Source organism: Triturus cristatus, chromosome 2_2, assembly GCF_964204655.1.
Source record: "Triturus cristatus chromosome 2_2, aTriCri1.1, whole genome shotgun sequence".
NCBI lineage: Eukaryota > Metazoa > Chordata > Amphibia > Caudata > Salamandridae > Triturus > Triturus cristatus.
The window spans coordinates 547,634,106-547,706,194 of NC_140582.1; the positions used below are offsets into that span (position 1 = coordinate 547,634,106).

At 44.6% G+C, this 72,089-nt stretch overlaps 1 protein-coding gene across 1 annotated transcript; it reads right to left on the reverse strand.

Annotated features, from left to right (window-relative positions):
- Positions 1-477: 477 nt before the first annotated feature.
- LOC146862492 (fibrinogen alpha chain-like) lies at positions 478-31,912 on the reverse strand. Its single transcript, XM_085641698.1, has 6 exons — positions 31,544-31,912; positions 28,655-28,783; positions 14,715-14,898; positions 9,010-9,155; positions 2,287-3,562; positions 478-1,324 (listed from the first exon to the last, which is right to left on the reverse strand). The coding sequence occupies exons 1-6, from the start codon at positions 31,595-31,597 to the stop codon at positions 618-620; spliced, it is 2,496 nt and encodes an 831-aa protein (XP_085497824.1). The 5' UTR covers positions 31,598-31,912; the 3' UTR covers positions 478-617.
- Positions 31,913-72,089: the final 40,177 nt, after the last annotated feature.

A 72,089-nucleotide genomic window follows, 5' to 3' on the forward strand; every position in this document is an offset into this window, starting at 1 on the left:
GGATGACGCTTCCATGCACTCTTTCTAGGCCAACTTCATGTCCTTTGAACTTGCTGTAGTGAGGACAGTGAGCTACCAGAATATCGAGCTGTTCACATCGACCTTCAAAAAGATGGACTCAGGACATCGACTCCGAATATACTTCAAGGTCAGCAGAGACACGTCTAGATTTTTGTTCTGTGTACCTTTGATGATATGTATCTTTACGGTACACGGAGGTACAGCTAAAAAGAGTAAAACTACCCTTACCTTGAAGTATTTACCTTCATAATAAAGTGGCAGTCGATATTCTGTGGGCGATGTTTTGAAGGTTGATATCTGTGACCTCGATATTCTGACTCACAGCCGTAAGGGCAGAATGGCTGTATAAATTCAGTCCCACATCATCCCCCACCCTTTTTTTCTGAGTTTGTTTTGTTTCTTTGATTGTTTCAAACCAACCTTCTCCACCCACTCAAAGAAATCGACAGACGCAGGTTTATGGAATTAATAATTGTGTAATTGGAAGCGTTAACGTTTTTTTAGGTGACATCATTACATTTAGCAACACATTTGCTAAAGGTGCAAATTCTTGTCTGGGGGTAAAAAAAATAAAATACAACTTCTAGGGTTTCTGCCTATAGTGTCTCTGCAGGTCTGATTTTCATCCTCGTCACTTTCAGGGAGTAATCAACAGGTTTGAAGGTCGACCAGACCACCCCGTTCTCAATCTCATATGGGACGTTGTTCCTGGGGTCGTACTGGCCTCCTATATAGTAGATGCCATTGAGGTTAGCTGCCTGGCAGTTGTTGTACCACCACCCACCTCCGTACATTTCTGCACAACTCTCTTCCCACCGGTCATTGTCCCTGTCCAGGGTGCTGAACTTCATGTTGGCATGGGACGTGTACTCTGTATCCTCAGGCGAGCCTTCAATGAGCGCGTCCCCCGCGGTGCCGTCATACTGAGACACTTTGAGCGCATAGCCCTCAGATTCAGGCCCCACCTGCACAGTGTACTCTGCATAGGCCTCTGCCCCTGACCAGTCCTCTAGCTCCACTCGTAGGATTGTGTCCCTCTGGGTCAGCAGATGGAGATATTCATTGCCCAGCCAGCATTCGCCACTACCGTTTCCGTCCAAGTTGCTAAAGCCTTCCTTGTAGTCGTGCCAGGTTCGATTGAAATTCATGGATCCGTCTTTCCTCTGTTGGATCAAAAGCCATCCTCCAAGATTGGTGTCTTGGTCGCAATAGACTGACAGCACTTTAGTAGATCCTTCTGGTCTGATTTTGAACATGCCACTTTTGGCACCAGAAGAGTGTTTTTGTTGGATATCAGCACAGTCTAAAAAATATAAATACATGTTGGTCGAGTTTACAACGAGTTATAAGTAAACTACACAAAGGCCCAGGAGCCTCTCAAAGATAACATTGATGATAAGTGAATGCACTCATTGGACAAGATGGTTTGACCAAGAAAATTGAGGCCTGCAGAAATATAAATTTGGTATCATCTATATGTGTTTGATAACATTTCTCCCAAGTAAACGTTGCTTGGAAAGCAGCTGCAGCCTTGATGCTCTCATGGCCCAAATGTGTTTCCTTCATAAATATTATTTTTCCAAATCTAAGTGTTAGCACAATATGATTTTTTAATGCATGCTCTCTTTCCAACACTTACTTGGAAGAAAGTAGCAGTTGTTTTATGTTGCCAAATAGCATTTTGACTTATTTCTGACGTTATTGAAAATGTTATGACAACATTTCCAATTTATTGCATGGTAATATTTCATCTTGAAATTTAGCATCTATTAAATATAGGATAAAAATGCTGTCTTTCTGGGATTGTGGTCTTTATCTTGCCATATTTATAAATCTTGAAACCAAATTTATTTGAGTGGCTATTGTATAAGTCTGCACACATGGTCTACAGAGGACTAACCTGAAGGCGAAAAGTAGTTGACTCCCTTAAAGTGTGAATTGGCTGCTGGTCATGTGGAGCCTCAGTTATCAAAGACCACAACGTTTGTATTATCTTTGGGGTCCATATCTAAAAATGTCCCCGGCCTATGCTGAGAGCAAGGCACCTTCACAAACAAGAGCTGTATTTGCTATGGCAATTGCTTACTGGCTTACAGTATTCGAAATTGTGTTCAAATGTTGACATTCGATGGGGCAAAATGTCACTAATTTTATTTTAAAAGGGGAACCGTTAATCTGCTGCGATGTTTGCGTTGCATTGATTTGCCTGGGTGATTTTGCTGATGGATTGGCTTTGGCACTGGGCTTACTTCTGACTAGATTTACCTGTCCCAACGTAGTGGTCCTGCAAGTTGACAGCTTCCTTCTTCACGCTACGAGCCTGAAGGTCTGGGCTGTCCTCCCCACTCTCATCGTGCTGGATAGGCCCCAGGTCATCAAACATTGGGGCGCTCTTCATCGTCTTGATGTCAAAGGGAGATCCGTCTTTGGTGCCCCCGCTGCTGCTGACGACTACCGTTTTGGTATAGGAAGAAGAACTGTCAGGAAAACTTGGAGCGCCCAGGTGGACGGTACTAAAGTCATCTGTCTCACCTTCACCTAAGTCAGAGAAGACGTCATGAGTAGAATGGATGACTTTGGTGGATGTCGAGCTACTCCCATCTTTAGTGTGAGTGTGGCTTGACCCGCCACTTGTACTACTGCCGGTCTGCACTTTGCTGCCAGTCCCACTCTGGAAGAACTCATCCAGGCTAGGGAAGCTGCTCAGGTCAGTGAACCCATTGCCGGAAGTGACCTTGACATTCACGTGCGTCCCCTTCTCACCTATCCCCAGGCTGCCAAGTTTAGAACACTCATCGCCCTCACCACCGGAAAATGATTCTGTGACAACTTCTTTGGGGCCAGTTGGGCCTTGGACAATTTTTTTGGTAGTGGTTTTGGTGCATGAAATGACACGGCCTTGAGTGGTGACAGTGCTGGTAGTAGATTTTTCTCCCCCTGTCAACACAAAGCCTTTCCCATCACCCCCTGCACTGCTTAACTTGGTGCACTCGTCCCCTTCACCCCCAGTGATGGATTCAGAGATTTCTTCTCTGGGGCCATCGGGGCCATGGACTGTTTTCTTTGTGATTGTTTTGGTGCACTGAATGACTCGACCATGTGTAGTGACAATGGAAGTAGATTTTGAGCCTCCCCCTGTTGCCTCAAAGTCCTTGCCAGAGGAGAAATCTTTGGTGCCCGTGTGAATTATGGTGGTTTTGCCAGGGGCGGGGCCAGAAGCCAAGGGGCCAGTCCCCACTCCAGTGCCTATTACCTCTTGATGCCTCTCTATAACCATTTGGCGTTGTTCAATGTCGGAAAACATATTATATTGTCCATCGCCAAATTTGTCGACAGGCAAGGTCTTGAAATGGGTAGGCGTGTCGTCTTTAAGCAGTCTCATCTTCAGCACGGGCAGTTCGTTGGTGTCAGGCTGCAGGCTGATAGTGGAAGCTTGGAGAAGCTGCTGCCGCATGTTGTCATAGCTGCTGGTGTCCACATTGTATACAAAGCCCTTGGAACAGGATCCCTTGCAGGCACGGATCTTGATGTCAATGTCCACCTTTGAAAGGAGAAAGACAGAGTTAATAAACTGAGAAGGGACAGAAGATGGCAGGAAGAGTGAGAAGAAACCTGGGGCTAAACATGATTGGTGAAGCAAGAGGTTATAAAGAGGAAGAGACTGAGAAGAAACATGAATTCTATCTATTATTTAGTCCAAAATGGAGACAATGTGGACAAGAGATATAAAAGCAAGAAAGGAATGAGATTTTGCAGAACACAAAAAGACAGGAACAACTCGCAGAAGGAATCACGTTAGGGGTAAAAATGCTATGGAGCCATCTTGTGAATGAATACCAACAGTGAAGGGGAAAAGAAGTTTTATATCTCTTAACCTATAAGTGACAATGAACGTCAACACTTGTGATCGCTTCCTTTTGCACCTTTTCACGAATCCAAAACGAATGACTGAATGTTTCCTGTTCATCGTACTCTCACCCTGCGTTGTCGAGACAGCTCTTATGTTCAAAGTATGAAAACACAATATATTCCTTTGTTCCGCTAAATTAAACTCTAATCATCATATGCCACAGTGGTAGAGCATGCCAGCATCTATACATGAAGATGGCAAGATTGCCATTGCACATGGTAAATACGCACATCTCTAATATAAATGCCATGGCTTCTATGGTAAATTAACAAACATGTCCTTGAATTTCAAGCAACCAAAAGGAAAGTCACACCAGACAAGGTAGACATAAGGAAACCTGTTTAGGTGCCAAAGATCAGCTAGTGAGACAAATATGAAACCTTAGTGACAACTCAACAATGGAATGAGAAAAGTCACATATCCCACTGTTTTGAAGTCAACTTCCTTACAGTCCCTTACTGGGAACATTTTATGGATGTTCTAAAGCCTCAGGGTAGAATGTGCCCTCTTTCTACACCCTTATCCAATCCCTTTTTTGAGAACAGTGGGGATGATTAAGAAAAATTCACATCTCTTAATGTGTTAAAACCTGAAGTATCATTCATTCAAGGCTATCTGAACTCACTCTGGAATGGTGCCAGAAGAAGGGAACTTTTTTATAACTAAGTTTTTGGAGGAATGTGAATTAACTACCCCATTGTTTGGGAAATAATGTAAACAAGAAGTCACCATAGATACCCGTGTTATCTTCTAACACCACTGGAGTGGCACACTTTTTCAAACTGATTGGGTCTGGATTTATTTCTACGTTTCTGACTGTGCGTGGAGGTCTCCCATCTTTTTTTACATTAGCTGTTTTCAAGCGTTTGTGGAGGCAATCCGCTTGTTTATTCCTTTTGGTTGCTATTATGGTCCTTTTTTGTTGCTCCGCAATGGATGGCCCACAATGAGGTCTCATCCTAATAGAACTGCCACACATATTCCTGTGTCATGAATGTATGATAAAGTACTTTAGAGAGTCTCCGTTACTGGACCTGAACGAGAACTGGTCTCTGTCCTTCCAGCCTGCGTGGTTTCAGAGAGTACAGCCTGTGTTTCATTGCCTATGGTGCTCTTTCAAGTGTGTATCGACTTGTGCTGCCTTGCTCCGCAATTGTCCCAGTCAATGGACATAAATCAGCTTGTGCGTAATTTCAGTTGCATCAGTTGTGTTACCCCGTGATTCTACTCACTTTGCTGCAAGATGCCTACTATGAGTAGCCTTTGCCAATGCCGGGTGCTCATTCGACTTCAGGTTTCCTGGCATCTGGTTACTCTTCAGCAGCAGTGGTCCGTGGAGGGAGTTCCGTGGGGTGGAAAGGTGGGGCGGGGGAGGGACAGGGTGGGGGGTACTAAACACCGGAACATGGATAATTGGAGGTAAGTAAACAAAGAAATAAATAAAATGAATTTCGTAGCGCGCCCTGCATCACAAAATGCGGTGCAGCGCGCGCTACGAAACTCGTTTTATTTATTTAATTGTTTACTTACCTCCAATTATCCATATTCCGGTGTTTAGTACCCTGAACCCTGCCCCTCCCCCGCCCCGCCTTTCCGCCCCACGGAACTCCCTCCGCGGACCGCTGCTGCTCTTCAGAGGCTGTACTCCTTCCACTGTTGCCTTTTACATCTACTGGATGGGCTGGAGATTTCTCTCTATGTCCTTTGGATCTTGATGTTCAGGTCTCTGTTGATGGGTTGTCTGCGGATACGGGTTCCGTCTCGCACCCCAATATCACTCTAACAATGGATGTTGTGGACATTTTGGAGATGCCGTCCTTTAATTCAGATGCCTTCTTGGCTTGCCTTATGGCTTTTAGCATCTGATTATGTTATTAAAGATTTATATAAAGCCTAAGTTTTTTTTACATATATTATATTTCACATATATTCATTGCTATTGATTATTATTATTATTAGTCATCTCCTTCTAATCAAGGGGAGGGTGTTGTGGAGCTTATACTTAGTCACATTTTAGCTTTCCTTTTTAACTTAGCATCTTTTTCTAATGGTGGTTTACACGTTTTCCCCTAAAATGAGAATATGCCAGGCACGCATTTGTTCCTGATAGACATTGTCGTCCTTTAGTCTGCACAATTTGTTCCAGGGTTACACATTTCAGAACACAATGCTTTTTTTTTCCTGTGCTCATAGGAGGCTACTCTTCTGCTTCAAATTAATTAAATATGTTCTCCTGCACCTCTGGCACAGTGTGATAAGCATGCTGTTTTATTATGTAAACAGCGCCCATGCTAAAGTTGGGGAGAGGTTCACTTCCCGCCTGAGTTATCATGGAAGCTGCCTGTAAGCCATAACTGAGGTGCAGTCCTGCTGTCCTTGACCTTCATCCTGAGAAGGAAGATAGCTGTGCAATAGAAGCGTGAGCCTGCACACTCAAGATGGGGTGCGTTTCCTGCCACACTGTACCATGTATGGGGTTATATCTATACAACAGGACTGACAGAAGGGTACTCCCGATAAGCTCTCTTTAGCATGGAGATATTAGTGATAGATAGGAGTAATATTATGAACAATTAACATGGTTGTTTTTACCATTCTAAAAATGCTTATAACAATAATGTGTCTCATGTCTTTAACCCTTTTGCCGTGGGCCAAATTCTGCCACGGTGCGAGGGGGGGGCGGGGCTGGGCGTGGCACCCAGGTACCCAGGACGGCTCCCGGCCATCATAAATCACGGTGGGCGTGTGCTTATGACGGCTGGGAGCCGCCCGAACTCCTCCCACTAATTAATTCGCCCGCACAGGCGGGGAATTAGCCACGCGTGGGCGGAGCGGCAACGGTCAGACGGCTCCCGGCTGTCATGAGCACACGACTACCGTGACTCATGACGGCCGGGAGCCACCCTGAGCACCCATGGGGTTAATAATTGCAGTTTCATTTTTTATTTACAAAGATTAGAGTTTTTCAACAAACACTATAAATGTCATTCTTGTATATTTTCTTTTTGACACCTTGGGAATGCAAAAGTGACAAACGAAAAGTTGAGATCTGTTTCCACAATTTCCTTGGGATTCTTAGTGGTCATGTTTGAGGTTACTGACAATATCTATAACTCTGTAGGGTTAGGAGCGTAGATGTGGTACTGAGAGCCAGCCAAACAAACCAACATTTACAGATTACATAAGAAGACTCAGTCTCTGCATTATGAAGTTGTGTTGACCTAATACACAGTCCCACTAAATTCATAGGAATCATACGAAAAACAGGTATTATATGAAGAACAGGCCAATTATCTATATTTATCAGCAAAAGGTCCCCTCGCCACTCATTAATGAGTGAATTATTTAGGATACAAAGCATACACATGATTAGCCAAGTTTCATAAATGTTTTCTTAGGATTCATTGTAAATGTTTATGAATTGTCACACTAAGGGTCCGATTTATATATCGGTTCATGACCCGTTGTTCTTCCAGGAAAATGGAGTAGATTACTCCATCCTCCTGGTCGAGCGACCACCCGCCGAATGTATAAATGACCACCGAGCTGGCGGTCATTTATAAAGCATTTTGCAGGAACCACCATCACAGCGTTTCCTGCAAATGCATATTACTGTTTGATGCAGGATGGTTCAGCTGGACGCAACCTTGTATCAAACAGGTTTATTTTTTTATTTTTCAAATGAAAAAAAAATAATGCTGCCCCCACCATTGGAATTATCTTCCATGACAGGGGGAGCCTTATTCACACTTGACTGACCAGGGTTTGCATGGTGGTAACGGACAGTAAGAAAATGTATAAAAGGCTACGGGCCCGATTCACAGAACTAACTTAAGACAAAATCCTAAACTTACTACCATTTTCGTATTCACAGAAGGCACTTACTCATTTTGGTATTCACAGAAGACACTTACTCACTTCGGTATTCACAGAAGTTAGGAGTCCTAACTTTAGGACTCCTAAATGCCTTCTGTGAATACCGAAAGTCTTAAAATTAGGATTTTTCTCAGTTTAGGAGTCCTAAAGTTAGGACTCCTAACTTTACTACTACTAAACTGAGAAAAATCCTAATTTTAAGGCTTTTGGTATTCACAGAAGGCATTTAGGACTCCTAAAGTTAGGAGTCATAACTTTACTACTACTAAATTGAGAAAAATCCTAATTTTAAGGCTTTCGGTATTCACAGAAGGCATTTAAGAGTCCTAAAGTTAGGAGTCCTAACTTTACTACTACTAAATTGAGAAAAATCGTAATTTTAAGACTTTCGGTAATCACAGAAGGCATTTAGGAGTCCTAAAGTAAGGAGTCCTAACTATACTACTACTAAACTGAGAAAAATCCTAATTTTAAGACTTTCGGTATTCACAGAAGGCATTTAGGAGTCCTAAAGTTAGGACTCCTAACTTCTGTGAATACCGAAATGAGTAAGTGCCTTCTGTGAATACCAAAATGAGTAAGTGCCTTCTGTGAATACCAAAATGGTAGTAAGTTTAGGATTTTGTCTTAAGTTAGTTCTGTGAATCGGGCCCTGAATGTATGCCCATCTAAATTTGGTGGATGGGCATGTAGCCATTTCTCTTTCAGCCCTTACTGAGTTGGGCCCTGAGAAAGTTTTAGGCAAGGCAATGACACAGTAGTCATTGTCGTAGCCAAACCGAAGGTCCCCCACATTTAAATTGGGCAGGTTTACCTTCATGTTGGGAGTGTGTGTAATCGGTTGCCATTGTGACAGAGTATACACTCCACCAACATATTAATCAGTCCATAAGTCATTTTCCTTATCATGATCAGAGGAATAAAAATAGAATTAAATATTGTTATTGATCTGGAGTTGATCTCTGTGGGACATGTAGAGATTACAGCTGAGCTGACACTATGTCAGTATGAAGAAGTTGATTCCAAATATTTTTCTAAACATTACTGGCATGCTTTCCAATTGCCCAGACCAACGTTGCACTTTTCACCTCCTCCTTAGGAGGCAGTCTGCTGAAGGAGGTTTTTCAGCCTCTATTGTGCTATCGATTGTATGGGTTAACCCTCTCCACTCCTTAGAAGAGTGAGGGAGTACTGCCACTCACCTCCAAGCGCTTCATGCTCTGGACCTGCTGGCGAATGCTGTTTTCCAAAGACTTGATTGTGTTCAACTGGTTGACAACTTTAATCTTCAGATTTGAGATTCTTCTCCTCAAATCATCCGAGACTTGATTATAGAGACCTTCACCAGCTGAATAGAGAACAGAGGTTCAATGTTATTGTATATTTTTTCAGAGGGATCTCTGCTCATCACACTCTGAACCAAGGGTGTAATTGGAACGAACAGCCAGTTAGTTCAACTTTTAAATTGCCAGACAAAGAATCAGTTATCAAATATAGTGTCTTACATGTTAATGAATTTGAAACCCTAGAGGATTTTAAAGTAATACCCAGACTTGTAAGTGATCATAACCCACAACACATTGACATAAGAATTAGAACAGTGGAATATGAAGCAGTGCAGTTGTTAGATAAGGATGACTTGTTGGTCAGAAAAGGGAAAAGAATAGCATGGAAGCAGGGAAGTATTCAGCTACAAGATAAGATCTGGGTCCAATAATTTGTGACAAGCTTTTTGCTCGGAATTAGTGACCGACAGGAGGAATGAAAAGTGATAATAACTGTTTTACCATTTTATTCAAATCTTCGACTTCCTAGCAACTGTATCAAGAACAATCAACAGCAAGGTGCCTTCTAAAAGCTTAGAGGAACGTGAAATCCCTTGATTAAAGGTGTGATGTAGTAAAGAAGTAAGGCAGCTGTTGAAGGGAAGGTAGGAAATATACTGGCCATAAAAAATGTGAAATCTAAGCTAAGGACCGAAATTTACCAGATAAAAAAAGAACAAGAACACAAATGGACAGAGCTCCACACCGCAATAGCCACCAAAATAATAAAGATTTTTGGTCCATTGTTGGTAAGGGCAATAAAAACTCTAAAGTGAGGTGTGATCCCCACATAGCACATGACCAATGGAAAAAGCACCTGTTGGCGCTTTACAGTATTCAGGAAATGGACATGAGGGGCACAGCAGGCCAAGTAGATAGATTCCAATTTGGAATCAGTCATGCAGATTCTGTGAAACTAATTAAAAATTGTAAATCTTCATGGGCTCCTGGCTCTAATGTGCTTCCCTGTGCCTCAAGGAAGCTTAATCCCGAAAAAGGGGGTTTGATTGTAACACCTATGTTCAACTTGGTCATATATACAGCCCGTGTTTTACCTTCATGGAAAGCAGCAATCTTGTATCCCATATATAAAAGAGACCCCAAACATTTGCCAGCCAGCTATCCCCTCATTGCTCTGCTGATGCAAATGGGAAACTATTTGCTAAACAGCTATTATCCCATCTATAGGTATGGGTGGAAAAATCAAATAGAACAACTTTCCATCAGCCAGGGTTCCATCCCAGTTGTGGCACGTTAGATAATATCATAGCCTTGACCATGATTAGGCAGAAATCCTGTACCCAGAAAAATAAACATTTCGCTTGCTTTATAGATTTTTCTACAGCCTTAAGGTGAAGTGAACGAGGTTGTGGAGGAAGCTTCAGAACTGGGGTATGCAGCCAGGTCTTTTACATCTGACCTCCACAGCAATACATGGGTTAGAGTGAAGGTCTCCATTGATTATGGTCTTTCTCCCAAAATGCCCGCCCTTGAAGGCTTAAAGCAAGGGTGCTTTTTATCTAAACTCCTTTTAAACATGTATGTATCAGATTTAGCAGATACACTCAGTCATAGCGAAGATGGTGCTCTGAAGTTAGGGCAAACTAACGTTCCTTTTTTAGCTTACTCTGATGATCTGGTAATTCTAGCGATAGCCCAGATTGGCTTTCAAAGGCAACTTAATTGAATCCAAGTATATAATCAAGAAAAGAACCTTTTATCAATAACAACAAAACCAAGGTACTGTCATTTGGCCAAAATAGTTCAAAAAATATTTAGAAACTAGGTGCCACTAAATTAGAGGAGGTTGGAGTGTACCTGTATTTAGGATTTGATATAGACAAAAATCTTTCTGGGAAATGTCATGTGAACAACTTAAAAAGTAATTTGCGGCCTCAGAACAAGGCTGCTTTTTTGACATTCAGTTTTTTTTACCTCTCTTTTAAGGCATTTGAAGGTGCATGGAAACTAAAGGGCTGCACTCACTGACACGTCAAGTAGGATGTACAAGTCAGCAGAAGAGTCCATTGAACACATATTGTGCCTATGCCCAGCCCCACTAGATGCACGGAAAATGTTTAAAGACAATGTTTAATGCTGAGGGAATAAGAACAATACCAGAGGATGTATTAGTGTGCTTTAAAGGAGGTTCTGTAAAAGTGGTGGGTAACCTTGTAAAGTTCTTGAGGCAGGTGGCTAAACTCTGAGTGGAAAATACTTAACTGTCAATTTTTTCATTTCTTTTTTAAAATGTGGGGATTTTTAACGGTGCTTTTTAATTAGTATTTTGAGATGACTTTTATGTAAAGTAATTATTTTATATATGCCTATGCACACTTCAAACAATAAAGTATTATATCGCTCCCTCTCACTGCTGTGAAACAGCCCTATTATGTCCATTGCCTTAAAATACCCCATCAGCGTGGCACATGCTGGATCTCCTCATGTGTTAGAACCCGAAATGAGGAACGATTGAAGCATGCTACTAAATTTGTTTTTCTGTAGTGATCTGGGTGGGGGGAAGTAATCTTTGGAGGAGTACAAGATTTCTCAGGAAGGTTTACTTAATTCTGCTAAGACAAAGGTTTGAAGATAAGCTCTGGAGTGTCATCAGTGTCCAGCTTGATATTTTTACGTTCTTATTCTAATTCTTCTAGAAAGATATTCCCTGCTGCATCTTCCAACTAACTGTGAGTGAATTATTTATTGCTATGCGTGTTTTTTGTTTTTATTTCTCTTTCATAACTCATTTCATTTGAGCATCTAGCAATATAATTAACTTACAGCATTTTCGGTGGAATTCTTTAGCTATGTTGTTATTTTCTCCTTCCATCATTATTATGCAACAAACCTCCACTGAGGTCCCATTGGTAGCTGTATTTTAAAGGATATTTGACAGGTTGTCCATTAATATGAGGAAGGTGGTGACTGTCTGAGGTTTGATCAAAGGATACTCAACACTCTTCATCAAAAGTGATTTCGGATTTTAGACCCTCACCATGTTACTTAAAGTTTAAGAACTATGGGGCAGATTTATTACTTCTGGCGCATCTCTGCTAATCAGCAGGGATGCGCCAGAAGAGTTGCGACGCATCTGCCCACCCATGCGCCACCACTGATGTGCCGCATTTACAAAGCGGCGCACCGTGACGCACAAATGGGCAGATGCGTGTCGCATCCCCCCCGCGGAAAGGCAGCGCATTGCTGGAGTTGCGTCGCAAGCGCGATGCAGCTCCAGCAAGGTTGGGGTGCCCCTATCCCTAACATGCTGCGGCAATCCTTACACCTGCTTCAAGCAGGCGCAGGGTTTTGACGCAGCATGGCCATAAAAGTGACTGAGTGAAATCTTGTAGATTTCACTCAGCCACTTTTCGGAGGCGTTCCTGCGCCGGAACGCCCCCCCCTGTGCAGGAACGCCCACATGTGGCGCAGGGCTTTACAACGTCACGCATCTCCCTAGATGCGTCATGTTGTAAATAGCCCGCAGCATGGCGCTGCCTTTGCGCCGCCGCTGCGTCACAAAAGTGATGCAGCGGTGGCGCAAATCTGGCGTAAGGGGCTCGTAAATTTGCCCCTATGTTTCTAAACTATCTTTTTTTGAAGTTGAACATCTATTAAATCTACGTCTTCAGTGCACATGCTTCCAGCGATGAGACAGAGTTAGAGTCTTCTCTGGTAATGATAATTCTTTGCAAACAGAAGGAGATGAAGGACGGAGCCGTAAAACTTTTCAGACACTCACCCAGTCACAGATCTGGGTTGAATCCATCATCATTCTTTAGCTCACTTTGCCATCCCAGTTGAGACACAGCAAGATGCAAATCAGTCTTGGCCCTGTGCCTCATAGGAACAGTCCAGCCCGAACTGCCAAGCCATATCTTCCCTAAACCGGAAACAAGCATCCTGGGACCAGTTTCGGGGTAACACCCCTCTTCATCCAGGCTAGCTTGAATCCAGTGGCAAAGTGAGCAAGGGATAATTCTTTGGCAGGATGTCTACCATTGTAAATTGGCAAGGTACCACTTGCTCAGTCGTAGAGATCAGGAGAAATGTTGATACTTAGGAACAAACTATAGTCAGGAATGCCCTTGGGTGAATCTTAACCTGCAATTACTAATATAGGCTTTGTTAACCTGTACCCAGATGTTGAGATCACCCAGTGCCCTTATTATCTTGGCACACATAGCATCCTTAGAACCAGATATGCCAAATTTTGTTTGATGACAGAAACGGAGAATCAAATGCAAAAAATACCAAAAGCTGAAGGCCAATTTACTATTACAAGATTAATATTGTTATCAGTGATTTTCAAGGAGCATTACATTCACCTGCAAAGAGGGTCTAAATTAAAGTGTAACACTTCTGTGAATTATTTCCCCTTAACTTTATAACCCCTCTAAAATAAAGGTTTTTTTACAGGTACCAGAAATGTAAACACTGACTGATTTCTCTCACCTGAAGTATCATAATCATTCTGTTAGAGCTCCGAAAATACATTTTAGTGACTTTCAGATCATAATGGACACTGCCTGCAGTCCTGGATTTTTGTGTAATAGCCAAATTCATTCTGAGTGTTGTAGTCAAGTTTTAATTGCATTGAACAAATTAGACTAAAACACCTGAAATCAATGATTTGTAAGTAAACAGCTCAGTACTGGGGACAGTGTTTCTTAATGACCTAAAGTGAGTTGGTCACCTTAAAAATAGATCATCTTTGCTCTGGGTCCGATTCACAAAAGTTGTGTAGACGTCAGAAACCTCTGCATCATAGATTTATGCTAATGATTTGCCTATATTCTGGCGTACAGAGATCCTCTGCAGTATTTTTGAAAATACAGGAAAATTATGGATTTCAAGGTTTATTCTTATTCCTCCAAAAGATCCTGTAAATTGTCTGCAGTATGTATATTCGAAACGTGCATTTGCATATTTAATTTATGTTTTACTTTTTTTCCCAGGGGCAAAAAATTGGATAAATATTTACAGTGGAGAAGCATGTTCCTCTAGACCCCCATAAAATATTAGAATGCTCCTTCTCCTTCCTAACTCCTAAAAGGGTCTTCGCCCATCTATTAGGGTAGTTCGGCATGTGTTTCCAGGGAAGGAAGCAGCACGGCATTTTTTGAGAATAGTCACATCTTTATGATGTGCGTACCTTAATGTGTTTTGACAGGATAGCCCCATAACAACTCATTGTCTGCACCACACTTAAAACGTGGTACTGGTAGACAGGCTGCAATATTAAGATATGTGTGCAGATGTTAATGTCTAAAGATCCTGATCCTGTGAATCAGGACATGGGGGCAACTTTCAAGATTTTGACCCATTTGCTATTTTTGTGTGAATATTCTGTTTAATTTTTTGTTTATTCTAGGGTGTGCTTGTGTGGATTTTCTGAGCAGTTCTTTCAACAGATTCTAAGCACACTGACCTCTTGAAAACATTTGATTAACCAGTTAGTTTATTAGATTTCCTTAGCCCTGGGTACATGCTGCGATTTCCTGATCCCTTCAGACATCTTTGGTGGTAATCCACCAATCCATTCACACCGAGGGCAGTGATAGTGAAGGTGGGCTACTTACTTTGGCCTGCGGCCAGGTTATCTTTGATAATGTTGTAGGTTTCTTTGGTGGTCACATCGGCACTCTTGTACGTATTTTGGTTGTCGACCAGTCCTTTCCGAATAATGTCTATTCTCTTCCCAAATTCCTTGTCCTTTTGATCAGCAAGTCCTTGCATTCGGCAGCCAGAAGGACATTTTGAGCCCTGCATATGGTAAAGCAGAAGAAAATATATGAAAATAGCACTGCGCGCCTCGAATTTTGTAAAGTCATAAAAGCACAGAGATGTGACCTGTGACACCAGATGTGTGTGGATGCCCACTGAGTAATCCCAGATTTGTGTGTGTTTCTGTGTGTCTTTACCTATGTGCATGTGTGTACCTGTGTGCATTTGAGTGTGGGTGGGAGAGGTAGTGATATGTAATCGCATATGCTTTTATGTAATTGTGTAAAATGAGACAATAGGAGTGTGCATGAACTGGGACCCAGTGGTGAGTTTGTCTGCCAAGTGACACAATGCATGTGTGTGATATATGATCCTACGTCTGTGTCGTCTGTAACCCCAAGTTAGTGTGAACTGTAGCACCTGCTGCGAGTGTGATATGTGACACCGGGTGTGTGTGGGGGTTAAGTAGCACCAGTTGCCACTGTCAAATATGATAGTTTATGTATTTTCCTTCCACATATTGAAACCCATTGAATGGACAAGGCATGCTAACAACGTCATTCTCTTGATTGGTTTTATCTATGTGAGTGACATATTATCTGATGTAGTGCATAACCATTCCCATATTAGAAAAAGGGAACGCAAAGACCAAACTATGATGTCCCCCCACTGGAATGAATTTATACTTGTCTTTTTTTCCAACAATCCGTTTTGGAAAATTAGGATTTAAAAATGTGCATTGAAGGAGTAACTTAAATGAGGCATTTCTGAGTGACTGAAGTGGACCTACATTAGTACTGCTTCAAGCATTCATAAATACCTTAGTGAATTGACCCCAAAACAGCCAACTCCCCATTCCTAAAAGTGCATTCTATTCGTGCTAATTTTACATGAATAGTCGATGAAAGTCCAGGTTTAGAGGTTTTGGGACTAATTCACCAAAGACATATATGAGTATGTGAAATAGTGCTACATGAGCACTACTTCACGTTATCATAAATGGCTTTCTGAATTGGTCCCTGTGTATTTCATAATTCAGATTTTCTACGTAATGTTCTGCTCAAAGAATATATCATTATTCATGCTGCTTAGGCTTAACACAAGGAGAACCTAAGGAGGATCATGTATTTAGGTCTGGAGTTAGTCGAGCCCTTATGGTTTCAGTAAAATTCTCTCTCTCTGTAATATATATATATATATATATATATATATATATAGGTATATGTATGTATGTGTGTGTATATATACACACACATATATATACATATACACATACATATACCTATATATATATATAAGTTTCTCATATTGATCCTTCCGCCCCACAAAGCCCATGGTAAATGGAGCATTCTCCGGCGTAGCCCACCAGAAATTTAGATTTCACCACACAGTCCAAGTAATACGCTCTCTAAAGTCATTCCAAGTGTAAAGTTTTTAATGCCAGTTATGCATTTCGGGGAATGCCGTCCCCTTGCCCCTTGGTGTGAGCAAGGGGACGGCGTTCCCCAAAACGCGTAACTTGCATTAAAAACTTTACACTTGGACTGACCTTGGAATGACCTGAGAGAGAGTATTACTTGGACTGTGTGGTGAAATACATATATATATATATACATATATCGCACTCTCCGTCGGTACTTTTGATTCTTCCAAACCACGTACACAGACCACAAAATGTATTTGTTTTCAGTGATTTATTAGGATGCCGCCATAACACAAGGAGAGCCTAAGAAGGATCATGTATTTAGGTCTAACTCTCTCTCTCTACATATATATATTACCTACTGGCGATAGCCAGTAGGTAGTTATAGTTAGGACCACGTTTCCATAGGAAAACCTCAACATTCTATTTTGAATAACTTTGGTGCCGGTCGACGAATCCTCGTGAATTTCTCAAAATAGGTGGGGCGCTACGCTCCGCTCCTACCCTGAAAGTCTCGGGGGGATCCGTCAAGCGGGGGCTGAGATAAAAGGGGGGTCCCAAAACGCGTTTTTCCCATGCATTTTTCCATAGGACCTTTAGAACGAGCTACAGCCCGAACGGCTGAACAGAATTACTCAAAATTTGGCAGAGAGGTAGTCCCTAGGTCAAGGAAGTGCCTTTTGTAGGTTTGGTGTAAATCTGTTCAGTAGATTCTGAGAAAATAGCCTTTAAATCAATATATATATCTGAGCCAGCTTACGGTACGCTTACCGTACGCTTACGGTAAGCGTACGGTGGCGTGCGCGAGCGCGATTCTGATTGGCTCTTAGATCTCAGTAAACATTCGAATCGGCCGAAACCAGGAAGCGGCGGCCGCCATTTTGTCTCTCGCACTGAGTGTTGTTTATCAAACATGATGGCCAAAAACATGTTACGGGGCTGTTTTGACAACTCCCTCCCACATAGTCATGTTGAGGGAGTCCCCAAACATCCCCCAAGTGCAAAAACGGTTTTATTTTTTTTTCGGCAATTTCACGGGGTACGCTTACCGTACGCTTACCGTAAGCGTACGGTAAAAAAATAAAAATAAAAAAAACACTATCCACACTTACCCCACCCCCTGTGCTTTTGGTGGGCGAAGGCCACCAAATGTACAGGGCTTATGTTAAGGGCAAAAAACACTATCCACACTTACCCCACCCCCTGTGCTTTTGGTGGCCGAAGGCCACCAAATGTGCTGGGCTTATTACAATGGAAAAAAACACTATCCACACTTACCCCACCCCCTGTGCTTTTGGTGGCCGAAGGCCACCAAATGTACAGGGCTTATTATAAGGGAAAAAAACTTAGCATTTAAAAAACCGTACTAATTCACTGAAAAAACCATAGGTTTCACACACGTTATAGTTAGGAATTAGCATTTAAAAAACCTTGCAAATTCACTGAAAAAACCATAGGTTTCACACATGTTATAGTTAGTGGAAATTTTACTGATAAAAAACCAATGAAATTCCCCCGTTATAGTTAGTGCAGGCAACTATAACTCACGCGACTGCAATCCTCTGCTGATGACATATGTGTCTTTATGAAAAAAAAATATTTGTAATATATGTATAGCTAAAAATGTATGGAAGAAGACATGGGCAAATAAGTGTCTAAATACAGTATTAGCATCAGCAGAGGATTGCGGTCGCGTGAGTTATAGTCGCCTGCACTAACTATAACGGGGGAATTTCATTGGTTTTTTATCAGTAAAATTTCCACTAACTATAACATGTGTGAAACCTATGGTTTTTTCAGTGAATATATATATATATGTATATATGTATATATATGTATGTGTATATATATTCACTGAACAAACCATAGGTTTCACACATGTTATAGTTAGCTGGACATTTTACTGATAAAAAACCAATGAAATTCCCCCGTTATAGTTACTGTAGGCAACTATAACTCACGCGACCGCAATCCTCTGCTGATGCTAATACTGTATTTAGACACTTATTTGCCCATGTCTTCTTCCATTAAATTTTAGCTATACATATATTACAAATATTTTTTTTTCATAAAGACACATATGTCATCAGCAGAGGATTACGGTCGCGTGAGTTATAGTTGCCTACAGTAACTATAACGGGGGAATTTCATTGGTTTTTTATCAGTAAAATGTCCAGCTAACTATAACATGTGTGAAACCTATGGTTTTTTCAGTGAATTTGCAAGGTTTTTTAAATGCTAATTCCTAACTATAACGTGTGTGAAACCTATGGTTTTTTCAGTGAATTTGTACGGTTTTTTAAATGCTAAGTTACTTTACGCCATTTGTGGCGTGCGCGCCCACTTAACGCAGTTCGTTCCGTGCGCGCACAGTGAGCACGCGGTGCGCTTCGCGCACCGCGTGCCCACGTTACGCTACATGGGCCATGAACGCACGATGTGCTTCGCGCACCATGCGCACATGGAGGACATATGATGAGCATCGTTGTGACAGGTAAAATATATGTTTGATTTAGCTCTTATAAGCCATGCACAAAAGGTGCTCTGCGGGCACCTTTTGCACACGGGGTGGGGAGAATGTGGATATTTTTTTTTTTTTATATTTCTTACCGTACGCGTACGGTAAGCGTAATCGGCGAAATTTTTGAAAAAATTAAATTTGCCTTTTTTCACTTGGGGGATCGTTGGGGACTCCCTCAACATGGCTAGGTGCTTGGGAGCTGTCTAAACAGCCCCTTTACATGTTTTTGGACTTTGTTTTTCAACCCCCTGTCAGAGTGCGAGAGAGAAAATGGCGGCCGCCATTTCCTGGTTTCAACCGATTCGAATGTTTACTAAGATCTAACAGCCAATCAGAATCGCGCTCGCGCACGGCACCGTACGCGTACGGCAAGCTTACCGTAAGCGCACGGTAAGCGCACCGTAAGCTGCCACAGATATATATATTGATTTAAAGGCTATTTTCTCAGGATCTACTGAACAGATTTACACCAAACCTACAAAAGGCACTTCCTTGACCTGAGGACTACCTCTCTGCCAAATTTCAAGTAATTCTGTTCAGCCGTTCGGGCTGTAGCTGTGTCTAAAGGTCCCATGGAAAAATGCATGGGAAAAACGCGTTTTGGGACCCCCCTTTTATCTCAGCCCCCGCTTGACGAATCCCCCCAAGACTTTTAGGGTAGGAGCGGAGTGTAGCGCCCCACCTATTTTGAAAAATTCGCGAGGATTCGTCAACCGGCGCCAAAGTTATTCAAAATAGAATGTTGCGGATTTCCTATGGAAACGTGGTCCTAACTATAACTATCTACTGGCGACCGCCAGTAGATAATACCTACACACACACACACACACACACACACACACACACACACACATATATATATATATATATATATATATATATATATATATATATATATATATATATTCACTGAAAAAACCATAGGTTTCAGTCACGTTGTAGTTAGAAATTAGCATTTAAAAAACCATAGAAATTAACTAAAAAAGGCATAGGTTTTAGGAACATTATAGTTAGTTGGACACCCACTGTAAAATACAGACTACCATTTTCAAAAAACTAGACACATCAATACCAGTTACTAAATACGCACTGACTGATTCCTAGGTCTACACACACATCCACTCATTCACCCATACACTCACTCATACAGGCAGTCACTCATCAATACAACACTATCATATGCACTCATACACCTATACAGACACTCACACGCTACCACATATTCAGAGTTACTCACACACTTAGTCAGTCATGCAAAGAATCAATCATACTTCCCTTTACTCACCTATGCAGTTATACAGACACAACCTCACTTTTTCATACAGATACTAACACATAATTACTCTCTTATAGAATCACTGATACAAATACACACTCATCCATGCAGCCAATCTCACAATTACTGGCTCTCACATATACTTATTTATATACACCATCACTTGCATAGACTGCCTTTTACATATATAGTTACTTGCACATGTACCACTGAGACATCCATTAACTCACCAACACACCCATACACACACTCACCCACCCATACAGCTGTATCCACATGCACTCTTGAACCCATACACCCAGTGAATCAACCACTCACACATCTATGCACAGAGTCACACACCACCCACCCACACACACACTCAGGCAGCCATACAAATACTCAGGCAAGCAATCAATAACCCATATAGACACTCATGCAGCTACTCACCAACCTTTGCAGCAGATTAAACGACAACAGACAGACTGATACAACTTTCACACAGTTTAGTCACTAACCCATGCATTCAGTAAGACACATCTAATCACTCACTTATACAGTCAGTCACGTACCTACTAAATCCTCCATACAGACACTTATACATCCACTCATTCCTCAATACAGCTTGGCATATATATAAAACAAAATTAAACTTTACAGAAACACACAGCCACTGGATGATGCCATCAGTGATGTCATTTGAGATGTCATCAAGTGATGTCACTGACCATGTCATGAATGATGTAATATGTGATGTCATCAGCAGTGCATTGCGGGGGCGTGAGTTATAGTTAGCTGAACTAACTATAACACCGGAATTTCTATGGTTTTGTACGAGTGAAATGTCCAACTAACCATAACGTTCCTGAAACCTTCGAAAAAAAATATATATCTGGATTCCAACATTCGTAAAAAAAAATAAAAAAAAATACATATATATATATAACAATTGTGAATAATTGTTAGTAAGGAAAACTATCTTAATTCTTTTTAAAAAAAAAATATTATACAGAAGTCGCCACACTTCACACACCCTACACGATGGCTGTGTGCATTCCGGTAGCCATTTTGAAAAGTCGTGCTGGGGTCGCGACTTCGGCGTAGTTTGTAAAGTATGAAATATCTTTAAATTAATTATAAATAAAAGTTTTCCTTTAAGTGTTTGTCTAAATTTATTAATAAAAGTATTTTTAAAGTATTATTTTCAATATAATATTCGACTAAAAATTATTCGATTCTTATTGGATTCGGAGGTTAGGAGAGATGGCCATTTTGCTCAATCTGTTTTGCAAGATTTTTTGGTCTAGTCTGATGGACACCCTCCTCCGGGTGAGGTACGGCTTGAGGATTCTATTCAAAAGGTGACGAATCAACAGGCAGAAGTATCCATCAGAAGAGCAAGTTACTCACCTTCGGTAACGCTTTTTCTGGTGGATACAATATCTGCCTGTGGATCCCTCACTGTCCCACCCGCCTCCCCGTTGTCCACCTGTTTCTACCAAAAAGATGCTTTTACTGTTTGGCATGAATGTTTTTAATATGTCTTAATCATGCTTATGTTTTAATAGTGAGAAATTGATTGATCTGTTGCTATTTATTTATGCCTTTATTGGTTATGCATTTGTTCATATAAATATATATTTAGTATACTATGTATACATGTGAAAATGTGTCGGTCCACCTGTTTACCTCCGTGGCACGGAAAAAATGGGTGGAACTGACGTCAGCACGCCGACGAGGTCCTCTTATGGCTCCTATGACGTCATACGGTGTCGCGAGCGGAGCCGTACTATTATTACACCGTCATCAATGTGGGAGAGCTAGGAAAGAATTTCTGCAGAATGCTGGCGTAGGGGATATTCACCTAAGTGTTCAGGCTAGGCCTTTGGGAGCAACTGTTTATGTTACCACTCCAGAAACCGAAACCAGTGATCCGAGGGCAGAGGCCCTGCAGATGGCACACGAGGTGGGGAGCCCAGTCATGTGCACCGGCAGGGCAGCGAAGTGACAAGCATCACTACCCACACAAAAGGTAACAAGGGCACTGAATAACACAGGATCTTCTCTTTGTATCTGGCAGGAACAACAAGGTTAAAATGCCCTAGTTCCAAAATGTAGAATTAGTGCTACAACGGTCTTCAAGAGGACCTGCGATGGATGCCGCTTCTGCCTTCCGTACACTGGAGGCGGCACATGGGTCACATGGTACGGTTATACTGCGGTGGGACGCACACTCGTTGACCTCTCATGGCACTGCTCCACACTTCGGGGACAACACTTTCCATTAGCTGTGTTTTTTGATGACGTGACGCGCCGGCCCCGTCCAACAGCAGAACCCCTTTAGATCCAAACAGACTCTTCCACTCTCTCACCGGAAGTGAAACCAGGCCATGCGGAAACTTTCACAATACAATAGCCGGGAATGCACTTTTCGGTAAAAAAACACATTCCTTCCTCCTAATTTATAAAAAAAACGACTCACTGAAGAATAGGGACCAGCTTCGATCGGTAAACAGCCGTTACAACAAATTTTTTACTTTGCGATACCATTACAATGCATGCATTGTCACGCATGCGTTGTACATCGCGAAGTCATTACTACGCATTTTTTTAGAATGCATGGTCATTTACCACGCATGCCTTTACAACAAATTTTGTTGTAAAGGTATGTATAGTAAATAACCATGAATGCTAAAAAAATGTAGACGATCCATGTGTTGTAAAGAAACTGAGGCTGTTCCATTTCCTCACAACGACATGCACTGCCACTCAGAGACGACATGAAGCAGGAACCATGAGGAGAGAGGAACCACGAGGAGTGAGAGGTAAGGGGGATTGGGCATGGGGTAGTGGTTACTTTTCTAGGGTTTAGGGTAGTGCAGTGGTGTTTGAGTAGTGTGGGGGTCGTGCTGAGGGTAGTGTTTTAGGGTTTAGGGTAGTGCAGTGATATTTGTGTAGTGTAGGGGGTCGTGCTGGGGGTAGTGTTTTAGGGTTTAGGGTAGTGCAGTGATGTTTTTGTAGTGTAGGGGGTCGTGCTTGGGGTAGATTTAGGGTTTAGGGTTGTGCAGTGGTGTTTGTGTAGTGTAAGGGGTCGTGCTGGGGGTAGTGTTTTAGGGTTTAGGGCAGTGCAGTGGTGTTTGTGTAGTGTAGGGGGTCGTGCTGGGGGTAGTGTTTTAGGGTTTAGGGTAGTGCAGTGGTGTTTGGGTAGTGTAGGGGTAGTGTTTTAGGGTTTAGGGTAGTGCAGTGGTGTTTGGGTAGTATAGGGGGTCGTGCTGGGGTAGTGTTTTAGGGTTTAGGGTAGTGCAGTGGTGTTGGTGTAGTGTAGGGGGTCGTGCTGGGGGTAGTGTATTAGGGTGTAGGGTAGTGCAGTGGTGTTTGGGTAGTGTTGGGGCGTGCCAAGGGTAGATTTAGGGTTTAGGGTAGTGCAGTGGTGTTTGGGTAGTGTAGGGGGTCGTGCTGTGGGTAGATTTAGGGATTAGGGCAGTGCAGTGGTGTTTGGGTAGTGTAGGGGGTCGTGCTGGGGGTAGTGTTTTAGGGCTTAGGGCAGTGTAGTGGTGTTTGGGTAGTGTAGGGGGTCATGCTTGGGGTAGATTTAGGGTTTAGGGTAGTGCAGTGGTGTTTGGGTAGTGTAGGGGTCATGCTGGGGGTAGTGTTTTAGGGCTTAGGGCAGTGTAGTGGTGTTTGGGTAGTGTAGGGGGTCGTGCTGGGGGTGGTGTTTCAGGGTTTAGGGCAGTGCAGTGGTGTTCGGGCAGTGTAGGGGGTCGTGCAGGGGTGGTGTTTCAGGGTTTAGGGCAGTGCAGTGGTGTTCGGGCAGTGTAGGGGGTCGTGCAGGGGGTGGTGTTTCAGGGTTTAGGGCAGTGCAGTGGTGGTCAGGCAGTGTAGGGGGTCATGCAGGGGGTGGTGTTTCAGGGTTTAGGGCAGTGCAGTGGTGTTCGGGCAGTGTAGGGGGTGTTTCTGGGGGTGGTGCTTCAGGGTTTAGGGCAGTGCAGTGGTGTTCGGGCAGTGTAGGGGGTCGTGCTGGGGCTGGTGTTTCAGGTTTAGGGCAGTGCAGTGGTGTTCGGGCAGTGTAAGGAGTCGTGTTGGCTGGTGTTTCAGGGTTTTGGGCAGAGTAGTGGTGTTCGGGCAGTGTAGGGGGTCATTCTGGGGGTGATGTTTCAGGGTTTAGGGTAGTGCAGTGGTGTTCGGGAAGTGTAGGGGGTCTTGCTGGGGGTGTTGTTTCAGGGTTTAGGGCAGTTGTGTTTTAGCAGTGTCGGGGGTCTTGCTGGAGGTGATGTTTCAGGGGTTAGGGCAGTGCAGTAGTGGTCGGGCAGTGTAGGAGGTCTTGCTGGGGATAGTGTTTCAGGGTTTAGGACAGTGCAGTGTTGTTCGGGCAGTGTACACGGTTGTGCTGGGGGTGGTGTTTCAGGGTTTAGGGCAGTGTAGTGGTGTTCGGGCAGTGTAGGGGGTCATGCTGGGGGTAGTGTTTCAGGTTTTAGGGCAGTGCAGTGGTGTTCAGGCAGTGTTGGGGGTCGTGCTGGGGGTGGTGTTTCAGGGTTTAGGGCAGTGCAGTGGTGTTCGGGCAGTGTAGGGGGTCATGCTGGGGGTAGTGTTTCAGGATTTAGGGCAGTGCAGTGGTGTTTGGGCAGTGTAGGGAGTCATGCTGGGATAGTGTTTCAGGGTTTAGGGCAGTGCAGTGGTGTTCGTGAAGTGTAGGGGCTCGTGCTGGGGTAGTGTTTTAGGGTTTAGGGCAGTGCAGTTGTGTTTGTATAGTGAGCAGCGCATGCGCTGCATCGCTAGGCGAGACCTAAAAAGCATTGCACCAAGATGGCTGCCAACACTTCCTGGATTGAAGTGTTGGCAGCCAATTAGAGCCAAGCTCATGCTTGTGTAGTTAGGTCCCGCCTAGATATAGAAAGATGTTTTCCTTTAATATCTCGAAAACTACTGAACGGATTTACACCATTTAAAAAAAAAGGTCACTTTATGAACCAAGCACTACCTTTTTGCCAAATTTGGTGTAATTCCGTTCAGCAATTTCAGCTGTAACTGTGTCTAAAGTTTCCTATGGGAAATTGATTTTTTTACCTCTATTTTTTGAATTTCTCAGGAACTGCTGAACGGATTTACACCATTTAAAAAAAGGTCTCTTTCTGAACTAAGGGCTACCTTTTTGCCAAAATTGTAATTCCGTTTAGCAGTTCGGGCTGTAGTCTTGTCTTAAGTATCCTCTGGGAAATAACATGGAGAAAACGTGTTTTGGGACCCCTCTTTTTTCTAGGGCCGCTTAGCGCATCACCCCGAAACTTTCAGGATAGGAGCTGACTGGAGTGGGACCAACGTTTTGAAAATTTCGCGAAGATTCGTCAACCGGCGCCAAAGTTATTGGGAAAAGAAAAAACGATTTTTGAATAGAAACAAGGTCCTAACTATAACTACCTACTGGCGACCGCCAGTAGGTAATATGTATATACAAGAATACTAAAAACTCTTTGAAACAATGGGTAACTCGAAAAATTATTGAAAAACGAGTAAAAAAGAAAAGCTTAAAATTAATGGTGTGCGCCAACATCCAAAACAAACATGTTTCTAAATTATGATTTGTCATCCTTAATCACAAAATTTCACATGTATATAGGTTTATCACGTTTTGTTTCACTAAAAATGGTATTATACAGTTGCATTTTCTTTTAAGGACTACAAATCCCATAATGCTCTGCTTCACTTTAACCATCTGACAGGAAATTACGTCTGTCTTCAAAAAAGTATTCAAATGTTTGGAATTGTTTGCTTACCATTATCGTGGTCAAGGTCTTGTGCCAAGACCGAAACGCGTCGATCTGTGGCTTTCACTTAGTAATAATGAGATGAAGAATTGAATAAAAATATTTTCACATTCCCGATTTTGTGGAGTGTGACCCTGTGCCTTTTTGAAGGAATTGGATGGATATGGAACGGTCAGGCTCGACCGTAAGGATACCGCACGGGTATTGAGCGCCAGAATCTGACAGAAGTAGCCGTCTGTGGGGGAATATATATATATATATACATATACATATACACATATATATATATATATATATATATATATATATATATATATATATATATATATATATATATATATATATATATATATATATATATATATATATATATACATCGTATCATCGGCCCAGAGAAGATGCATGCTGGGAGCTGTAGGACTTACCGTTATGCAGCAGGTGAACGAGCACATGACAGGGGAGGTGTGGCCTTCCAATTAAGAGGACTGCAGATCGATTTAAAACTGAGGCGTGGGGCTGTTTTCAGTGTGGCGGCGGCATCTGAGGAAGACGATTCTGTCGAAATGCATTATGCCCAAATCCGCTTTTCCAATTAAAGGCTTTTTCCTGTGAAAACCCCATGTGGCCCCTTCCTTCTGCTTCGCTGGAAGTTTCTGTGTATATATTATATATATATATATATATATATATATATATATATATATATATATATATATATATATATATATATATATGTCCACACACAACGAAATGAATATTCGTGCGCTCTCAGTAAAAAACAGGTAAATCAACGAAGTGAATAATCCAAGAGTTTAATCACACTACGCGTTTCGGCAACAAGCCTTGATCACGTGATCAAGGCTTGTTGCCGAAACGCGTAGTGTGATTAAACTCTTGGATTATTCACTTCGTTGATTTACCTGTTTTTTACTGAGAGCGCACGAATATTCATTTCGTTGTGTGTGGACATTATCCTTGCCGGCGTGCTCCGCTGGCGTGTGCGCCACCTCTCTAGGGTCCCAGCAGTTCCGGAAGGAGCTTTTTCGATTTGTGGATATATATATATATATATATATATATATATATATATATATATATATATATATATATATATATATATATATATATATATATATATATATATATATATATATATATGCATCTCAATCCCTGGTGTGGCTTTCAGGTCAGAGGCGAATACCACGCACGCCTCATAAGTATCAAAACACTCCCCTCCAATTCAAAAGGAGCCTGCACTCGAGTATGGAGAAATTCTTTATTCAGCAACACTTGCTTAAAACAGGAACGCGTTTTGGCTGGCTTTACAGCCTTTGTCAACCTGAAAGTGCGCGATTACATCAGTGCATTTAAATACTGCCCACGCGTGTTGAAGCGACGTAGGCAGGCTACTGCCATTTGTTAAAGATTTTTAAAGACATGGAGGACTTATTTCAGAAATTGTGGCATTTTTACAGCCGGAAGCAATGGGAAATCCATATACAACCTTAGGTTAAATTAATGATCGTTGTAAATGCATTACTATAGGTTTTGCTATATAATGGGAATGGTAATGATCGAAAATAAGATTAGCTATTAGCTTACCTTGAATTTCAAAACTAAAAGCATCTGCAGGTACCTAAAGTGTAAGCAAGGTATGGTCACTGAATACTCATATAAACTTAGTACAAACCTAGGCCACGCCTTAACCCCCTTCAAAGAAGAAAAATTAACCGAGGACAGTAAACAGTCATAGCAAAAATATAATTGGTGATGGGACTCTCATGGGCTACAAAGCCCTTACATATACTACTAACTATGGAATGCTAGATTTTTGGTAATGATGCATGTGGACCCAAAATGGCGCTTTGCAGATAGTAAACATGTACAGCTTTGGATATGCATTAAGATCCTAACACATGATACACATTGAAAAATGTGTGTCTTTGCTTACGAAGCTATCCCTACAGGAAGTCTGGTATGGTGCATTTCTCGTTTGTAATTGAAAATCACAGTAAGACAATATTTACACATAATGCAGCAAATTATATTTGACCTTGATGACAGTAATTAGGAGTCTGAAAGATGACTATTATTTTTTAATCTCCTGACTGACTGGCCAAGAGACCTAATTGAAAATGTGACGTATCCCAGACATCTATCTGCACAGTTAAAAACTCAATTATAAGTATATCACAAGAGACCTTGTGACAAGTGTAGGTGGATTAGTAAGTCTACTTAACTAATGCAGAAGGAGTGTATATCAACAAATGTAAACTTCAATTTACAATAGCCTTTATGATGTTCCATATTTTTATGTGTATATTTGTGCCCACAAGGGGTATTTTTTTTCTTTTCTATTTTTTCCACAGAATACAGAATGACTTTTCATATCACGGCTTTCTTCCATACATTTTCCACTTTAATGAGAAGGATAATAGAAAGTAATTAACAAGCCAGATACAGTGGCAGCAGCCATTTTACCGCATAAGGTCTTAGGCTTGGTGGTAGTACTGGTTTTACGCTTACTATCACAGTACCAAAGACATAAGCTTCCTGGCACAGTCATGAGGACCCATTCTGATGTTCTGAGCCAAAGGGCAAAGATGGGCAAAAGGTGAGTGCTGTGATAGCTTCAGTTTTATTTACAAGGAAGGCCTGGACTTGCTTTTTTGATGATCTGTTAAGCTAAACTCTGAATAGATTCAAAAAATTAAAATTGTTGGGGCATCCAATTTGTTGAAATAAGATTAGCAAGAAGAAGTGGTACATTGATAACTGAAGCGTGGCTCTGTTGGTGTATTGTGGTCAGTAATAGAAATGGGCTGTTCTTTTACCCAATCTTCATCCGCGCAGATACCCCAGTTCTTCTCCTCCTTGCACTGCGATTGTGCACCATGCTCGACGACTCTTGGGCCCCTGCCGGTAGCTCCTGCCTCATCAAACGATGTTCCGGCATCCTCCGACTTGCAAAAAATAAGAAAGAAGCATTGAATTGATAAATTATTATACAAGCTGGCTTGAAACAACTCGAATATTACATATAAAAGCTTCAAGTAGAGGTGGGGTTTTGCCACAGTTTCCAGTGTTTCATATGGGTCTGTGCACATATAGATGAAACAAAATCCCGTTGAAGAATGCCCTTATATTTGTAGAAGGTGTTGTGTGTGCTGTAGTGTAGGGATCAGGTGCCAGATTTTAACCACTGCAAAGAGAATCTTTTCATTGATGCACAGCTTAGGTGCATTATGAGTGGTATAGGCTACTGTACTCTATTCTGCTGAATGATCAGTTTTGGGAAGGGGCCCAAACTGTTTTGCTTATCCTTGTTTATAACAAGAGAGGCAAGCTAATTGATGATGGTATGAAATTTGGCTGGAACAATTACCGTAGGTTCAAGTTACTTCTAGCATTTCCATCTATCACTTTTACGCTGTTTAATTAACCTCTCTTAAATGGCAGTGTTATATCAAGCAGGGGGTCTCCTTAAGTGAGAAGTATGGGGCCGATTCACAGAACTAATTTGAGACAAAGTCCTAAACTTACTACTTTTGATATTCACAGAAGGCATTTAGTAGTAGTAAAGTTAGTATTTTGTCTTAAGTTAGTATTTTGTCTTAAATTAGGACAAAATCCTAATTTAAGACAAAATACTAACTTAATGCAAAATTCTAATTTAAGACAAAACACTAACTTAAGGCAAAATACTAACTTAAGACAAAATACTAACTTTACTACTACTAAATGCCTTCTGTGAATACCAAAAGTAGTAAATTTAGGATTTTGTCTCAGATTAGTTCTGTGAATCGTCGGCCCCTGTGTGTCCAGAGGTGGGTCACAACATTGCTGTTCCCTGAGACCAACGCTGCACCTCACTGATGAGGCCCAGCAACCCTAAAACAATTCTGAGGCTGCTTGTGATCCCGGAAAGAAGAAACTGGATTGCATTATGAGCATTATGCTTTTCCCCCATAGAAAACATTAAAACTCATTAAGGTGATCATGGACTAGCAATTCAGGGAAGGACCACTACTGATTTATATATGTTGGATTCTGTCTGCAATGGTAAAGATATTACAAAAACTGTCCCAGAATGAACTTTATAACCCAGGACATTTATTCCAAAAAAAGCACCGAATAAGTCATTTATATAGCGCTTAGAAATAGGGAAATCATTAGGAAATGAAAGGTATTTTCATCAAGTTTTTTGTTGTATTTTTAGGTTTCTTAATTATTTGAACATATTATTTGTAGTATGGACCTTAATAGAAATTGGCTACTCTCTTACCCAGTCTTCATCTGTGCAGATACCCCAGTTCATAAAGAAATCTTTAATACAATACTAAAGAGACTCTAACCCACATGCACTCCCACGCCCAAATCGGGCAGGGGGCCCTGTTATGGCCCCTTTCTTCTCATTCCGCTTCCCTTTTCATTGCGGGCTTACAGCCATGAAAATAACGGTGAAGTGACAAGTCGGAATATGCTTGGCGGTGCCGGCTGTTTCACAGCCAGCGTGTTGCTGCCGGGTTGAAGACTGCCGACCAGCGGCATCCTTGATCCCGGCAATGACGTCGGTCTTGTGGCGGGCCAACCGCCGCAGTCATAATAATGTGGGTGGTCCCGCAGTGTGGTGCTGGCCGGACAGCCACCACGGGTCCCATGAACCGCCAAACTCGTAATTAGGTCCTTTATTAATTACATTGAGGCTCAGCCTAGAGGACCTGCATGGAAGCCTACTTCACAAGGTCCTCTCTTACTTGCTCCCTGCTATGTCTCTCTGTAGCGCTGCATGCTTTGACGCATTAACCCCTGACCTGTTGGCTTTGCAAATCCTTGTTTACACAGAATGCGAATAACATTTTAATTATTCTTACAAGATGCCAACACATGTCTTTTGCTATTAAATACGGGACTAAAAGCTGTGGTTTGAAAATAAATATTTCTTGGAAATTATGTTTAAACCGTGAATGATAACCTGGAGTTTGAACATTCGCAAATGTGCAATCATGAGCATAACATTATTATCTGAACATTAAAAAGAGCAGCCGCAAAAATCCTTCAGACCTACCCAAAAATGTTGCTTCTTTAAACGATATAAACATGATTTTATGACAGCTCTACTTCTTGATTAACTCAAATGAACATTATTTCAGTTCCTTCCAATACACTTTTTAGCCCAACTAAAAGCTGCTAGTCATGTCATAAAATATATACTAGGTAACGTGTTTTATGTCTACATAGTTTAATTATTCAGATTTCGATGGCATTTATAAACCACTCGACTATCATGTCAACCGAAAAGCCCCCCTTCCCGAACCCCGCAGGAATCATAAAGCCACAAGACAAAATAATACTCATTTATTCTACATCGTAATTTCCATAAAAGACAACTTTCCTCGTCAGACACATTAAAATACTCATTCTTTCTGGAACCTCTTGAACTGGCACAGATACGATTGTTGGTGTGACGTCACAGAAGAGCTCACGCACGTGATTGTAGAGTAACATAAACGACCTTACACAAAGACACGTTATAAACTCCAATTCATTTATAGATTTTTTTATTTTCGTATTTCGCACAGTTATGAAAAAGATGCCTGGTCTGTAATAGTGGCCTAGATTTGGAAAAGGGAAGCCCGTCAGACAACGAATACATGGCCATTGAGTAAAACGAAAAACACAACAACTTTGCAAAAAGACGTAAATCGAAACAGAGCTCCTACCCATACTGTGCCTGTCAGGCCGAGCAGCACGCACAGGACTGCTACTCGCAACATCTTGTCTGTGGGACCCGCAGGCGGCTTCGGCTCCAGTGAAGTGTCTCGTTTCTTTCAGGTGACATTTAAGTTGTAGTTTGGGAGGTGGTTTAATCATTATGCACCCTCCTGTTTACAAGGCAAACAACATGTCCTCGCCACCCACCCAGGGTGGTGACATGGTCAGTATTGCACAATGTTTGAAGGCTGTTCGTCCACGTTTGCTCCTGGTGACCTTCTGTTCTTTAAATATTTTACTTCAGTGTCAATACCGTGGGCAGCAAGATCAGCAAATATTCTGAATTTTAGTCAATGCTATCGGTACAAGTGCGGATCCTATGAAGAATATGCCACAATCTTTATAAGGCCTGAGGATGCTGAATGGGCTGTTTTAACAATGGAGTAAGATGACGCAGGTCCAAAGACATAAAATGGCACGGGACCATTTTAATGATAAATAGAAGAGGCTGGAGCGGGAATGTGGGGAAGTCACCACGTGGCTGCCAAGCATCAGTCCAGACCCCTGCTCAGAAATGAGCGCATATGTTGAAACTCAAACACATAGGATGGATTGCGGGACATCTCCCACCTGGCAGGCATCCACTTCACCCAAGCTAATTGCACCATCAGTGGCCACAGACGCACAAGTAAATGAAACAAAGATGAGTAATGAAGCATGCATGAGCGTGGAAAATGAAGGCTCGATTTTAAGTGCCAGATACAAATCTAATCGTGCTACGGAAAGAAACGATGGACGGAATGCTGAAGTGGATCAAACATTTGCCCCCAGTCAAGAGATCTGGGTTAAATCCATCGTTCTTTTGCTCTCCATGTCACCCAGTTTGGACCCAGCCACATGCACATTAGTCTTGACCCTGCTCCTCATGGGAACATTCCAGCCGGAACTGCCAGGCCTGGTCCTCTCTGGACCAGAAACAAGCTTCCTGGGATACAAATCAAAGACACAGGGAGCCTCTTTCACAATGATTTGGCATAGGGCAGCGCCCCAAGTCTTTTTGCTGAGCTGCCCGGCACCAAATCGAAAGGTCAGGAATGCACAGTGTTTACAAGATACGGTGCACTCCTGTCCTTTCACCCAGCACCTGCACACAATTTGGTGCCTAGCGCCAAAATAGGCACCTGGTGTGTGTGTTGATGACAGGATTGTTTTTGAGCAGGAAGGGATACCTTCCTGCACAAAAACAATCCATGCAGACATGCAAAGAGGGAAAAATTAGGAGAAATGTATTCCTCCTCTTTATCAAAAAAAGAGGGGGAGTTACCCTATTGCAGAGCAAAGGGACAGGGTAAGAATAACACTACTCAAAACAATAGAGTCCCTATCGATTTCTTACATGCAGGAGGAAGCAATATGCTCCTAGAGCACAGTTTGTGTTTAAATTCAAGTATCACCCTCTGGTTCAGATCATATCATTAGAGAACAAGCAAGCAAAAAGCCCAAATCTATAAAGGGTATTAAAAATTTATTAAGAAATAGATTATAACAATTTTTACTTTTGGCCACTTTATGTTTAGGAAGATGTCTTCCTCTCCCTCCTTTAATCGGTTACAATCTAAATTTCATTGACTTATCATCATTTGTTAGAAAAAGACAGACTGTACTTCTACTTGGTGTAGTCAATACAAATGTTTAAAAACAATAAAACCAATGCAATACATAAAATTAAAATCTATACAGTTATACAGTTATTTTATTCTTGTCTGTGGGGTTGTTAAAAAAGTGTCTCCAAACACACTGTTTGGAGTACTCTCCCCATTACGAGATACTTGTGCACATTATATACTTATATGCTAAAATAAGACGCGATCGACCTATGCAGAACTTTTAATTGACTTCTTGTAACAACATTAGAAGAATATTATCCAGCATTTGAAGATAGAAATTCTCTGAGCCCTGAGGAAGTCAATGGGTGATAAACCCGGGACGAAACACGTGTTGGCTGGCTACCCTTTGATTATACCGATTGTGCTTTGTGACGCTAGAGAATCATCATGGAAATAAAGAAGATTTTGAATACCTAAGGATATGGACTGATATTCTGTGAAGATATTTTTGAGATAGATCTCTTGCTCGGGAATAGGTCTTTGATTTTTATGTTACAAACAGGCACTTCAATAAAATCCAAGGCATCCTGTTAAAGGGTCCTCCTGATCTTCCTATGTAGCTCAATGTTACAGGGGTTCTTCACCATACTTTCATCTGCTGACATGTCAAGCATCTATGGCATAGTTTCTCAGCTAAAAGTCCAAACCATGGATTAAACCAGTTCTGCATACATAATCTCACTATTGCTTCCCTTCAGATTAAAATGTTGTGTCGTGAGAAATCGCAAGCTATCTGTCATTACAGGTGTTCTATCAGCTGAAACCCAAATGTCATTGGCATTTTTAACACATCCTGCTCTGACCCATCCTTGCTGTTCTGCCTCTGAAACTTCTTCCTACAACCTTTTGATTTCTACTGACAACAGCATTAAAAAGGTGGTGTCCTCATCAGATTCATTTGAAGATTCTCAGTTAAATGCGCATGCCACAATTGCACAATAACAAGCAGCTTTGCCAGCATATCTGTTTCCAACAGTGGCATAAATGTTTCCACTCCGGTGGGCTGTGCATTTAACTACTTCAATTTCTTGTGACAATTGTAATGCTTCCAACAATCCCATCACATATTCCCAATTTCAGATTATAAATCCAGATGAGGTCATTAATCCTCTTTGTAACCACAGCTGTACAAAATCATGGACCACACCAGAGCCATACTGACTATCTGTAAATACAGTCACTCGCAATTGTGCTGAAAGATAGCAGGCTCAGGCAAGGGCGATCAATTCTGCCACTTGTGCAGAGGTAGCACGGCAAAGCCAAGAGTCTTTCTTCACTTCCTTAATTGTACAAACAGAATAAATTGCTCTCAAATTCCCTTCATTATCTCTTAAGCCTGAGCCATCTACAATGATACATAAGCAGACTCATCAAGGGGTTAATCCTTAATGACAGCTTTTGGCCTGGTGAATAGAGCGGTAACACCGAGACAGTCATGCTCAACCACATCCTCCTTAATTTCACATTCAGACAATGGTAACAACATAGCTGGATTTTGACATTGTTTTAGTGCCACATTTTCAGCTGTGATTATCAATTGTTCATATTTTGTAAGTCTGTTGTTTTTAAATATTGGGTCTTAGGATGAGTGAGCAAACTTTCTACAGAGTGAGAGACTGTGGAAATTTAGTTCGTAACTGAACATTATCTACGCCATCTTGTCTCTCCCCAAGCGCCACACGCAGAAAACACGCGACGGCCATTTTAGGCACCATGACCTCATTGCCGATCGCCAGCGCGTCCCTCTGGCACTGCGAACATCCCCCCGCGCACTGACCACCCCGCTCTCTCATACTTGGGCCATAAACCCTCTCCTTCTGCGCGACCCTGCCATGGAACCACATCCCACGCCTGACCGACACCTTCTTTCATCCCGTACATGGTCATACATCCCTTTGATAACCCCCTTCCTCTGCGCCCGATTGTCCGAACCGATCCCAGGCCATCACCTAGCCCTGCAAATGCAGTTTATTGCCCCTACTGTACGGGAAACACCCCACATCAAAGGGATTACAGTAGATCAAGGCCCCCCACCCCCTGAGACCCAACCAGTCGCACACACCCCCGGGAATTGGCGGAATGTCCAGCTGTGTGATAGCCATCTCCTACTGTGGGTGGGGTGGGGACTTCCACTGTAGATATGTGTGGGAACGAGCCTGAAGTGGGGATCCCAAGGATGTCTTTCCATACATCAAAGTCTCAACAAGAATGTGTAACATGTAATAAAGCAATAAACCTGTGTATAAGAGGCCAGGCCTCAGAGATGTGGTTAGAGCACCTCGAGACGATACCTTGCTGTCCGATCTGATGTGTTCTGTTCCGACAGAATAAAACTTTGTTTCCTGCCTTCCAGTCTCCGGCGCCTGCCTCTTTTGTTGGTTAATCATCGAATGGTATAAGAGGCGATTACCGCCGGGCAATACTTGAAAGGTTATCGACTGAAACTGCCGCTACCATTTAACAATTGGCGTCCCAAACGTGGGGCCCATCAGCGACACGTGGATCCAATGAGAGAGGTCCCAACGACAGAGTGAACGACTGCAACGATCGGGAAGGGCTCCTGCCCGATAGACCCTCGTCTGGCAGCCGATCATCCGAACTTCACTGGTTCCGAGCAGACCTCTCTCGAGTGATCTACGGTCCTGACTGGGAACCATCAGGAGTGCCGCGGCAAATACGGAGAGTAGAGGACGATCGGGCGCTGGAGGCGGAAGACGAGAAACTGTCCATGCGGTCCGGGTAAGGTCGTGTAACACGACAAATTGCGAAACGATTGATTGATTGATTGAAAATACTAGTATTGCTTATTTGATTGTTCTTTTTGAGATATTCGCTGCCTACAAACGGGGAAGAGTAGAAATACTCTCTCTCCCTTTGCAGATAGTGAAGGGTAGGTAACGCGGACTTTTGTCCCCCTTTGTAACCCGTCGTGCCTATTATTCTCCCCACTGATTGATTGTCCAAACATTGATTGTTTTTGACGAATTGTGCTTTTTGAGATATTCTCTGTTTGCAAATAACGTAGAATAGAAATATTCTGTCTAGTCTTTGCAGATAGTGAAGGGTAGGTAACGCGGACTTTTGTCCCCCGTTGTAACCCGTCGTGCCTATCTCTTTCTCACCATTGATTGATTGATTGTCCGAACACTGGTTGTTCGATATTGGTTCTTTGGAGGTATTCTCTGCTTACAAATAACGTGGAATAGAGATATTCTGTCTAGTCTTTGCAAGCAGTGAAAAGATAGGTAGTGCAGACTTTTGTCCCCGTTGTAACCCGTCATGCCTATCTTCTCCCCACTGATTGATAGTTGGTTCTGCCCGGACCGCTTATTAGAGATGAACCATCCGGCTCCACTGGAAGGCACCCCTAATAAGGACATGTTTACTAAATATGGACTAGTCGCTGTAGCCTATAGCAAACTATGGCATAAATATACAAAGAAGGACTCCGAAAGTCAGTGGCCACTGATGGGATCCTTTGATGACCATAAAATAGAAACGCTAAAAATAGCTCTACGTAGCAATAAAACGACGCCCACTATGCTCGACAGTTTCGGCATGTGGAGCAAAGAAGCAACGCAACGGAAAAAGAGAGAAGAAGTAAAGGCAGAAAAAGAACTACGAAAGGCAGCTCACCTTGTCGCTAGAAAGTTAGAGGAAGAAATAAAGGAGAGAAAGGAAGCTAAACAAAAACAAGAATCTGAAACGTCAGGCCAGTGCCCTGTTAGGACCCCCTCTACGCTCTACCCTGAGTTGCCTTCCAAGCAACGGGCGAACGATGAGTTGCTATTAGGTCCTCCGATCATCTACATGCCCCCTCCATACGCTCCCTCCCAACCTATAGTACAGCACCCACAACCCCCGAACGCAAGCGAAAGCAGTACCAGGGCCTCGGTCCTCACGGCCTCCGCGCCGGCCGAGCCTCTTGTACTGAACACAACGTTAGCAATAATGTTAGATGACCCCGAGACGAGAAAGAAAGATTCCGCCAGAATGAATCGGATAACAAAGGGTGAACGAGACGGAATCGATAAGGTAGTGAGAACACTAGTAGAACGGAAGGAAAGTGAGGAATATGTGACAGATATGTATAACTCATATGCCGACAACCACATACGACACCTTGTCGTACGACTTTGTTATCACACTCTGAATGCCTATGAGGATAGGTACCAGGATAGAGGTCCCGAAGGCTTAGCAACCTTGTATAGAAAGGTTGATATTGGGGAAGAGGGAGAGGGCGATGTGACGGACCTCTTCACACGTACACTCGAAGTCTTCCGACATCTTAAAGAACACAGACAGACGACCAAGACAGAAACCCCCATAGCGACTGAACCCCAGGCAGGAAAAGCTGATACCATGATGCCCATCAAGGAAGCCGCTCCTTACTGGGTTCCCCCACGAGGTCAGGGAACACACGATGACATCAACCACCAAGATGCGAAGGGAAGGGTTGTATATAACTGGGTCTATCAGCCATGGGACCGACAAGACATCCTGACCTTTAGAAAAACCCTACCCGACTTAAGAAAGAACCCGACTGCCTTTTACACAGAACTAGGTACGGCCTTAGGTTCAACTATAATGACCTTGGCGGATATCGATTTGTTCTTCGGGTTATGTCTGCCGGCTGATGTGTGGAAGCAAATCCGGAAAGTCGACCACGCTGAGCCGTTCGGATATACCTGGGTACAACTCGATACCATAGACAAGCAGCGAGAACCTGGACAGAAACCTCTAAAGGCCATATTGGAACTCCCAGACAAGATTGTTCAGAAATTAAAGACCCTAATCCCAGAAAGGAAAGTAGACTGGTCGATAGTGACGGCTTGCCGCCAGAAACCCCAGGAGGATGTATCCGAATACTTTTCTCGATTCAAGACAGTGTTTTCCGATTATAGTGGCCAGGACATGACCACTGCAACCGGACATCACCTCTTTGTCCAGAATTATGTGAAGGGTCTGTCACAGGAAGTCTCCCAGAAGTTACAGACCAGTGAGAGTAGTTGGGCAGCCTCCAAACCCGCGGCTATGCTCCAGATGGCCCAGTACTACGAACACCAAAAGAATGAGAACGATAGGGCGTCCAAGAGAAAGAAAAAGGAGCTGAAGGAAAGGGTAATGATCGCACAGTTGCAAGGGGTGACCATAGGAAGGGAACCTTCCAAGGGAAACTACCAACCGACTGCCCCTAGGAAACTACCCCCTAGAGACCATGCACCCGCATCCTACGTTGGACGCAGGGACTTAGACGAGAATCAGTGTGCGTTCTGTAAAGGGTTCGGACACTGGAAATCCCAGTGCCCGGCCCTTCTGGATATGAACAAGAATAGGGACACAAGAGACATAGCAAACATCCCCGGAAATAGAGGACAGGGACGAGGGTACACGAACGACACCACCAGTGACAGGCCATACAGACCAAACACCTTCGACCGCCCCCGACAGAACCAGTGCCAGTAGTCCGACTACGAAAACACCCATGACTTTGCATAGGACCGCCAGGGGCAAGGGAGGGGTCTAGTCGAACTCCGTGTTGACCAGCAAGGTCCTTACGTCACTGCTAAGGTCCTAGGCACAAAGTCTCCATTTTTGGTAGACACTGGGGCGACACGTAGTGCGCTATCTAAACGGCTGATCCCAAGGGCACCCTTGTCTGGCTCACATGTAACCTCAATAGGCTTTGATGGAACGCCCTCCACTAATCCCTTGTCCGCACCAATCTCCTTTGACTTGGAAAATAACACCACTGACACAACATTTCTGCTCTCCTCCAACACCCCCGACGCCATTATGGGTCTTGATTTACTGAAACATTTCCGGGCTACCATCAGATGTTCCCCAGACGGAGTCCGAGTCATACTGCACGATAACCCAGATCTGTTCAGGCCTTGTCTCACACGACGTATGTTCTCCATAACCGATGCTGACCTGTCCCTACTTGACACGTTACCCACACATCTATGGGCTAAAACCGACTCAGACGTAGGACGCATGGTGATCGACCCTGTACATATAACTGTCCGACCGGACGCAGTGCTCCCAAAGCTTCCACAGTATCGGATATCGCCCGAAGGCGAGAAGGCGTTGGTGGAAATCATCCAGTCCCTAGTCGATGCAGGAGTGGTAGAAGAAGTAGTTAGTAATGTTTGCAACAGCCCTATCCTACCCATTGTTAAGAAGCAAGGCGAGGGAGATGAGAAAGCATACCGCTTCATTGTCGACCTACGAGAGGTTAATAAAGTAGTCATATCTCAGTACCCCGTAGTCTCAGATATCACCACCATCCTCACCCTGATTCCGTCCACTGCCACTACCTTTACCGTTATTGATCTCAAGAACGCATTCTTTTCCATCCCCATCCACCCAGACAGCCGCTACCTTTTCGTCTTCACCTTAAAAGCCCGTTCGTACAGATTTTGAAGGGCACCACAGGGCTACACTGAGAGTCCCAGCATATATAGCCAGGCCCTCAAGAGACAACTGGATGCAGTTCAACTACCGGACGGAGTGGTGTTAATACAGTATGTCGATGATATTCTTTTGGCGGCCGACACCACTCCGCTCGCAGTCACAGCCACCATCCACCTCCTCCACTTCCTCGCGGAGAACGGCCACAAGGTCTCCAGGAAGAAGTTGCAATTCTGCCAACCCCAAGTGACATACCTAGGCCACCTCCTATCCAAAGATGGGAGGAAGCTTCCACCCGACCGAATGCAGACCATCCTAGAAACCCCTGTTCCCAAAACTCAGAAGCAAGTGCGGTCTCTGGTAGGCCTCACCTCCTTCTGTCGACAGTGGTTGCCAAACTTCAGTCTTATTGTAAAACCTCTGCTTTCCCTGTTGGCTAAAGATGTCCCCTTCCCCCTCCCCTGGACACCCGAATGCCAATCCTCCTTCAAAGAATTACGAGATGCCCTTTGCTCAGCACCAGTCCTAGGAACCCCAGACTACACTAAACCTTTCTCCCTCTTCACCCACGAAAGGGAGGGATGCGCGTTGTCTGTTCTAACCCAGTCCATAGGTCCCAAACAACGCCCTTGTGCCTACTTTTCTGCCACTCTTGACCCTGTAGCCAGAGCTTTGCCCGCCTGCCTTCGAGCAGTAGCCGCCGCTGCTGTCTCTATCCGACAAAGTGAGGGGATCGTGCTTTCAAACCCCCTCACCATGCTAGTACCCCATGCAGTTGACACCCTCCTGAACCAGACTAAGACTCAACACCTGACTAGCGCACGACTGACTGGTTATGAACTGACTCTGCTTGCACCCCACATCACGTTGAAACGATGCACCACTCTGAACCCAGCCCCTCTGCTACCTCTCCCTAACAATGACCCCAATGCGTCCCCTATACATGACTGTGTGACCCTCACCGACGAACAGACCAAGAGTAGGGTTGACCTCCGAGATACTGCCTTCCCAGATCCTGACGGAGAGCTGTGGGTAGATGGCTCATGCATCAAGCTCCCTGACGGCACCACCTCAGCCGCCTATGCAGTCACCACGGCCCAAACAGTTGTTGAGACAGCCCGCATCACACAACGATCCGCACAGGCGGCTGAACTGATTGCTCTCACACGAGCATGCATCCTAGCAGCGGGGACAACCGCAAACATTTACACCGACAGCCAGTACGCCTTCGGGGTGGTTCACCACTTTGGGCTCCTATGGAAGGAGAGGGGATTCCTGACTTCCTATGGCACACCCATCCTACATGGAGATCTAGTCTCCGCTCTGACCGAAGCAGTCCTCCTCCCCACACGGCTAGCTGTGATCAAATGCCAGGCACACAAAAAGGTGACGGACATTATAGGACAGGGAAATGCGCTGGCTGACATCACTGCCCGAACCACAGCCGAGAATAGGTCAACAACACGCATGTACGTGACCAGGTCACAAACTGAAAAATGGAAGGATGCTAGGGAAACCATTAGAGACATACAATTAGCCAGCTCACCAGACGAATTGACTGAATGGGCACGGGTGGGATTGAAAGATGAAGAAGGCTGCTGGCGAACTAGAGACACGAACAAATGGTTGCTACCTGACTCATACCTGATTCCCATGCTGACCATGACACACTCCCCTGCACACATAGGGTCTGCCTCCATGATTGAACTCATCTCCAAAGTCTGGCACAACGACAAAATCCCAGACTCAGCTAAACGCCTAGTCCAACAATTTCTGATATGCCTCCAACACAACCCTGGTAAAGGAACTGCTGTGCCCCGGGGAGAGTTTGGGGTTCCCAGTCACCCCTTTGAGGTCCTACAGATGGACTACATTCAGTGAGAAAGGTGCCAAACCCTGAAGTACGTGCTTGTCGTTGTGTGCGCCTTCAGCAAATGGGTGGAAGCCTACCCAACCCGCGACAACACTGTTATGACTACAGCAAAAGTACTACTGAAAGAATTCTTCCCCCGTTACGGCCTTTGTCGAATTTTGTGGAGCGACAACGGCTCCCACTTCGTAGCCGAAGTTATCCAACTCATCTTAAAAGGGTTGGGTGTAAAACAGAAATTTCATGCGGTCTTCCACCCCCAATCTGCAGGCTTGGTTGAGCGACATAATGCCACATTGAAACTCAAACTAGCCAAAATAGTTGCCACCACAGGACTGAAATGGTCAGACGCCCTCCCACTAGCATTGCTATCAATGCGTTCCACTCCTACCAAACACCACTTAACCCCCTACGAGGTCGTCTTCGGGCGACCCATAAACCTTTGGACTGCACCAAAACCAGCATCCATTCACGACGTCCCGGACGTCCTCATGTCTGACTATCTGTACAATCTAACTAAAACGTTGTCTGTTATCCATCAGCAGGTGCTGCAAGCCATTCCCGATGCTTCCAGGGGCCCCGGACACGACATCCAACCCGGCGACTTTGTCCTAGTGCGCAACTTCCAGCGCACCAAGAGTCTGGAGTCCCGGTGGACGGGCCCCCTGCAAGTCCTGATCACCACCCGAACAGCTCTTCGAGTGGAGGGGAAACGTAATTGGCTGCATGCACACCACTGCAAGAAGGTATCATCGACCCTGACGACCACCGACAACATCACCGCCCAAGAGGAACTACTGGACAAAGACCGACCATCCCTGAGCTGCTGCCCGAATACAGAGACACTTGAATTGACTGAATATCCCGATCCCACTGTGCCATCCAAAGAAGGGTATAACCTACGACGCAAGGAGGGAACTTCGGCTAAGCAGACCACGAACTAAGTTGAAATCTCAGAGCGGTTGCCTAGTCACCTCAAAGGCCTCCAGGAGAGAAACTAAACAAAGTCTGTGGTTCTGCCCGCTACCGAGTCCCTTGAAGGTGATGGAAGCTCCCGACATGAAGATGATGGAAGCAACCGGATGCCCGAAGATCCACTACAAAAATCCAAAGACTGACAAAATGCACAGCTCAAAGACCATTGCACTTTTTGTTACCCTTCTCCTTTGCCTCCTTCTCATGGTCACTTTCTGGATCCTGGAAGAAAACGCACCCGCTCATAAGACATTGCTGACCACTGCCCAACCCACCACCATGAAAGAACACCATCTGATTTCACTTTCACCCCAACCTCGAGAAAGACATAAGGAGTTCTGGAATAACTCTTTTGTGCAACTGCTCCACCAACACACCCTTGCCGCCAATGCCACTAACTGCTGGATCTGTGGATTGCTACCACATGCCACTGGACATTCTATCCCTTTCATCCCTTCGCCCTTCTCTGTCCATGGCTCCTGCCTCGCTTGGCTAATCCTCCTGCAAGAAAGTTACAAGGACAATGCCACTTCCGGCAAAACTGTGTCGCACTTCTATCATGGGTTCTGGCTGAACCAAACTGGAAAAACCTCTGCCCCCTTTTGTCCTTTGAGATCAACCACCTCTTTCAATATGGACATCCCTGCCAAGGAGCGAGTTGAAATGCAGGTGTTCAACAACCCAGCCAGACCCACCTTCTCTTACCTCCGGAAACGAACGGCCGCCACCCTAACAGTGGCCCTATCCGTCGTCAACATCACAGGTCTGGTGTGCCTCGAAGGCCTAGCAACACAGCCGGTAGGCCACAGTTCCTGTCTCATCACCCGCACATTGGACTCAGTTGACCCACCCTCCTTTGTTACCCAAATATGTACTTCGTCTGTGGTACTAAGGCCTACACCTGGCTTCCGAAAGGTTGGGGAGGCACCTGCTACATCGCTTTTATCCTTCCTCCAACATATGTGGCTCCAGCAAACCATCACCGGCAGAAACGTGCAAAGGACCTTGTACAAGCCGACTCCACTGGAGCACAGTTCATGGATGCAGTAAAGGGACTTGTTCCACTGTGGGGTCCAATGGCAAACAGCCGTGCCATCCGGCACCTGACCCAGGCAGTCGAAACCACAATGAACATTACAGCCGGCATCCTCACCAACAACACCGCTGAGCTTCAGGCCGTCCGCCTGGTAGCTCTTCAGAACCGCCTCGTTCTAGACGTGGTTCTGGCTGATCGTGGAGGAGCATGCCGCATCATTGGGTCCAGCTGTTGTACCTACGTACCGGATAACTCACCCTCAGTCTACAAGGCGATTGAACACCTCCACAGACTTTCCGCAGAGGTTCATCAGGAGCAAGAAGGATGGTCGCTTAGGAGTTGGTTTTGGGACAATTATTAAAAGTTGGGGGTGGAGGTTGTTTACGTTTATCCTAATACCAATTGTGGTACTGTGTGGATGCTGCCTGGGGATTCAATGCTTGCCACCTCTATGTTCACTTTTCACGAACTGCATCTGCCCTAAGACTCTGAACTTTGAAGCAGAACGAATGAAAGCCCTGTATGAAATAGAAGTACGAGGTATTATGGGGATAGATCCGAACTAAACAAGCTGGCGAGATATGTTAAAAGGGAGGACTGTGGAAATTTAGTTCGTAACTGAACATTATCTGCGCCATCTTGTCTCTCCCCAAGCGCCACACGCAGAAAACGCGCGACGGCCATTTTAGGCACCATGACCTCATTGCCAATCGCCAGCGCGTCCCTCTGGCGCTGCGAACATCCCCCCCGCGCGCTGACCACCCCCGCTCTCTCATACATGGGCCATAAACCCTCTCCTTCTGCGCGACCCTGCCATGGAACCACATCCCACGCCTGACCGACACCTTCTTTCATCCCATACATGGTCATACATCCCTTTGATAACCCCCTTCCTCTGCGCCCGATTGTCCGAACCGATCCCAGGCCATCAACTAGCCCTGCGGATGCAGTTTATTGCCCCTACTGTACGGGAAACACCCCACATCAAAGGGATTACAGTAGATCAAGGCTCCCCACCCCCTGAGACCCAACCAGTCGCACACACCCCCGGGAATTGGCGGAATGTCCAGCTGTGTGATAGCCATCTCCTACTGTGGGTGGGGTGGGGACTTCCACTGTAGATATGTGTGGGAACGAGCCTGAAGTGGGGATTCCAAGGATGTCTTTCCATACATCAAAGTCTCAACAAGAATGTGTAACATGTAATAAAGCAATAAACCTGTGTATAAGAGGCCAGGCCTCAGAGATGTGGTTAGAGCACCTCGAGACGATACCTTGCTGTCTGATCTGATGTGTTCTGCTCCGACGGAATAAAACTTTGTTTCCTGCCTTCCAGTCTCCGGCGTCTGCCTCTTTTGTTGGTTAATCATCGAATGGTATAAGAGGCGATTACCGCCGGGCAATACTTGAAAGGTTATCGACTGAAACTGCCGCTACCATTTAACAAGACCATCGCTGTAAGAGGATGCCCCTTAACTATTTTCTCACTTCTCTCAATACTGACACCAACTGCTGGAACCGCGTTTAGGCAGCCTGGCAGTCCTGCAGCAACAGGGCTAAGATAGCTAAAAAATATGTCACAGGTCTTCGAGAGTCCTCATGCAGTTGAGTAGCACTGAGAGAATGCAGACCATCCCTCTCACAGCAAAACAATATGATCATTTTACTGTAACCAGGCATTCCCAGTGTTAGGGCACCACAGAGACTTTCGCTCTAGGAATGTTTTTAAGCAATCTTTGTCCCATGGCAGTGTATCAGGTATATCCTTGTGCGTCAGCCTCAGTAAAGGCTTGGCCACTAGGGAAAAGTTGGGTTTCCACTGTCTACAGTAACCCAATATTCCCAGGAACATTCTGACCTCTATCTGTGTTTTGGGTGGATTCATTTTTAGGATTGCTGTGATTCTCTCTTGTGACAACTTTCTCATTCAATTTTCAATGTAATGGCCTAAATACAGGGCCTCTTTTTGACAGTATTGCAACCTATTTGGGAACTCTTTATGTCCATTCTCAGCCAAATTATTCAATAAAGCAATCGTGACCTGTTCACAGGTTTCCTGTATACTTGATGCCACAAGTAGGTCATCAATGCCCTGAACATAAACTGAGTTTTAAGGCATTTGCAAAGTCTTAAGATTATTTTCCAATATTTGATTAAAGATTGAAGGACTTTCTGTATGTGTGGAACTCAGCTCCACATGAAAACTTTATCTCTGAATACAAAGGAGAACAAGAAGAGACTATCCTCATGCAATTGGATGGAGAAAAAGGCCTGGCAGAGATACACAACAGTAGACCCTTCTGTAGCACAGGAAATTTCAAATAATATTGTAGCTGAATTCAGTACAGTGAGACAACATGGAACAACTATACTGTAAATCTTTTGAAGATCATGTACAATTCTATGCTTGCCATTGATCTTCTATAAACCCATGATCAGCGAATTGCAAGGACTTCCAACATTTTTTCCCAAAATTCCTTTTTTTAACTTTGTCTCAATCACCTAAGTGATTCCAGCCACTGTTTCAGGTGTAAGGTTATAGGGTGGTGTTCTCAGAAATGCTGAAATTAGTTTTTTTGTTGTTTGGACTAACTTTTAATTAGTTCAATCTCTTTCCCTGAAAATCCCATACTTCTGATTTTACAGTGTCTCGCAAATTGGGAGGTAAATCCTCTACCGTTCTTGCAGGGTGCAATCCAATAGCTTTGGCTAACAGCTAGGGCGGTCGACCTCGATTCTGAGGAACTGGGTTAGAGTCTCGGCAATGACTCTGAACATCCTGTGATTCTGGGCAAATCACTTCATCTCCCCATGCCTAACCAAAATGAATGTGTGTCCTCATGTAACATAACTGGTGCTATGTAAAGCACTCGGATACCCGATTCAGGTCAAGTTTGCCCTATATAAAAATCTGCAACAAAAAAAAGAAATAGCTGCTTACTCTCTTGCCATTTTAAATTTGACATCTTCTTTGTGTGTTTGAAACTCAACACCATTTGGTGTGTAGTGAATCTTGCAATTTAACTTGCATGAAATATCCCTTCCTGATAGATTTACAGGACTTCAGTCACCGACAACAAATTGATGATCTTCCTCAAATGAACCTATTTTTACAGGTGCTTTCTATGAAACAGGGTTGGTTATTTGTTTATTTGTGACTCGTATAACTTGGATCTTCTTTACTGAGAGGGATAGGTCGGGAACCTCCTCTGTTCTAACAGTGGAACTGGTAGTGCCTGTGTTGATGAGAAACTACACTTGGAGAACATTTCCCTCGCCTTCTACAAATAATCCACTCTGGTCTACCTCCAAGACGACACCAAGTAGGCAATCCACCTCCCCCTCAGACACCTTCATTGTGAATTGTCTGATTCAAAACTCTCATTCTCAAAAATCGGGAAATTTTGGAGGGAGTTCTGATTGTGGAACTATTTTAATTTACTCTTGGTACTTGATTCATATTAAAACTGGGATTTCTCATGTTCTCTACAGCCATTGGAGCTTGTGGGACCTGCATTATAGAGACTTGTGACTGATTTAGTGTCTGCATTCTCGGAACTGGGACCTGAACTGGAATGTTTTGCATCTGCATCTGATGGGTGCCCTACATTTTTCCATCTCCACTTATTTGATTCAGATTCTGTCTACACTCTCTCTTCCAATGCCAGAGTTTGTTACAATAATGACAAGGAGTCAACTTTTAGAACATTGCAATATCCACTCCTGAATTTAACCATTTGAACAACTCAACCTCTTCCCTGTGTTATGCCAACTCCACCTTGTGCCATTTGTCCTCCATTCTGAAAACCGACACTTTGCATTCCATCAACATTCCCTGCATATGACTGATTTTGAAGCCCTTTCTGATCCAGCTTTGTTTGCACCAATATGAATTTCTCCATAAGCCCTTTTTGCTGCATAACTTGTTCATCGTGACAGTATTATGCATACCTCAGGATTTCATTTAGAGGTTTTGTCTGCTACCAAATCACATTCTGTTGTATGTGCATACTGGTTTATCGTAGCAACCCAAGAACTAACTGTGACACAAAACTCCCCATATCTCCCTTTTTTGGGATTTTCTTGACCGCAGTGTTGCTTGAACACCTGTAACAATCTTTCATAATAAGCATGCACTGATTTGTTTGGCTTATTGATTAGTTCATTTGATCTTTATCCAATCAATGTCCCTCACTGGAACCTTTTCCTTCAAAAAATTAATCACCTCATCATGCTTGGTCACCACCATAGATGAAGAGATGAAGGTGCATGGGTACGTGCATCTCTTGATGGATCTCTACAAGGCCATTACACAGCTATATTTTATTCAGCCCATAAATCACTCAGTACCACAGTATCAAAGAAAGTGTTCAGATCTGTCCACAAAACCTTCAAAGTCTTCACAAACCTGTCAATTTGTGTACACCAATGGGCAGGATTCACTCTCAATTTTGGAAAGGTGTTCGTGAATGTTGCAAGATCCCCTCTACTCCATGGCACATGAACACACCTTCCAACTGGTATCGCCCTCATAGGAAAAATTAGAGTCTCATATTCATCTGGAGGTGCTGGAAGTGGCTTGCCATTTCCTTCTGTAGTATCTGATTATTTCTTTTTGTCACTTGTTTCTTTGCTAACGTGCTCTTTAATCTGTCAAAATCACTACATTTCTAATGCTCTTCACCAATTCCATGATGGTTGTAGAAAAATGCCTTTTTTGCATGGTTAGCCTCTGATGCCTGATGTGAATTTGAACTGTAAGTACACTGGGTCCCTGCTAACTAATGTCCAGTGCCAGATCTTTCCTTATAACTGTACCATGGTTGGGACAACTTCAGTTACCTCTATAAGTCCCTAGTATATGGTACCTATGGTACTTAGGGCAAGGGTACTGAAGAGGGTCCTCTGGTGCTGCACACTGGTTATGCCACCCCAGGGCCCCATCACCAAGGCCAAGCATTCTGACATTGTAGGCTACGTGTCTTGGTCCAGGAAAATCCGAAGAGTCGACATGACACACAGCCCTGTGTGCCCTGCCACCCATGCATTGCATAAAGTATAAGTAAATCATCCCTACTGCATGCCTTTAGCCCTAAGGCTGGGTCTACTATATCCTATGTGAGGACATATCAGCTTGAGCAGATATGCCCCTACAATGTCCAGTCTATTCTGGGATGTTGTAAGTGAACAGGGAAGCCATGAAGGGTGCATGGGCAGGATACTAGTCAACACAAGTTTCCTAGCTCAATGATAGCTTCACTGATTCCTATAATGTTTGGTACCAAACATTTAGTTTTAATAAATCCTCACTGATTTCAGTGATGTATTTAATAATAAATTCAGATGGGAGACCCTCCTAGAGGGTCTCGTGAACACTAACCATGCACTGTGCTCTCTACCAATTTTTGACCAACCTGGCACCACCAGACATGTTTACGACCTCATGGGGTGAAAGCCAGCATTCTCAGAGGACAGGGACAAATCCTGCTCTTGGCGAAGGTGCTTCACACCTCCTCCAGGACAGTGTGGCCTTCCTGGAAGGGAAGCTTCAAAGGCGATGCCACCTTTGAAATCCAACCCAGGAACTTCCAGATAGTGAGGAAGGTCAAGCCCCTTTCCTGCTCCACTTTTAGTAAGAGGAAAGGCAGTAAGATTAGTTAGATTAGGAAGAGGGTCCCCACTTAGCCTACACCACGCCTAGGGTGGGGCAGGTGGGGTGAACCCCTCTCCTGAAATTCCACCATCTTGGCATGGTGGGAAAACAACCTATCAGGGCTAGGGTAGTGCCCCTTCCCAATGGATGTGGTCTCTAGAGGGTGTAGACACTCGAAAGGCAGGAAGCACATTGGCTACTACTGTCTCCTCCTGGTACCGCCCCCAACATTAAGTATTTAGATGCCACCCGGAGACTTGAACATCAGATTCAATGACATAAGAGAATACCAGTACAAAGAACACCCACTGCATGAGAATTGAAGCTCTGCTGCAGAAGAAAAAGTCACTAAACACTGCCTGCTGCCTCAAGGACTTGACAATCACTCCTTGATGTGTTGTCCAAAACCTGAAAGGACTCCAAAAACCCCAGAGCACCTCCAGCCTTCAAGAAGACACCAAGAAGCTCCCTTGTAGTGAAGGTATCACTCCCCTGCACACTGCAGGAACCAATCACGTGAAGTTGAGTTACTGCCCCCGACGACCTTGATGCACCACCAAAGCAAGACAAGATACAACAGCTCTGCAGGGTCAGTTATGTCTTTCCACCAAGTTTGGAGACACCAGAAACTACCGGAGCCGATGTGCTACTACCTCGGGTACAGGACCTCAATGGCAAACGCCAAGAAAAAGAGTCCATAATGGACTCCCGAAATACCGCGAGCAAGCACCTGTTGAGGGACGTAGATACACCAGAGACCCACTTCCAAAGTGCCTCAGCTGTCCCTACATTGCCTCCCCAATTTGTCTGCTCCTGACCGAGAGTACCTTAAGACACACAACATCCGGCTGACATGTTCGCTCTGCACCCAGCCCCACTAGCACCGACTAACCAGCTGTGTTCCCATGGTCCCCAAACCCTTGCAACCTCCTCTCTGAAAGTAGCCTCATCAGACTTACCTGTAAGTCCTCCTGCACAGTGCAATTTGAAGTGGCCCCCTTCATCTTTGTGCACCAGCTTCCAAGACCCTCAGGACTCTGCTCCTAGCTGAACCGGGATGCTCCCGAACTTCTCCTGCTGGAACTTTGGACCTGGTCCCGTCATCAACTTAAAACAAGAAGGTGAACTTCGTAAAAGCATTACCTGATTTTTTATGTAATTTTCTGCTTTTTTCTCCATTGTTTTCAATGGTGCGTAATTCCGCACAAAAGGGATATATTTTATCAACGTTAAAAAATCATAACTCTGAAAGTACTTACTTTAGAACTGTGTTCTTGGTCTTACAAATGACATGAAAATCAATATTATTTTTATAAATTGGTCTTGAATTTATTCTTGAGTGTGTGTCTTATTTATTGCTTCTGTGAGTACAACCAATGCTTAGCACTACCCTCTGATAAGCCTAACTGCTCACCCACACTACCACCGAAAGAGCATTAGTATTAACTGCTTTTTCCTCAATATACCAATTGGGGACCCAATTGACTCTCTATACAGTGTACTTTGTTTTAGTACACTATACAGAGAGCCAGCTTCCTACAGTCGGTGTGTGAGTGGCTGTAAGGGTCTGTGGGTGGGTGGGTGTGTGAGTGTTTTTGTAGGTGTGTGAATGGGTATGTGAGTAACTGTATGGGTCTGTGAGTGGGTGTGTGGCTCTATGGGTCTATGAGTGGGTGTGCAAATATCCGCATGGATCAGTGACTGGGTGTGAGAGGCTGTACAGGTGTGTGAGTGGGTGCATGATTGGCTGAATAGGTCTGTGAATGACTGGGTGAGTGGCTGTATCGATCTGTAAGTGGGTGCATAAGTGCCTATATGGATCTGTAAGTGGGTGTGTGAGTGGCTGTATGGGTGTGTGAGTGGGCTTGTGAGTAGTTTTCTGGGGATGTGAGCAGGAGTGTGAGTGTCTGTGTTGGTCTGTGAGTGGGTGTTTGAGTGTCTGTGTGGGTATGTCAGTAGCTTTGTGAGTGACTTGGCCAGAACAGAGCATCACCTGCCCCTTTATCAAACAAGAGTCCACAGTTTTGCAAAAAAAAGTATACCAAACTGGAGTTCTTTCAACAGGTTAATTAGTAAGTGCTACCGCGTTGGATAATAACTAGTACATATTCTACACTACAGCTGCGTAATGGACCAAGAGGCAATATCTCCAGTGACCTTGTGTGCATGTCATTTCAACAATGTGATTGATCCTTGAGTGTCTTGATCCACAAATATGTGAGAACATGAATCCTTGTCTAGAGAAGAGAATGGGACTACAAAGAGTGGAATCTCCATCAAACAAGGGCACTTCCTTCTAAGTTCATGAAGTAAGCGCTTCTTTGTTTGGTGGAGATGTCCTCAAAATTCCTAGCATCAAGAATGCATTACCAAAATTGGTGGGAAATGTGCTCAGAGGCCTTTTAGTAAGTTGTCCATCAACGTGGGAAAAGGTGAAAAGACCTTTACATATTCCTAAAAAAAACAAAGTGGGGCCAAACGGGAGGACCTTGCAGATGATTTTGAGCATTTCAATACTCAGAGCAATTAAATGGGAGAACCAGGGACTCAGCTCGCAAGACAAGAAATGAACCCCTCGTCACAGTCTCTACAGAGCAGATTCTGCTCCAATAGATCAACGATGCATTCACCCCCATTGAGAATTTCAGGCTGTTTTTCAACATGGAACATGAGAGGTGTACTTTCACCTAACTATATAATCTTACGGGTAGGGGGGCTGCACGGTCCTCCTCCCCGGGCTGATTTTGTCCCGGGAGACCCCATCACCTTCTGACCCAGGGTTCCTTGGAACCCACCCAGGGTGCAACGTTAGTGATCGTAGTGGTAACCTCAATGCCCCCGCAGTCCTTGCCAGATTCCCACCTCCAGTGGGAGCCGGCATTGCTACCGCACACAGAGAGAAACCAAAAATGATGTGCCCTGTGTGTAGAAGAAATTCTTTCATCTGCTTTTCAGCCCGCTTGACAGAGGCAGGAAAACAAATTAAAAGTCTGCTACCAGCGGGCGGGTGAATATTTCCGGCTTCCTCCCGCTGGGAACAGGCTTACAGTTTGCTCTCACTTGATGGGAGGGGAGGGGGGCTGCGCGGTCCTCCTCCCTGGGCTGATTTTGTCCCGCGAGACCCCATCACCTTCTGACCCGGGGTTCCTTGGAACCTACCCAGGGCACCCAGGGTGCAATGTTAGTAATCGTAGTGGTAACCTCAATGCCCCCGTAGTCCTTGCCAGATTCCCGCCTCCAGTGGGAGCCGGCATTGCTACCGCACACATGGAGAAACCAAAAATGATGTGCCCTGTGTGTGGAAGAAATTTTTTCATCTGTTTTCCAGCCCGCTTGACAGCGGCAGGAAAACAAATTAAAAGTCCGCTACCAGCGGGCGGCTGAAGATTTCCAGCTTCCTCCCACTGGGAACAGACTTACAGTTTGCTCTCACTTGATGGGAGGGGAGGGGGGCTGCGCGGTCCTCCTCCCTGGGCTGATTTTGTCCCGCGAGACCCCATCACCTTCTGACCCTGGGTTCCTTGGAACCTACCCAGGGCACCCAGGGTGCAATGTTAGTAATCGTAGTGGTAACCTCAATGCCCCCGCAGTCCTTGCCAGATTCCCGCCTCCAGTGGGAGCCTGCATTGCTACCGCACACATGGAGAAACCAAAAATGATGTGCCCTGTGTGTGGAAGAAATTTTTTCATCTGTTTTCCAGCCCGCTTGACAGCGGCAGGAAAACAAATTAAAAGTCCGCTACCAGCGGGCGGCTGAAGATTTCCAGCTTCCTCCCACTGGGAACAGACTTACAGTTTGCTCTCACTTGATGGGAGCTGCCAAATCTCCAGCCAAGTGAAAGCAAACTGCTATCTCCCAAGGGTGGGCACCTTGGGAGACAGGGAGCCAGCCCTGGGAGACGGCAGTCCCCAGGGCCATTAATGTCTCCAGGAGGGGTGCCTCACTGCCCCCTACTTTCATTTTGAAGGGCCTGCCCCTGGGAGGTGGTGGTCCCTGGAGCCCTACTGGGCCAAGGAGGGGGGTCTGCGCATCTCCTCTCTTATTTACTGTTAAATCTACGGGAGGGGCTGGTTCCTGGAGCTCCTATGAGCCCTACAAGGGGGTCCGCTCCGCCCGCCGCGTATTGTATAATGAAAACCCGGGAAGGTGGTGGTTCCCAGGACCTTAAAGGCTACAGGAGGGTGGCCACCCACCCCTAATTTTTAAAAACAAACCCCAAGGAGGTGATGGTTTCCATGACTTAAACCGCCCTTGTGGAGGAGGCCCTATGAGCTCCCCTCCCCTTTTATTTAATATAAGCTGGTCCGAGGACCTGGCTCACCCTGGCAAGTGCAGGAGACTGCGCTTGGTTTTTTTTGTCGCAAATTTACAAATCTGTCATGACTTTCACCATGAGAATTCTTTAAATAATGCTTTATGGTAGAAAGCCCACTAGCCACCAGGGATTTTTTCCCCCCAAAAAAGATGCCACAGTCTTTCTGCCCCTCCCAGGAGGCAGATAGGGGCAGTAGCCCCTGATCTTCCCCCCGGGGGGCAGAGAGCCCACTATGCGTCAGCAGTTATGCTGGCTTTTTTATACGCAGTGATTCGGGCTGACCAGAATGGGCATCCAAATGCCCCCACCCCCCCAAAAGAATAGCCACAGTCTTTGTGCCCCCCTCGGGGGCATATCGGGGCAATAGCCACCGAATTCCCCGAAACCCACAAAAGAATAGCCACTGTCTTTCTGCCCCCCTCGGGGCATATCGGGGCACTAGCCCCTAATTTCCCCCGTCCCCAGGGCGGCAGAAAGCCCACTAGGCACTGACATGTTTTCGGACTGTGCCTATCTGTGGATTTTGGGTCCTAGTGCAGCCGGCACTTAGGGAAACATAGCAAACCTGTATATCTTTGAAAACTAGGCACTAAGGGGAATCCAGGATGGGGTGACTTGTGTGGCTCTCGCAAGGTTCTGTTACCCAGAATCCCTTGCAAACCTCAAACTTAGTTAAAAAACACATTTTCCTCACATTTCTGTGATGGAAAGTTCTGGGATCGGCGTGGATCCACAACATTCCATTCAACACGCATTACCCAAAGTCTGCCGAGAAAAATGGTACCTCACTTGTGCGGGTAGGCGTAGTGCCCATAACAGAAAAAGGCCCAAAACACATCATGGACACACCACATTTTTACAGTGAAAACTGACCCTTTTTTTGCAAAGTGCCCAGCTGTATATTATGAACCCTAGCTCTGCCAGCACCTAGGGAAACCTAGCAAACCTATACATTTTGGAAAACTAAACACCCAGGGGAACCCAGGATGGGGTGACTTGTCTGGCTGCTACCAGGTTCTGTTACCCAGAATCCTTTGCAAACCTTAAACTTTGTCAAAAAAACACTTTTCCCTCACATTTCTGTGGTGTAAAGTTCTGGAATCTGTGTGGATCCACAAAATTCCAACCATCCCGCATTCCTCAAAGTCTTCCAAGAAAAATGGTATCTCCTTTGGGAATTGAGTGTTATTTGTAGCATGGACCAACCACCATGTAACAAGTGCACCCGTCGTGAAGAGTGCAACAGATGCCTGTGGTGGACACGGAGCGGGATATTTGTTAAAGGCTGTCTTGCACTGCCACTGAAGATTCTGGACACCGCTGCCGATGAGGATCAACAATTATTTAAATTGTTGGAGGTACAGCCATTTGACTGACCCCTGCGGTAGGTGTTCCGAGACCCCGTGGTACCTTTATTTTCATTATAGAATTTAGAGTCATTCATGTCTAATAGGTATTGTTTATGTCACATGGAACTTTAACATGTAATGTGGAATTCACTGATGCAGGAGCTTAGGTTTGAATACAGCAGAAGTGTGTGGAGTTTGCCTCAGCTGGATGCCTTAGCTCTTCCACAAGTGGGTCCATTTATGGCACTTAAATAAAGACACTTTTTATATAACTTGCAGACTCCATTGCTTTATTACAAACAGCCACTTTCTTCGACTCACCTGATGTCACCATTTGTCTTCTGTGGCATTGCAACATTCTGCATTATATTCTTCATGATAATTTCTTTATTCCTGCTTGCTAAAACACTGCATTTGAGTCTTCAGACCGGTAGGGGTGAGTAGTTAGCTTCCCACTCCCTGTATAGTATAAATGCATACTAACACTACTTACACAGGTATACTACAGCTTCCAGTATCCTACAGCGCCCACAGAACATCACTTTACAGCAATCAGCTCATGGCTTAGGCCCACGGTTTGATCCCCAAGTCTTCAGACCGGTAGGAGTGAGTAGTTTGCTTCCCACTCCCGCTCTAGTCTAAACGCATACTAACACCACATGCACAGTTATGCTACTGCGGCCAGTGTGCTACAGCGCTCAGAGCACATCAGTTTACAGCAATCAGCTCACGGTTTAGGCGCACGGTTTCATCCCCGAGTGTACCGGCACCTCACCTCAGCACCATCTCACTCTGGGCAAAACAGCACTTTCACACCGGTAGGGGTGAATACTTCGCTTCACACTCCCTGTATAGCACACCCTAACCACCCCACATAGCTCACAGAGCTCCTACCCTCATCTTTCCTACTTTGTTTGCCCTTTTTTCCCCTTACCCGCTTCAAGGGAATCACAAAATGGCTGCCAACACTTCCTAGTTGCAACCGTTCGCAGCCAATAACCAGCAAGCTTGTGCTTGAAACGCCTCAGCCAATCAGATGCCAGAATTCCCAAATCTCGATATCTGTAAATCTCGATATTTCTCCAAAACTACTGAACGGATTTACACCAAATAAACGAAAGCGTGCTTTCTAGACCAATACCCTTCTCCCTGCCAAATTAGGGGTAATTCCGTTCACCCGTTCGACCTGTAGCCTTGTCTAAAGTTTCCTATGGAAATTGCATGGAGAAAACACGTTTTGGGACCCCCCCTTTTTTCTCGGCCCCCCCTTGACGAATCACCCCCAAACTTACAACATAGGAGCTGAAATAAACAAAGAATTAGTTTGGAAAATGTCATGAAGATTCATCAAACAACGCCAAAGTTATAAGCAAAACAAAAAATGTTCCTTCTATGGAAACTTGGTCCTAACTATAACTACCTACTGGCAACCGGCAGTAGGTTATATATGTATATATATTTATATATATATATATATATATATATGGCAATGACTTGAGCTGCACTTAGATAGTGCCACCAGAGCTGAGCGGGTGTGCAGCCTGCGATGATGCGTGGCCTCGATACGCTATCCTGACAATCAAGACCCGATTTGAATTGTGAGCTCGGCTGGACCGCGTGTACGCCAAAGGCAGCTGGCTGTACAGACATGACTCCTCGGTGCGGTGCAGCAGGATGCGCTGGGGGCCTGTGCTGCAGAATCCAGCGACGGCTGAGGAGGTTGCTCCGGCACGTGGTGGGCCCTCTTGGAGACACGCCAGTGGCGGCAGGTGAGCATTGAGATCTGGGTGCATAGGGTCGGGTAGTCATCGCTGGGCAGCACACTGGTCTGGGGACCAGGGCTGTGATGCCTGCGAAAGATGTAAGAATCATGCACACTGCCTGAGAAGTTTGCAATGACATTAGTGTACAGGCCCCTGTGGTCCAGTTTTGCCTGCACATTGTTGGAATGCATGTGGTTTCTGTTGCGGTAATTCGGTGCAGTGCCAGCAGGGGGCATAAATAGTACATGTGTGCAGTCAGTTGCCCCCAACACATGCAAGAAGGCTGCTGTGGCGTGGTTCCCTTGCTTGGTCTCCAGTTGTTTCTGCGCAGTTTAGATGAAGTGAACATGCATGTGTATAAAGCTGAAACGAACCCTGATGCTTACAGGTGTGATAAATCCTGCATAATGAGACTGTAACAGAAGTTTGTGTGGTTGTAACGTTCCTTTTCTTTCCTACGAAGGTTACGACCACACAAACTTCTGTTACGGTCTTTTTGTGCAGGATTGATCATACCTGTAAGCATTCCGGTTTGTCCAAGTGCAATACATTTTACCATATTACGTTTGTGACCATACTAACGCTTGACTATTATCTTCATTTATCCAACAGGTTTCTGAATAAGGACGTTTGGAATTTCCAGGACGATCTACAGTTATTTTGATCCACAAGTTGATGTTCCCCTTTGGCAATGTCACTCTTTGTTTGATGTTTTTGTGTTGTGAATTTATGTTTTTCTAATAAAGTACTGTTTTTTCACTACTGTTGACTACTAGACTTCATGGCCTGGTGCACCCCTATTTCAGTGACTACAATCTTGGATCTAGAGCACAGAGGCGACAAGCAACGGCTGGGGTTGAGGTTGGTTGTGCAGGAATACTACGAATTGGTACGAGCGGGTGGTGCGGATGCAGGGGCCCTAAGTTGCTTTTGTAGACATGCATCCAAGACGTGTGAGGAAGTTTAATAGGGCTGGCTGTGAGACTCCTCCGACTCTCGCAGGTGTTCGTTAGATACCAGAGGCCAACAGGTGCAGCAGAGCCAGCAGCTTTGTCTGCGTAACAATGTTGATTGTCTGCTGTGTTGGTACCATCAGCCTGTGGGCAATGTGGCAGTGTGCGCCAACTTGAAAATGGGGCGATAATTATTTTGCCACTTTTGCTGCGCTAAACGGACGATAACTCGGCAATAAGTCCCGACTGTTTGGGTTATAGGGTGACTCTAAAACGAACCCTGGTTTTTATTAGGACTTTGTTGTAGCTTCATGCGAATCACAAGAAAAAAGATGAAAAAACAAGAAAAGCGGGCAGGGTGCAAACACCCTGACCCCCTAAGCCTGCTCAGGGGATCCGACAAAAAAATTATTACTATATTTTAAAAAAGCGGTTGGGTGCACGAATCCGGACGAAAAAATAAAAAAAAACTATGGGGTGCATTCTCAAGAACTTGTCGCTTAGTTTTCGGCACTTTACCGCAGCAAAAGAATTATCATCCCATTCTCAACCTGATGAAAACTGCCGATATCACCAGTTTTCCAGCGATAGCTTCCTCAAAATAACATCGCCACCAATGAGAGTGACAACTGATGCTAATGATATGCAGAATAGGCGTTCCCGTGTAAAAAAAAACATGAAAATACCACTTCCCGATATTTTCAACAACCAGCGAAATCTGCAATGCGATCCAAAAACAGGCGATAAGCCACGTTAGCAGTAGGAATTTAACATCTGCCTTTTACTGGTGTAAAGCAGGACGACTACCTACAGTATGAAAAGGAGCCCAGCCCACAACCACATCTGAAGGCCAACACATGTCATAGAGCTACTGCCAATGCAGCCCCGACACTCAAAAAGGCCACAACACCCACCGCCACCATCACCAGGACCCCCCCTCAGGCCCCCCCTACTACCACCGAGGCAGCGCACAACAGAACAGCGGACCTTCTCAAAACGGCATGGCCCCTCAGCCACACAATAGCTGAATGTTGGGAGATGTGGGAACCAAGTATGTGTGAAGGAGTCAAGTCACCCATCAATAACAATGCACACAATGCCAAGTGTAGCGTTAATGTGCTGGACAGACCTCACTATGCAGTTCACAGACCTCTCCATGTGTACATATACTGCTGGTGCTTGTACTGTTGTGGACAGTGGGCACAACCATGTTACCTCAGGCAGTGGGGAAGATCTTGGTCACGTGGCTGTGTTGTTCCCCCCTGTAAGTGGAACCGGAACCGGAACCGGAGTGGGCTGGTGCAACGTACGCCACTCCAGCGTAGGAGTGTGAACAAATAGGCTGGGGCTCTGGGCGTGGTTCACTTCTGGGAAGGCTAACGCGTCTGCCAGAGCAGCGGCCCTCACCCTGCCACAAGGACGCCGCCGTGACCACCGGCCTCCTCGACACAGGCCTCCTGCGAACCCAGCAGCACAGCACCGCAGAGTTATGTCTGTACAGACTACTGCCTTCGATGTACACTGCGGACAGCAGGGCTCACAATGCAGATCGAGTTGCAATTGCAGATGACGCAGTCCAGTAGGCAAGAGACATTGCTTCCAGTGTGGCCCGCCCGGACCACGCATCATCGCAGGCTGCACACACGCTGAGTGCTTCAGGTGCCACTAACTCAGTGCATCACAAGTCATCGCCACGTAGCCTTATTAAGGCAGAATTCATTAGGCCAAAGACATTGCTACCAGTGCGGCCTGCCCGGACCACACATCATCGCAGGCTGCGCACACGCTGAATGCTTCAGATGCCACTAACTCAGTGCGCCATAAGTCATCGCCACGTAGCCTTATTAAGGCAAAATTAATTGGGCAAAAGACATTGCTACCAGTGCAGCACACCCGGACCACGCATCATCGCTGGCTGTATATACGCTGAGTGCTTCAGGTACCACTAACTCTGTTCAGCTCAAGTGAACGCCACGTGGCTGTTGGCCCTTCCTGTCAACTGCCTCCGGCCTACACTGCGGTTAGCAGGGGTGACAATTCAGATAGATTAGCGATTGCAGATGACGCAGTCCAGTAGGCAACAGACATTGCATCCAGTGCGGCCCGCCCGGACCACGCATAATCGCTAGCTGCGCACACGCTGAGTGCTTCAGGTACCTCTAACTCTGTGTAGCTCAAGTCAACGCCATGTGGCTGTGGGCTCCAGCCTACACTGCGGTCAGCAGGACTCACAATTCAAATTCAGTCTTGATTAATTAATTTCAGAGTCCAATAGGCAACTAACTATAACGTCCCTGAAACCTACATATTTCGACAATGTATTCCATACATATTTCATCTTTTGTTCCATACGCCTACACTGCGGTCAGCAGAGCTCAAAATTCGAATTCAATCTTGATTTATTAATTGCAGAGCCCAGCAGGCAACAGACAGTGCATCGACTGCGGCCCGCTCAATCTACGTATCATCGCTGGCTGCGCATACGCTGAGTGCCACTGTTGCCACTAACTCAGTGCACCACAAGTCAACACCGCATAGTTGTAGGCCCTTGCTGACTGCTGCCTCCGGCCTACAGTGCGGTCAGCAGGTCTCACACATATCCAATCCAATCCTGTCCTGCAAGGACACGCCATCATCGCTGGCTGCGCACACGATGAGCTCTTCAGGTGCCACTAACTCTGTGCATCACAACTCATGGACCCTTTATGATTGACTTTTGTGCTGTAGACACCAGATGCAACAATGTCCTCTCATGCAGCAGGAATATCCCAAAGGGACATTAACAATTTCTTCACATCAGCACGCTCATCTCTGGTGCCCCTACCTCAGTGCACCACAAGTCATGGACCCTTTATGATACAATCTTTTTGTGTGTGATTTAAGATCTGGGACCCCTATCTTAGTGCACCGCAAGTCATGGCCCCTTTATGATTGAATCTATTGTGTGATCCGATTATCACTGTTGTAGTTGTTGCCAGCACCAACCATTCCCTGAGGGCTTGCTTACACTCACCCCACAGGCATCCAGCACAGACGTCACTGGACATGTGACCCTGGTAATAAAAAGGGGCCGAGCGCACGTGCCCGTAGCCAGTTCCACTATGTATCTGTGTCCGTGTGTTCATCATGTATGCATGATGGCCCTGGTCCCTACCACATTACATTGTGCTGTTGACTGCGCATGCAACCATGTTACCTCTGCCTGTGGGGAAGACCTTGGTTAGGTAACTGTGTCTGGGTCATTCTATGAGTACATGGGTAGAGACTGGATGATTGGAGTACTGCATGGAGAGTGTATAGGGAATTTATAAGTGCTTGGGGATTGGTGGAGTGTTTGGAGCACAAGCTCGGCTCTAATTGGCTGCCAACCAGTGGCAACCCCGGCAGAGTGTCAGGAATGCAAACCAAGCCTAGGGAAAGGCCCAGAATCTGCAAGATATTCCCAGCTCCACAGCTGGATCATTGATCTACGACGGATAGAATCTACTGAATTCTGTAAGTGTAAGTGGAGTAGGCTGAGCCGGCATACGCCAGTCAGGGGCACAACTAGAGCCAGATTTCGGGGGATGCTGATAAAGATTTCAGGGGAATTCTTCCAGTCATAGGCAGAGTGGAGATGCAGGGGCTCTAAGAAGAGGTGAAATCACAACAAAGCCTCATATATAGGGAAATGGTCTTTTGAAGACCTGTGAATTACTCGGGTGCCGCGCAGAGAGCTGCGTACCCAGTGCGTTCACACTAAAGGGCCGCGCTGAGAGCCGCCTTAGGAACGCCACTCCGAACTTTCCCCCCCCCCAAAAAAGTCCACTTCCATTAATTTATATTCGCCCCGAGGACCCCATCCCCTGGGGCATGCCCAATTATTGATTTATTTTATTAATCATTAGGAAGGGCGGCCACATGGTCCCCCTTCCCTCGTCCACTTCTGGACCCGGTGACCCCATCCACCGGGGCCTGGCCTCTTCATTGGGGACCGTGGGGGGAGCCCCAATGCCCCCATGCTCCCACCGGCTCCCTGCCTCCTGCAGGACCCGGCATTGCTTTTGGGCAAGGGTAGCTGCTAACATACAGCTCCCCTGGCCCAAAAGCAATCCTGCTTTGCTTCATTGAAGTGAAAGCAGGTTTTCCTCCTCTCGCTTCAACAAAGCAAACCAGGGTTTGCTATGACAGTGTGCAAAACATGCTTCCACCCTGTCATAGCAAACAACAATGTCCTGGGGGTTGACTCCATGGGACATTGCAGGAGCCGGCCCTGGATGGTGGCAGTCCCCAGGGCTGTCAACGGCTCCAGGAGGGGGGGCCGCGCTCCCCCACCTCTATTTTCAAAGCCCCGGGGAGGTGGCAGTCCCTGGGGCAGCGGAGGCCCCACAGGCCCCCGCAATATAATTTTCGGATTGCCCCCGGAACCTGGCACACACTGGGGCTCATTTAAATAAAGTGGGGGAGAAATTTGAGATATCATCAGTGATGTCATCAGTGATGTCACTGACCATGTCATGAGTGATGTAATATGTGACATCATCAGCAGTGCATTGCGGTCGCGCGAGTTATAGTTAGCTCAACTAACTATAACAGGCGAATTTCTCTGGTTTTATAGGAGTCAAATGTTCAACTAACTATACCGTCCCAGAAACCTATGTTTTTTTAGTGAATTTCTAAGGTTTTTTAAATGCTAATTCCTAACTATAAGGTCTGTAAAACCTATGATTTTTTCAGTGAATTTCGAAGGTTTTTTTAAATGTTAATTTCATATTTAAATGTTTATAAAACCTATATTTTTTCTATTACATTTTTAAATATTTTGGAACTCTATTATACTTCTTGTTTTTAACTTTAAAAATCATGTAATGTTTTATATCTTTCCCCAAAAATATGTATATTTTTTTTGGGGGGGGGAAACTGCACTCCCATACCAGTAGCGTACCAAGCTCCATCACCACACGAATCCTATCCGCCATATTGCTAAACTCATAAATGATGCGCATTTCGTATTTGACGAGTTTGTGGCACCGCGTCCCGCGTAACATCATATACACATGAGGTCACCCCAGGTACTACTTTGGTATCCGACGGGTTCGCAGTACCAAGCCATGCGTTACGTCATGTACGTATGGGGTTGCGCCTGCTGTGCGTTGCGTATTCAACGAGTACACACTGCCAGGCCCTGTGTTACGTCACAGAGGTATAGTATCGCGTCGGGTACGCCATTCCCTTTTTTTTGGTCTCAAAAGTATATCTAAATAACTTTAAACAGTATATGAGAGCACACAAAAATCTAAATTATTTTAAACATTTATATATTTCTAACTGTAATAAACTTATATTATGATAAATATATTTTGTCAAAATCGTGTCGGGTGCGGCCTCCTTGCGCGCTCGGTGCGCAATTGCCATCATTTCCCATTGTAACAGTTGTACAACCCCACCCATTTTACTCATTCTCTCTACAGCATTTGATGAGAGACAACTCTTCTGCTTAGAAAGATTTTTTGAAAAGTGTTTTCCTGTAGACAGTTATACACATATCTTATACTACACACAACATGCAACGATCATCTTGATCAATATTCATGCTCTGTACATTAGCCTTCCACGTGTGATTGCCATGCATCTCAAACGTTCCATCATAAAACAAATATGTGTTACACGATGCCCCTGGTGTGTGTGTCTGCACATTATTGTGCTGCCTTTTGCCCTGGGGATTGCTGGCTCTAAGGAGCATCATCAGCTACGGGCAGACTGCACATCCTAGATCACATGCCATCTCATTAACGATAGTTTCCGCCCTCCCGACACATACTACACTAATCTAAATTGCACACTCAGCGAGGTCAAAACTACAAAAGAAACACACATAAGTACACTTCCTGGCCAGGTACAAACTAAACAACGCCCAAGTCTCCGGAATAATTATTCACACCCCTACGCTGGCCTGGCGTACGCAAGCTTAGCCCATTTTGCGTACGTATAAATAGCATAACCACAACGCCACATGTCCCTCTTCTTCCACACTACCTCAAATGATTTGCCGCATCCACCTCGCAAATCACAATGCGCAATAAAAAAAAGAAATGGATCCATAAGGTGTACTCCATCCTGGCAATCAACACAGGCTCTAAATTGTGAGTCCTACTGCCCGTCGTCTACGAAAGAGATCCATGAGGTGTACACTCTCCTGCAATCCACACTCCATCTGAATTGTGAGCACTGCTGCCCGTAGTGTTTGTTCACACAACAATGACAGCAGGTAAGCAGAGCGGCCTGGGTGCAAAGGCCTCCAATTGAGCGTGCTGCGGCAAGAGGGGTGGGGTGCTTCAGCCTAGCTGCGCAGGTCCGAACAAATGATATTGCCATGTGTTATGATTTGATCTTTGACCTCATTCAGTCACATCTCTGTCTCATTTTAAAGACCTGCTGGACTGTACTGTTGGCCTGAGCCAGCGGGCAGCGATGCCCTACAGACACCTGTTGAGGGCGGTTCTGCAGGAGGGGTGGGATGCATCACCTTGAGTGCGCACGTGCGAAAAAGCAATGTTGCCGTACGTAATGATGTGATCTCTGATCTCATTCAGTCACATGGGTCTAATTTTAAGGACCTGCTAGACCGTACTGTAGGCCTGAACCAGCGAGCAGCGCTGCCCTACAGACATGTTGCATTGGCTTTTAGGACACTGTAGTGAGCTCCTTACTAAGTGTACATGCACACAGGCACCCGCCACTGCATTACACGTGCACATTATGCTTCTAGCATGCGCTCTGTTCCTTTGTATGTGAACGTTGGCATAACATATTATTATTTAACCTTGTGTATTCTCGTGCACTCCAACTCCTCTATGAACCACGATTACCACTAACAGTTGGTAGATCGTACTTCAAAACTGAAGGATGCACTCAACTCCTATTTTCTATCAAGCTTGAAATAAACCTTCATTTACCTCCAGACGTTTCCACCATTAAATTATTTCTCCCTTTTCAGACATTCCATTGATTGCCACAAGAAGGGCGGAGCGGACCCCGCAATGATGCCCTGGCATTCTGACACCTTCCATCGTGGTATCAAAACACCGTCCCCAACCGGAGACCTGGTCAGTCTTGCAAACATACCCTGGACTAGGAGCTTGCACCAACACGTCGTGGGACACACCAGTGGTGGCAGGTGAGCAGTGAAGCCTCGGTGTGCAAACCTACAACTGAGCACAGTGCGGGGGGAGAGGTTGGGGTGCAGCACCCTGGATGCAAAGGTGCATGCAAGCGATTTTCCCGTAGCTAATAATGTAGGACTATATTATCAAACACCGGCGATAACATTATCACCACTTTAGCGACAGGAAACTGCCGCCAAAGTGACGATAAGGGGTTGATAATATGCCCTTGTAAATTCCCATAGAAACCAAGGTTCACACCAGAACCTGGGCTTCTAAGGGAATTCACAAGGGCATATTATCAACCCTAATCGCCGCTTTAGCGGCAGTTTCCTGCCGCTAAAGCGGCGATAATGTTATCGCCCTTCCTTCATAATATGTCCCATAATCTCTGGCCTCATGTATTTAATTTTAAGGACTTGCTGAACCACACTCTTTCTTGCAGATCCCAGCATCCAAGACAAACGGGTGATGCAGGGTAAACACTAAGGGCTGGGTGCAATAGGCCGACGCTCTGTCTCCTCCTCCCTCTCTTCTTTTGACTCTCCCTCCCCTTGTCCCTTCCACCAACTTCCCCTCCCTTCCATTCTCAATATGGTCCTTTCATTCAGACTACCTTTCTTTGCCTCTTCCACATAGCACACATACTTATGTTTCATTTTTGTCTTGCAGGTTTCCTACCCTGCTCCCACTGCAGTCCAACCCATGTTTTTTTTTATTAAACTGTTCTATTAAAGTTACATTTCTATTTATTTCTGTTTTAATAAAGGTTACTTATTTTTTCAAATGAATAACTGAGTGTATAGGTCTTCTTTTTCTGATGACACTTGTCTATTGTTGATTGTAAAAATCATCTGTTTATAGGAGATTTTAAGGACAACATTATTTAATATTAGAGTGCACCTACCAAACATAATCTAACTGACTATTAGACAAATGAAGCCTGGGTAATTGTACAACTGCAAGAGTTCTATGAGTGTATCAATTTATAACACCATTAGTACTGCTCGTGTGATTACAGAACAAATAAGGCACTGCCTAGGACCACCGAGGCTTCAGGGACTGCCGAGGCCCAACCTGGTATATTTAAATAAAGACCCGGAGTGTGGCGATCCCCGGACTTCAGTTGGCCTCGAACCCCCCGAACAATTAGTAAACAATACCTGGGAAGGTGGCGCTCCCCTAGGCTGCAAAACGTCTCTGTGCCCTTCTGCGCCTAATTTACATGTGACATTAAGATCCCCAGTCCTAAAGAGACCCCGCAATTAAATAATTGGATTGGCCACGGAACATTACCCACCCACCAGGGGCCTCATTTAAAAGAACGGGTGAGACCCCGCTTTTATTTTTTTTTGTTCTTTTCTCTCCATTTTTACCATCCACATCCCCTCTATTACATGGGTACCAGGTTTTCCTCCTCTCGCTTCAAGTAGTCGAACAAGTATTTGCTATCACAGGGTGGAAGCCATGTACCACCCTCTAATAGCAAACACAAATGTCCAGCGAATGCACACCCCGGGACATTGCATGAGCTGCGCCTGAGAGGTCGCCCTCCCTACTACCATGATGCATTTGTTGGTATAAATGCATACTAACACTACTTACACATGTGTAGCACAGCGACCAGAATGTAGTGAGGAAGCGCAAAATCTAAAAATATAAATCCTACCAGAAGTCGGATGACATAGTTCAATGAGCCGACAACCCTGGCGTGAGTAGAAACAGCTACACAAACAAAACGGGTCTTCAGCACAACGCAAGCAATTTTGAAATATTGCTAAGTGGTGCCATCTTTTTGCCTTCTCCCACTCGTCGCCAAATTTATGTAGTGAAGAGGCAGACAGCAGTGAATCCAATCAGTAGATTTATTACAAGAAAACAAGATACCTGAAACAACCACCAACAGGAGCAGACAGCAAAGCAACCGTCTAATCCAGCACCATGTACAAACTCCACAAGGTTCCCCTCATGACAGCCCTACATTCTAACACTACATACTGAGGGCCATATTATCAAGGAACGACGTTAAAATTATCGCTGCTTTAGCGGCAGGAAACTGCCGCTAAAACGGCGATAATGGGCTTGATAATATGCCGTAGAGAATTCCAATAGAAGCCCATGTTCTCGTGTTAACATGGGCTTCTATTGGAATTCTCTACGGCATATTATCAAGCCCATTATCGCCGTTTTAGCGTCAGTTTTCTGCCACTAAAGCGGCGATAATTTTAATGCCGTTCCTTGATAATATGCTCCTTAGATTCTAGTAGAATTATACTAACATTCTACTATGACTTACAATGGAATACTACACAGAGCACATGACTTTACAACAATGAGCTCATAGTTTCGTCCACGAGTCTTGACACTGATAGGGTTAAGACTTTCGCTTCCCACTCCCTATATTGTATAAACGTAAACTAACACTTCTTCCACAAGTATGCTACAGCGCCCAGAGCACATCACTGTACAGCAATGAGCTCACAATTTAGGCTCACGGTTTAATCCCCTAGTCTTCACACCAGTAGGGATGAGTAGTTCGCTTCCCACTCCTATATAAACACATACTAACACTACTTACACACTTATACTACAGCGGCTAGTATCCTACACCACCCAGAGCCCATCAGTTTACAGCAATCAGCTTGGTTTCATCCCCAAGTCTTCACACCGTTAGGTGTAACTACTTCGCTTCCCGCTTCCGGTATACTATCAACACACAGTAGCGGTCAGTAGTTCGCTTCCCACTCCCTGTATGGTATAAACGCCTACTAACACTACTTGCACACGTATGCTACAAACACCAGACCACATCACTTTACAGCAATGACCTCACGGTTTAGACTCTCGGTTTCATACCCGAGTGTAGCACCATATCATATCACCACCATGCCACTCTGAGCAACACTGCACTTTCAGACCATTAACAGTGATAACTACCTACTGGCGACCGCCAGTAGGTAATCAAGAACAAATTACAATAGTTCCTTGATTCTTTTAGCTTTCAAAAATTCTCTCTATTACTGTCTGTCTACTTTTCCATATAAATATTTTTTTTAATATTCAAGTACACATCGAAGTCAGAAATGCAACGTATTCTATCAACACACTTTCTAGAACATGCTACAACACGTGGAGGTTAAAAGTTCATCAATTTTTTTAAACCTAACGATATTTTTTTCCAACATTTTCTCGAACATTTAACGGCACGTGCAGGTTAAAAGTTCATGATTGTTTTAAGTTCGACAGTGCCTTCCAAATGCAAGTAGCAGGTCTCTTATTCTACAAAGGAACTGCATGAGCTACAGACATCTTTCCATACCTTCCAGCCATATCTTCAAAATGCTAGTGTGGATCGTAGGACATAGCTATGTTTTCTGGTGCAAGAGGTATGCAGAACAGAGACGTAATGACTTAGACCTAGGTTTACAAAATGTGGACATTAAATGGTTTGGACATAGAGGATTGAAGTGGCACCAATTGTTGCCTTTGGTTAAAACCTGTTTTCATCTCCAATACCCTGACCTCATGATTATGCACTGTGGTAGAAACGACCTAGGCACATTGACTGGGGTAGATTTGGAAATGCTTATGAAGGACACCTTTGGGCAATTGATGTTACCTTTGCCTCAAACTGTCTTTGTATATTCCAATATATGCCAAAGACAGAAGTGGAAATGGTCCAAACAATGTTGTCCTCAGATTGAAAAATCTCTTTAAAATGTCAACAAAGCTGTCTCTGCATACCTCAAAGACCACAAAATGGGGTCCATATACAACAACAACATACGTTTTGATATGGCGGATATATACAGAAGTGATGGAGTACACTTCACAGATCAGGGAAACTGAGTTTTCCTGAATAACTTGAAGCTGTGCATCCGCACTTATATGTAGCTCCAACTAATGAACACATGGGCTCTTCTTAGAGCCACCCTATAACTTACAAATTAGGCCCCCTATTTTAGGGCCATATAACGCCAACTCCCGTACCCTCGCCAAAATGTATTCTCCACACAGCTGTGGCGCAGCAGCCAGACCATCTAACTTTGCAGCATAGACCTCTCGTTTTGATCCCCAGCTCTACTCACCCATAGGGGTGAGTAGTTTGCGCTCTACAAATACCATATTGATTTACCTTTGCACTCCCTATACAATACCACCTAAGCACCATACACAAGCTACAATGTTCTAAACAAAAGTTAATCCAAGTACCTATAACTACATGCTGACACTACTTGCACAGATGTGGCACAGCGGCCAGAGCACACGACTTCACAGCATATGACACCCAGTTTGGGCTCACGCTTTAGTCCCCGACTCTGGCAGCAGCTCAACTTAGCAACATGAGACTCTAGACAATACCTCAAATATAATCCGTACCCCAGGACTTTCATACCAGTATGGGTCAGTAGTTCGTCCTAGTAGTTATAAACACATCCGGACACTACTGCCACAACTGTAGTGCAGCGGCCACGGCACATGACTTCACAGCATAAGACATACAATTTGGGCTCATGCTTTAATCCCCGAGTCCCGCACCAGCTCACCATACCCACATCAGACTCTACCCCATACCTCACTTAATTTCCGTAGCCCACCACTTACACACCGGTAGGGGTAAATACTTCGCTTCGCACCCCCTCTATAGCACACCCTAAACACCCCACAGAGGTTACAGTGCTACTACCCTCCTTTTTCCCACTTTTTTTCCCCCTTTTTTACCTTACTCTCTTCAACGGAATCACAAAATGGCGGCCAACACTTCCTAGTTGCAACCGCTCGCACCGCTCGCAGCCAATCAGCAACAAGCTTGTGCTCGTAATGCCTCAGCCAATCAGATAGCAGAATTCCCAAATATCGATATCTGTAAATTTCGATATTTCTCCAAAACTACTGAATGGATTTACACCAAATAAACAAAAGCATGCTTTATAGACCAAGACCCTTCTCCCTGCCAAATTTGGGGTAATTCCGTTCACCCGTTCGACCTGTAGCCTTGTCTAAAGTTTCCTATGGAAATTAACATGGAGAAAACACGTTTTGGGACCCCCCCTTTGTTCTCGGCCCCCCCTTGACGAATCACCCCCAAACTTTTAACATAGGAGCTGATCTCAATAAAGAATTAGTTTTGAAAATTTGCGAGTATTCGTCAATCGGCGCCAACGTTATTGCAAATAGAATGTTGCCATTTTCCTATAGTAACTAGGTCCTAACTATAACTACCTACTGGCGACTGCCAGTAGGTTATATATATGTATATATATGTATATATAGATACATATATATAGGAAATCCGCAACATTCTATTGGGAATTTCTTTGGCGCCGATTGACGAATCTTCGCAAAATTCTCCAAACTTTTGGCCAGCTCCGCTCCGCTCCTACCCTGAACGTTTCGTGGTGATTCGTCAAGCGGGGGCCGAGAAAAAAGGGGGGTCTCAAAACGCGTTTTCCCCATGCAATTTCCCATAGGATCTGTTGTCGCAGCTACAGCCCTTACCGCTGAACGGAATGACACCAAATTTGGCAAAGAGGTAGTCCTCAGTTCGGACTCGTGCCTTTTGCATATTTGGTGTGAATCTGTTCCGTAGTTCCTGAGAAAATGAGGGTAAATAAGTTAGTGATATCTATGTCCGCGGAGGATCCGCGGACCGTACCGGCACCGTACGCGATCCCTCCCCGAACCCGATCGCGCGCTGAATGCTAATTGGCTGTCGAGCATCTCTCAACATTCGAAACCAGGAACTGTTGGCGGCCATTTTCTGCCTCGGTAGAGGCGAGGCTGAAGAAGCAAGGGGAATAAGTGCGTAAAACATATAAAGGGGGCAGAGTGGGAATACTCTGACCCTCTAGAGGTGCTTAGGGGGTCCCAGAAGGACCCTCTGGGGGACCCCTTTTTAAAAAAAAAAAAGCAGCGAAATGCGCACACGGTGCACGCATCCTATCGCGTTGGATGCACGGATTCTCTCGCGGTGGGTGCGCGGATCCACGGCAACGTTTTTTGAAAATCGACAAGAAATCATTGGTTGTATAACAACTTTCTACACTGAAAGGTAGGGTGTATATTTTTGTTTTTTAAAGGTATGATTGTTATTGGTTAACAAAAACAGATTGTAAGGAACATTATATATGATAAGCTGATATGTTGAAAAGTCAAGCACACTTCCTGTCTTGTGTAGGAACGTTGTGTGCTGAACTTGTGACCTGTGAGCTCAGTGCATGACCATGACCTGTTTCTATGGTAACAGGCAGAAGGCAGATTGGGGGAAGGGTTGAAATGTATTTCAGTTGGAAAGGGTTGAAATGTTTAACCAATAGAAATGTGTGTTTGCTTTTGAGTTTATGTGCGAAGGATTGTGATTTGATGTTTACATGTATATGTGTGGAAAATGAAAGGGAAACTTTTCCATTCTTTGCTTTTGCTGAGAGGTGCACAGTGCAGAGATTCTGTAAAAGAAAATATGGTGAGTGATTGATATACTCCTTAATCTACAAAAGAACTTGAAAGATGAGTTATTTAATTGTGAGGGGATGTATGTGGACTATTTTGATTTTAATCAGACTAATGTATTTTTCCTGCTAAAGTGTAGGGAGTACTTTTTTTCTCTACAATGTGTGTGCATGTAGAAACCATTCTGTGATTGGCATTTGTGTTTTTCATGTGTTTGTAGAGAGATAACTGTGCAGTTTTTATATTTTGGTAGAATTTGAAACCAGTCATTGTTTATGAATTTGTGAAATTAGTTATGTTATGTTTCTATACTAAAATGTAGTGCTACTTCTAGATGAAGAAATGTGTTTTCATACAGTGCAAGGGATAGTGTTGTTTGTCTAGAATCACACAGTGAGTCTGTGTGCATTTGGGAACCACTGTGAGAGAAGCATTTGGTAATATTGTGTATTTGCTGACAGATAAGTGTTTTAAAACCAGTCAGGTTGTCAAGTTTTAGTAGCATTAGAAGCCAGTCTTTGCTTATGTGTTGATTAAATGAGTCAGGCATTGACACTAAAGTGCAGTCGTGAAATATGTAGATTGTGTGTCGTTCCCTTATCACTTCCAGTGTAGTGAATGAGTTTTGGTAAACTCCTAGAAATACTGGTGCTTGTCTAGAATCACACTGTGAGTCTTTGTGCATTTGGGAACCACTGTGAGAGAAGCGTTTGGTAACATCGTGTATTTGCTGAGAGAAAACTGTTTTAAAACCTGTCATGTTGTCAAGTTTTAGTAGCATTAGAAGCTAGTCTTTGCTTATGTGTTGATTAAATGAGTGAGGCATTGACACTAAAGAGCAGTCGTGAAATATGTAGATTGTGTGCAGTTCCCTTATCACTTCCAGTGTTGTGAATGAGTTTTGGTAAACTCCTAGGGATACTGGTGCTTGTCTAGAATCACACTGTGAGTCTTTGTGCATTTGGG

Coding starts and splice junctions, on each gene's coding strand:
- LOC146862492 (XM_085641698.1), bottom strand. CDS start 31,597: ATGTTGCGAGTAGCAGTCCTGTGCGTGCTGCTCGGCCTGACAGGCACA. Junction 28,784..31,543: donor GCCTGACAGGCACAGTATGG/GTAGGAGCTCTG, acceptor ATTTTTTGCAAG/TCGGAGGATGCCGGAACATC. Junction 9,156..14,714: donor TAACCTGGCCGCAGGCCAAA/GTAAGTAGCCCA, acceptor TTCTCTATTCAG/CTGGTGAAGGTCTCTATAAT.